The following is a 72,089-nucleotide window of genomic DNA, read 5'->3' on the forward strand; positions in this document are numbered from 1 at the left end:
TTCGGTGGTCAGTCTTATTAACGTATACTGATAGGAAAGCCTTACTATTCTCTTAGATCCTCCAGTAAAGGACTGAGGTTTGATTTATCTAAGCCTTTGAGATACATGAATATATATGAGATTACATATAAAAAACTACATTAAAACAACATTGTTTGCAAAGACAAGCACTTGAAGGTTAGGAAATGCCAGAAACAAGGGTGCCCCCGCAGCTTTAATTCAAGCCCCTCTTGTGCACAGACTGCTCCAAACCACCTTGTGGGTGTGCCTCAAATGAGATCTGGGTAGGCCCCTTCTGTCAGCAAAGGGGTAATTTGGGCTTCTTGCCCATTTAACTTCCCTACTATGATTTCATGGGGTGAGGGATAGTTAATACTGGAGCTGCTTAACTAATGGTAAAAAATCAGCAAAAACAACAAGGAGTCCTTGTGGCACCTTAGAGACTAAAATTTATTTGGGCATAAGCTTTCGTGGGCTTCAGACATGACAGATTTGTTTCACAAGTTCAGACTTCAAGCTGGGCATATTTTTATTTTTTACAAAAAACTTTATTGTCCTAAAGGGGCTTTCTTCAAAAATAAACATTTCCATGAAAAATGTATTAACATTTTCAAAATATAACATTTCTTCACAGAAATATTTGTGACTTTTTAATTGATTTTTAATTGAAAATTTTATCTAAAATATCAGTAAACAAAAGCAATTTCTATAACTATTTCAATAATGTTTTGGATTTTTAAAAATCAGTTAAAATAAATAAATTTCAAAAATGGGTCTGTTTCAAACTTCTTAAAATGAAAATAACTCCAAAATGTAATAGCTATACGTACTACATAAAATTATGCTATTGCTGGAATTGTCAAGCAAACTAAGCATCTCAAATCAAGCCTGTAGTTTTCTGGTGAATGTTCCAGTGGTTGGCAAATAAAAAAAAGTAGTTTGATTTCCTATTTGAGCACCCACTTGGACAAGTGACATTAAAACAGAAAGAGTGAACAAAGATAACAAATATAATGTATTGAAACAGATAATTTGTAAACTTGCAAACAGGAAGACATGCTCATGCACAGTAAAAGCAGATCGGAGTCAAATCTTATGGTATTTCAAGGTCTCTTTTGCTTAGGCCTCTGAAGACCGACATAAAACCTGACAAATTTGACTGCAACAATTTAATAAGTTGAAAACAAATGTGAAAGAGGTTAGCAGCTGTAAGGAAATAGTGAGGAAGAAAAGTTAGACCTCCTCAAAGTTTTGAATGAATGAAAATTGAGTTTGACTTGTTAGAACATTACACTGGGAAAAGGAGAAGAAAAGAGATTTTGAGGAAAGGAAATATTAGAGTCATGTAACTGTTCTAGCTACTGCTGTAGCTCACGAAAGCTCATGCTCAAATAAATTGGTTCGTCTCTAAGGTGCCACAAGTCCTCCTTTTCTTTTTGCGAATACAGACTAACACGGCTGCTACTCTGAAAAGACAACATAGTGTCTCCATTTCTGCCATGTAGGGATCTAAATTTATGTCTCACACTTTCAAGCTGCCAGTTGTGTGAATACAAGGTTACCTGAGGGACTTAAATTAGAACATAAGAATGGCCATACTGGGTCAGACCAATGGCCCATCTAGCCCAGTATCCTGTCTCCCAAGAGTGGCCAATGCCAGGAGCTTTAAGGTTCTGTATTCTGTATTAGCACATTAAAATTCTGTATTGAGAATCAGAAAAGCTTTATTTTGAAAACATATCCAGTGTAACTGGAAATGTACATGGGACTGACTACCCAGTGCTTTGGCTGTGGCTCACTGGAGCTATGTGAGAACTTTCCAAGGACAAATGGTACCACAGCTGATTGTGAACTGAGTGCAGCTTCAGGAGATTGTAAAGGTGACTATTATTGGTTCCTCAAACTGAAAGTGGTTAGACTTGTTCTGTTCCCTCCCACTACTCACCGGAAGGAAAAGGAAAGAGATTGAAAAATAGACAAATACAGCCCCTGGTAACACTCATTTTCCGTCTTCATCCCAACAAAGATTGAAAGTGAACAAGAAACAGTGAATGATGGATGAGGAAATACAAGGTAAACAACAGAAAATAAAAATGTAGTGCAGAAGGGGAAGAAAGAAAAATGTGCAAAAGAAACATATACACAATCTGCTACTTTTTAAAAACAAATACTTGACGAGAAAATTGAATGCCAATAAAACACACATGTGATGTTAGAGTGTGGATGTCTGCATTGAGTTGGAATATGTTTATCCAGTAGGTGATTGAGTTCTCTGACTCCAGAGGAGTTAATTGCCTTTCATCACCCAGTACTAAACTCTCCCTATGAAGGCAAAATGTTATCGCGGGAGCTTGAAGTTACCTGAAAGAGCAATTTTATTTTATTTTTTTTCATTTGGAATGCACCACACGGCAGATAGATGTTAGAGAGCTTATTCCTTCACACTCCCTCTTCCCTGGTCCTTCTCGCATGAACAGAGAGCAACAACACCCGAAGTCGAAAGGTGCAAACAATTCGATGTTTATTGGGGTGAACTTCCAGCAAGCTTACATACAAGTTCCTTTTTCCTTATTTTCGAATCCTAACTTACTTCCTGTTTGCCCCTAATGTATATAGTAATATTCTTAGCTATACCTTAACCAATCATTCTACTGAAATTTAACTAACCAATCCTAACATATTGTAACATGATTAGCTAACCAATTATATCCCACCACCCTAATTAGTTTACACCCAGCAAAATTAATTATATAGCAGACAGAAACAATCACAGAACCAGACCGGGACCATGCCAATAAACAATAGCAAACTGGGAACTATAATGACAAAACAATACAGAAGTGAGGATTTCACAACTACATCTATAAAGACATAAGAGTTTCCCAGCTGTGTCTATTGATAAGTGAGTTCTGACCATACAGAAAACTATCAACCTTAATTTCCTTTTACATCTTCTAGGCACTTCCCTTTCTCTGGAGGTGATAGTCACTATCAGGACAGGATTGTATTCCTAAAAGCCCAATAGCACCTTCTTTCAATGTGACTAGTTTGGAATGTGAGGATGTGACCGGTCGCTTCCCAGCTTATGGCTGCCTCTGTCGCTTAGCAAAAGATCTTAGCATAAGAACAGGGCCTCAGACTGTCACAGTAAGAGAAGGACCTTACATTGGCAGACAGTGATTTTGATTCTTTCTTTTATACCTCTAACTGGCCAAGTGATAAGAATACACCTAAATTCTTAAATTACAGGCCTTTGCAGACAGGCCTGAATATCTATATCCTAACAATATATTCAGAACATTATCTTATGTGTGAAGGGATGCATACCCCTCCCACATCCCTGAACCAAGAGCTAGATATTCCCCTTACAATCTACCATTCTGAAGGCTTGTCAGAAGATATTTTCCAAGCCATGTTGCACCTGCTATTACAGCCCTGTAAACAGTCTAGTGAGATTCTGACCACTCACAGCAGAATCAGCAACACCGAATTCTAGGGCGGGCAATGAGAGAGATCTGTCTTGCTTAATTAATACATGTTTTTCGTGGGGGGTGATGAGGGACTCCAAACACTGGATAAAAATTGCAAGGGTTTTGTGGTTACAAAATATTTGAAAAATACTGGAAAAGTAGAGTCACAAAGTATCTTCTTGCAGTAAACATGGAAAACCTGGGAGGGATGATTCAGAGTTCTATCTAATTTGGTTATCTCAAAGTGCTGCTGCAGAATATAGACAGAATCTTTCCAAAACAATAAAACAGATATTAAGAGTTCTGCACGAGTGAGATGCTCAGTTTTGATGGAAAAACACTTGCTTGGAAGGAAAACACTTTGCTCATAACTCACTGAGACGGACTTCTGATCCATAGAGCCACATTTACTTGTTTTGCACCTTGATGGCAGTTGTATGTCAACTGAGGTAGAAGTGCAATGCAAGTGGGAGCTGGAGTTTTACTTAAATAAATTGGTTAGTCTCTAAGGTGCCACAAGTACTCCTTTTCTTTTTACTTAATAATGAGTCTTCTCAGAGGTCTTGATTGTAGAAATATCTGCACTAAGTAATGACAGACTGCAAATTCTCCTCAGGAGCCTGATTCTCAAATACACTAAGGTCATTTTAAACTGAAGCGGTAGTCTACAGGGGCCCTAATGTCAGTGTAAATGTAATTTACTGCTGTGATTATAATAGTCCAAACTGCATACTTACTGGCAACTCTCTCTTTGTGTTCTTTTGAACATTAATTTAATATACAAAAGAGATTTTGTTGACTTGCTTTTTTTAAGATGTGCTATTTTCTGCATGTTTAACTCTTTATAATTAACACCAGGAAGCACAAAGTACCCCGACGATTATATTATTTTCTCCTCCTTGTTACAGAAATGGCCTATCAACTTCTTAAACTTTTGAAAGCATTATTCTCCTTTGTTTAGTATCAAATCACTTAATGTGCATTTAATGTAAACACTACATTATTGGTTTAATAACTGTCAGCTCATGCAGAAGCACAAGAAATATTAAGCATCTTAAATCCTGGAATATTTTTCTTTTTTTTTCAGAGATTGCAGTATATTTTCCCCTCAGAGTGTGAGTATAATAGCCATAAGCACACCCCAACAGCTTTGGGATTCATGGTCAATTCAATTAAGAGTCCAAAAGGTTGGAAGTTTACTTGAACTAGCCTAAGCATTCATTTGTCTGGCAGACGTAGACACATCAAGCAAGATCTTGACTTTAGACATAGCCCTGAGAAAGGGGTGGTGTGTAAACTGGAATAATCCCAGGAGGCATTGTGCCACAGAGACATCCCTTTGTATCACCATTCCTTTCCTGCTTCCTCCTTGCTCCCAAGAGATAGCAATTTACTGCAGGCCTATGTTAGGGATTTGGAGCTGCTCTGTAATAATGTAATAACTTGATTGCTGGGATGTTTACTGTAAGAATATACTGGTTTAGCTGAATTGTAGGCCCTAGTGAAAAACAAGCAGAAAGGGAAAGAATGGCTCAGGATAAGCAACCCCTCAGAGAACACTGAAGAGTTGTTAAGAACAATACCTGAATTATTAGCTTTGATGATGGCACATGAGCATCAAAGATCCTAAGGATTCAGTTGGGTTTAAAAAGTGACTCTCTCAACAGAGGAGGGTAGTTTTTGCAATTTGGGGGAGCCAGAGTGGATCACAGGTTCCTGCTGAGGGAGTTCCTGAAGAAGTTAAGCCTGCCTAGATTACCTTCAGGGAATGGTAAGACTTTTTAGGTAAGATAGACTTTGTGTAGAATGTTGTTTTGTTTTAAACTTTTTTCTCTCATAGGCACCAACTCCATGGGTACTCCAACCCTGGTGCACCCTGTGGCAGCCAGGTCCCCCTCCCTCCCTGTGCCTCCCGCCTGCAGCGATCAGCTATTCTGCAGCATGCAGGAGAGGCAGGGGGAGGGGTGGAACTGGATGGGAAGAGGCGGGCCTGGGGCACAGCAGGGGTGGTAAAAGACAGGGCAGGGTTAGGGACTTGGGGGAAAGGGTCGGGTGGGGGTGGGGCCTGGGGCAAAGCAGTGTTTGAGCACCCCTGGGGCCTAGACCAAGCTGACACCTGTGTTTTTCTCTAAAGGCCTTGTTCCTACTGAAAAATAAGCAAAAATAAGCCTTTTCAAAAGGCTGTCTGGTTACTATATACCATTATTCTCAGACTCCTTAAGGGAGGAACTGCAAGTCTCTGAACTCAGTCAAACCTGCAGAGTAAGAACAGTTGATACACAAGGTACTATAGCCCAGGTCCTGGTCTAACAGTGGGAGAACTGTGGAGTTCTTGCTTCTGGATAGGTTAAGGCCTAGGACTGGAGGAGGTGCACTTACAGACCAGAAAGGGAGTGAGGTAGAGCTAGCTTTCTAACCATGCCAGGCTGTACCAGCCAGAAATTACTACTCTGCTCCTCACACTGCATAGGCTTGGCTACTCTGGCCAGTCAGTTGTGGCAAGGAGGGAGCAGGGAAGTGTAGCCAAAACTCTGCCCATTCCCCATCCATCTGCTTCGGAAAAGAAGGAAGTAGGCATGTCACCCCACCTATTCCAGTGTGACTGGACTCTAGTGTAGGTAGCCAACATAAGGATGTAAGGAGGGGCTCTTACCTCCTCTTGCTCCCATGAATGTGTGTGTAATCCAAGTCACAATCTAGACCACAGAAACTAGGATACAGAGTGGATAATGGTGCTGTGGTTAGGGCACTAGTCTGGGCAGTTGTGGCCCAGGTTCAATCCTTGCTCTGCTACAAGGTTTTAGGCAAGTCACTTATGGTGAAATCCACAAAGAGACTTAGGTGTTGCAATGCTGAGCAACACAATGCCTAACTTTTAGGCTCCTAGGAAATCACAGGAACACCCCGGTGATCCACAAGGCCTAAGTTAGGTGCATAGGCTCCCTGTACAATGAATGGGGAGAGATAGGTACTTATGAATGCGATCCACAAATGCCAGCACTCTGTACGGGGAGCTACCCAATGGGGAGCTACCCAATGGCAATGGGTGATGCCAATGGCAGACGTGCCTGTTAAGCTCCACCCCCAATCAGATAGGTGCCTAAATCCAAGCTGCAGGGATAGGCAGGAATAGGAACTTGCTTCCCAGACGCAGGCATCTTAGGCACCTAATGTATTTCTTGTGTGAATGAGTTCGGCACTTGCCTCTCACCACACAGAACACCCAAGGAGGAGGAGGTGGTGGTGGTGGTGCCACCCTCATAACTTTTAGCCCAATGATTAGAGTGCTCACCTGGGATAGTGGAGATCTGGAGTCAGTTCCCCCCACCTGCCTGCAGGGTGAGAAAGGGTTGGAACAGAGGTCTCCTATCTCTCAGGAGTGTGCTTTAATCACGGAGTTCTGGGTATTCTGTTGTGGGGCTCCCTCAGTCTTTCCTGCTGAAGCTGCTCCACTGTAGATAAATAATGAAAGAGTGATTGGAGCAGGGGGACTGGACCCAGGGTCTCTCTCTCTCTCTGGCCCAATGACTATGAACGATCATGCGGCCAGAGAGAGAGAGAGGCGCTACAAGTACTATAGATGACTAGATAGATCGATCTAATCCTTCCATAGCAAACGGGTTCGATATTTTCTAGTATCCTGTCCTGTCTAGTGTTCTATTTGGAAGGGCTTCTGGTTATTAGTTAAGCAGCTTCATCACAGGCAGAGCTGCTTAAAGAGCAATTTGGCTTATTTACACAGTATTCTCCAAAAAATAAACATAGTCATAGAGTCATAGATTTTAAGGTCAGAAGGGACCATTATGATCGTCTAGTCTGACCTCCTGCACAATGCTGGCCACAGAATCTCACCCACCCGCTCCTGTAACAAACCCCTAACCTATGTCTGAGCTATTGAAGTCTTCAAATCATGGTTTAAAGACTTCAAGGTGCAGAGAATCCTCCAGCAAGTGACCTGTGCCCCACGCTGCAGAGGAAGGCGAAAAACCTCCAGGGGCTCTGCCAATACCCTGGAGGAAAATTCCTTCCCGACCCCAAATATGACGATCAGCTAAACCCTGAGCATGTGAGCAAGACACACCAGCCAGACACCCAGGAAAGAGTTCTCTGTAGTAACTCAGATCCCACCCCATCTAACATCCCATCACAGGCCATTGGGCCTATTTACCATGAATATTTAAATATCAATTAATTGCCAAAATTAGGCTATCCCATCAAACCATCTCCTCCATAAACTTATCAAGCTTTGTCTTGAAACACAGTATTCTTGTCAGCAAGTTCCCACAGTATTCTTGTCAGCAAGTTAAAGAAGTATGGGCTGGATGAATCCACTATAAGGTGGGTAGAAAGTTGGCTAGATTGTCGGGCTCAATGGGTAGTGATCAATGGCTCCATGTGTATTTGGCAGCCGGTGTCAAGTGGAGTGCCCCAGGGGTTGGTCCTGGGGCCGGTTTTGTTCAATATCTTCATAAATGATCTGGAGGATGGTGTGGATTGCACTCTCAGCAAATTTGCGGATGATACTAAACTGGGAGGAGTGGTAGATACGCTGGAGGGCATGGATAGGATACAGAGGGACCTAGACAAATTGGAGGATTGGGCCAAAAGAAATCTGATGAAGTTCAATAAGGATAAGTGCAGTGTCCTGCACTTAGGACGGAAGAACCCCATGCACAGCTACAGACTAGGGACCAAATGGCTAGGCAGCAGTTCTGCGGAAAAGGACCTAGGGGTAACAGTGGACAAGAAGCTGGATATGAGTCAGCAGTGTGCCCTTGTTGCCAAGAAGGCCAATGGCATTTTGGGACGTATAAGTAGGGGTATAGCGAGTAGATCGAGGGACGTGATCGTCCCCCTCTATTCGACATTTGTGAGGCCTCATCTGGAGTACTGTGTCCAGTTTTGGGCCCCACACTACAAGAAGGATGTGGATAAATTGGAGAGAGTCCAGCGAAGGGCAACAAAAATGATTAGAGGTCTGGAACACATGACTTATGAGGAGAGGCTTAGGGAACTGGGATTGTTTAGTCTGCAGAAGAGAAGAATGAGGGGGGATTTGATAGCTGCTTTCAACTACCTGAGAGGTGGTTCCAGAGAGGATGGTTCTAGACTATTCTCAGTGGTAGAAGAGGACAGGACAAGGAGTAATGGTCTCAAGTTGCAGTGGGGGAGGTTTAGGTTGGATATTAGGAAAAACTTTTTCACGAGGAGGGTGGTGAAACACTGGAATGTGTTACCTAGGGAGGTGGTAGAATCTCCTTCCTTAGAAGTTTTTAAGGTCAGGCTTGACAAAGCCCTGGCTGGGATGATTTAATTGGGGATTGGTCCTGCTTTGAGAAGGGGGTTGGACTAGATGACCTCCTGAGGTCCCTTCCAACCCTGATATTCTATGATTCTATGATTCTATGAAACTAGATATGTCTTTTGCTCCCACTGCTCCCCTTGGAAGGCTATTCCAGAACTTCAGTCTTCTGATGGTTAAAAACCTTTGTCTAATTTCAAGTCTAAACTTCCTGATGGCCAGTTTATATCCATTTGTTCTTGTGTCCACATTGGTACTGATCTTAAATAATTCCTCTCCCTCCTGGATATTTATCCCTCTGATATATTTATAGTTGTTATAATTTTGGCTCAGTCTCTCTCCTGTTTCTGCTCACTCTCTCCTTGGAGGTGTATCTACATGTTTTCCACATCCTCCTTTTCCATACCCATGTTGAGAGCTACACCAAAGACTGCTAGCTGGCAACTATAATCTGAGTTAGAGTTTTTTTGTGGCTCCTATCCATTCAAGGTGTTCCAAATCCTGCATATTCCTGTGGAATGCTAGCTAAGAATAAGCCATTTTAAAGAAAAAAGAAAAGGAGTATTTGTGGCACCTTAGAGACTAACAAATCCACAAGTACTCCTTTTCTTTTTGCGAATATAGACTAACATGGCTGCTACTCTGAAACCTGCCATTTTAAGGACTAATTTTTCTGGGAGACGAGCCTCTGGTGCAAAATGCTGTGAAACATCAGCTCCCAGTGACTTCAGTGGGAGCAAAGGACACTACACTTTACAGGATCTTGCCTACTGGGGCAAGGGACCGATCCAAATTCCACTGAAGTCAATGGATGTTGGATCAGGCTCCATGTTTTCAAATGTGGTTTACTTAACAATATCCAAATATCACAATAAATCAAGATCAGTTTGGACATCCAAACATGTAGCCGATATATGAAAATGCAGCTGTGTACTTTTATATTTTGGAGGTTATTCTTTTTTGTTCTTGGCAAATACCTGTACCATTAGCCCAACTGCGCTTAGACTAGAAAAGGCTGCATTTTTCATTTAACATAAAATGTTAACTACATAACAAAAAGTGCTTGATTTTTTTTTTAAATGACCTCTCCTCCAGTAGAGGTCTATGGAAAATGAAGCGTTACCTGGCTTAATAGGTTTCAATCTCCTGCATTGCCTGCTTGAGTGATATTTTGGAGTCTATTAAAAGGGACTCAAGATTGCACAGCAGGAAGACACAAAAGCAGAGCATTAAAGATTTCTTAACAGCTCTGTTTTCTAGATTACAAAATGCAAAATGAGCTACTTGTTATTTGCCTTGGTTATGCTGCTGTATTAATGTAGCATTTGCCCCGACATAGAAATTATGCAGATTGTGTGTGTTGCCAGTTAAACAGCAAAAATAAATAAACGAGTAAAAGAGATAAGACAGAACTAAGAAGCTAAACATAAAAGTGGCACAGATAACTATTCTACAGTTTTCAGCAAGCTGGATGATTCTGCAAGGCACTGAAATTATCATACACATTGTAAGGAGAGTGATCACTTTAGATAAGCTATTTCAACAGGAGAGTGGGTTTGTTGGGGAGGGTGGGGAGAAAACCTGGATTTGTGCTGGAAATGGCCCACCTTGATTATCATACACATTGTAAGGAGAGTGATCACTTTAGATAAGCTATTACCAGCAGGAGAGTGGGGCCGGGGGGGGGGGGGGGGGGGGGGAAGAAAACCTTTTGTAGTGATAAACACCCATTTTTTCATGGTTTGTATGTACAAAAAACATCTTGTGTATTTTCCACAGTATGCATCCGATGAAGTGAGCTGTAGCTCACAAAAGCTTATGCTCAAATAAATTGGTTAGTCTCTAAGGTGCCACAAGTCCTCCTTTTCTTTTTGCGAATACAGACTAACATGGCTGTTACTCTGAAAACTGAAATCTTTGGTGACAGCAGAATCTCTTTATTTTCAAAGAGTCACTTCTTGTTATCCAGACAGCTAAGCTTGAAAATCCCTTATTATTTTGTCTTGTTATCTGGCATTTATATGCTTTTAAAAAGAATAAAAGTCAATCAATAACTGCTTTAAAAAAAGATTAGTATACTTTTAGGTTGAAAGAGGATGCCAGCAAACATGAAATATAGCATTTGATTGGTCTTTATTTTAACTTAGTTGGAATGCACATATGTCTATTTCATTACAGTAATTATTGACATCTGATGATATAGGGCATGGTTTCTGCAGTCTCTTCTTGATTATAACTGTACAGCTACTTGGAGAGGAAGCCTTTTTCTCTCCCAGTGTCTAGAAATGGAAAAACTGAGAATATCTATTTGAAGATAAAGTAAATATTTTTAAAGTGACGTACACGTTATCTGAATGTCAGTAAGGTCCATGGATCTTTAAATAGCATAGTTCAACTCTTTCAAAAATTGATTAAAATATATCTTTTATTTTGGGTTTTTTTGTTAAATCCTAGTTTTCTAAGGCATGGTTCCCCTTTCACTGCATATTGGATGTTCACCTATGTTCAGTAAGAGGGCCATAGTTGTATGAGAAATATTGAGCAGAGTCAATATCTTACCATTCATAGAATCATAGAATCATAGAATATCAGGGTTGGAAGGGACCCCAGAAGGTCATCTAGTCCAACCCCCTGCTCAAAGCAGGACCAATTCCCAGTTAAATCATCCCAGCCAGGGCTTTGTCAAGCCTGACCTTAAAAACCTCTAAGGAAGGAGATTCTACCACCTCCCTAGGTAACGCATTCCAGTGTTTCACCACCCTCTTAGTGAAAATGTTTTTCCTAATATCCAATCTAAACCTCCCCCACTGCAACTTGAGACCATTACTCCTCATTCTGTCATCTGCTACCATTGAGAACAGTCTAGAGCCATCCTCTTTGGAACCCCCTTTCAGGTAGTTGAAAGCAGCTATCAAATCCCCCCTCATTCTTCTCTTCTGCAGGCTAAACAATCCCAGCTCCCTCAGCCTCTCCTCATAACTCATGTGTTCCAGTCCCCTAATCATTTTTGTTGCCCTTCGCTGGACTCTCTCCAATTTATCCACATCCTTCTTGAAGTGTGGGGCCCAAAACTGGACACAGTACTCCAGATGAGGCCTCACCAATGTCGAATAGAGGGGAACAATCACGTCCCTCGATCTGCTCGCTATGCCCCTACTTATACATCCCAAAATGCCATTGGCCTTTTTGGCAACAAGGGCACACTGCTGACTCATATCCAGCTTCTCGTCCACTGTCACCCCTAGGTCCTTTTCTGCAGAACTGCTGCCTAGCCATTCGGTCCCTAGTCTGTAGCTGTGCATTGGGTTCTTCCGTCCTAAGTGCAGGACCCTGCACTTATCCTTATTGAACCTCATCAGATTCCTTTTGGCCCAATCTTCCAATTGGTCTAGGTCCTTCTGTATCCTATCCCTCCCCTCCAGCGTATCTACCACTCCTCCCAGTTTAGTATCATCCGCAAATTTGCTGAGAGTGCAATCCACACCATCCTCCAGATCATTTATGAAGATATTGAATAAAACCGGCCCCAGGACCGACCCTTGGGGCACTCCACTTGATACCGGCTGCCAACTAGACATGGAGCCATTGATCACTACCCGTTGAGCCCGACAATTTAGCCAGCTTTCTACCCACCTTATAGTGCATTCATCCAGCCCATACTTCCTTAACTTGCTGACAAGAATACTATGGGAGACCGTGTCAAAAGCTTTGCTAAAGTCAAGAAACATTCAGCCCTATATATTTAGGGGAGGATGCAAAGACATTTCTGTTTCCACGATGGAGTAACAAAGTCATCCAACAAAGGGGTTGGAACAAACTTAAGTTATAGATATTCTCTTCTTGGAAGTAAACAAAGAAATTAAGATGGAAAATAAAGGTACTTATTAAAGCAGATTTGGCAGCCTGCTGTTATTTGCTGGGTATTATTTCTGCAAGATAACACTAATGGTAAAAATATTTTTCTCTTATTTAGTCTCCTTCATCTGAAGATCTGTATGAACATTAATTGAGCCTCATCACGATATGAGGACAGTAAGTGTTATACCACTCAATAAACTAAGAGAAAAAAAAGATACATTAATTTTCCTAGCAGCACACAATTATGTCAGTTCTTTTCCAGTGGCCCAGATGGGTTGAAGTACTCAGGAGTTCTCTGTCTCAGTCCCCTCTGCTGCCATAACATACATTCCTTCCCTTTTCAGAAATTCATGCTTGTCTCCTCCAACTTATCAGCTGGTTTATTATTTGCATTGTATTCATCTGAACTTTCATCAACAGAATATTGAGACTGGTCTACACACAGTTTTTAAACTAGTGTAATTAGTAGTGTGATTTTTTTACCAATATAGTTATACCGTACAACTGCTAGTGTGGATACACTTATACCAATATATCAATATCCTATACAAGAATAAGCTATAGTAGCATAAGCACACTTATACTGGTTTAACTGCATATACAGTGGGGATTTGTTCCATCAAAATATGCTCAATTCTAACGTGCTAAGAAACACTTGTAAATAATTTCTGCTACACTACAGTAGGTCCTATTCCTTATTTAGCATTAAATGCTAATAGTGGTAATCTAGTAGTGGCTTTTTTTATTTGTTTTAATGTTTTCCCAAAAGCAAATAACTATGCAGAAGACCCTAGAAAAATGAAAGCACAATCTCAATACCTGCTTCTTAGGTGTGAGACAGAAACTGTATTTCTAGCAGCAGCCAGTTAATATACAGCAAATTCTGTCCAAGTAGAAAAAGAGAAAAATAACTGAAACAAACAGCAAACATATTATAAACAGAAACAAAAGCAATGCAGGCAAATGTTCAATGACATATCTGTTACTAACACTCTAAAAAGCGAAGTGAAAGGAGAATGGAATCGTTTTCTAGTTCCAGGAGCAATATTAGCATTGGAATCAGGCTGATCTAAAATGGACTACAGTGATGACTATAGTCTCAACAATGAAAATAAGATTTACAACATTGGGCTTCATCATATTGTTCTTTATTTATATAAGCATCAGTAATCTTTCAAATCCAAACATTTATTCAATGCAATGGATCAGAATGGATTTCTGCCCATTTGCTTTATGTGCATAGCAGGGGAAGGAGGAGGAATTTTACCAAAACCTGGGTTTCCCAAAATATTTGGACAGGATTTTGTGTCACATAATGGCAGGTTTGAAAGCTGAGAGGAATGACTGGAAAAAGTTGTATCTTTAGCTATCCTGGTCAATGCCACTCCTACTATAATAATTGCAACTCTTGTAGTCTTGCTTTGCATTAGCAAACTGAGCCCCTACTAGGAAGTTTATGTATTTTTTTCTCTATATATCTCTCTCCCTGTCTACCTAATATAATGGCTGCATGAGAAGCTTTCTGTCCTTCATGGATGGAAAGTGAAATTGTGTGGGAAACAGGTACTTGTAGTACTGCTTCTACTAAAAGGAAGCACCTGCCGCCAGTCAGCCACAGGTTGGATCTACACCACTTTTCATGATATTTCATGTAATCATTGTATGTTTCTTATTCATGCTTGAGTGAGGAATCTAGACTTTTGTTAACAGAGTATTTTGATAACCAACATCCTAACAATGTTAAGTGGTACAAAGATTCCTAAATTGAATGAGATTTTTCAAACCTAAAATGGAGCTAATATACTAAAATGGAATCCTACAAACTAGAGGGGACACTTCATTTTCTGACAGTGCAATATGTGTAATCTACCTTTGTGCATTGCAGAGAATACATAGATTTCTTGTGTCTCCCGTGGGTGACAATGTGGAATTGTAAGTATTTTTGCAAATTTTCATGTTTCTGTATAATGAATGGTGTGATGCAATGAAAATGGCAGGTGTTTAGACTCACATCATTTCAAGTTGCAGTAGTGATTATTATTATTGTTGCTATACTAATAATAATTATTATTTTTGGAATATTTTATATTACTCCATTCATGTGCATTAGGCCTTTGTATACCAATGTAAACCGCATCAAAATCACTTTGATTGTGTTAAAGTTAATAAAATGTATCTGTTCATATATTATTCAATATGTAGTGATATGCATTTGTCTGAACTTTGTTTATATAATATAATTTTAAAGAAAATAAATTCCTTCTTGAAACTACTTCTTTCAGAATCTCCCAACACAGGACCCATAATATAGATATTGGGCCAGATTCACTGGTATGTCCTATAAAACTGTGCAACAAAATATTATAAATGTGTTTAATCTGATGACCAAATTAGCCTCTGTTTTCATCTTTTCTAATGTCTTTCTTCAGTGATAATGAGCTTGAGGCCTAACATATGTGACAGCTATAAACACTGTCCCCTGTGAAGGTCATCCTACAATATTCAACTGAAAAGGATGGCAAGACGGTGGGGACTATATACTGTATTTATATCCTTGTTTGGATGGTCATTGGATCAGGCATGGGAGCACAGCTCTTGCTACAGAGCCAAGTGAGGAAAGTCTGCAAAATTAGGAAGATTTAGGGCTATCCAAATATTTTTGCAAAAAGAAAAGGAGTACTTGTGGCACCTTAGAGACTAACCAATTTATTTGAGCATGAGCTTTCGTGAGCTACAGCTCACTTCATCGGATGCATACCGTGGAAACTGCAGCAGACTTTATATATACACAGAGAATATGAAACAATACCTCCTCCCACCCCACTGTCCTGCTGGTAATAGCTTATCTAAAGTGATCATCAGGTGGGCCATTTCCAGCACAAATCCAGGTTTTCTCACCCTCCACCCCCCCACACAAATTCACTCTCCTGCTGGTGATAGCCCATCCAAAGTGACAACTCTTTACACAATGTGCATGATAATCAAGTCTGGCTATTTCCTGCACAAATCCAGGTTTTCTCACATCCCCCCCACCCCCATACACACACAAACTCACTCTCCTGCATAGCATAGCAGGAGAGTTAGTTTGTGTGTGTATGGGGGTGGGGGGATGTGAGAAAACCTGGATTTGTGCAGGAAATAGCCAGACTTGATTATCATGCACATTGTGTAAAGAGTTGTCACTTTGGATGGGCTATCACCAGCAGGAGAGTGAATTTGTGTGGGGGGGTGGAGGGTGAGAAAACCTGGATTTGTGCTGGAAATGGCCCACCTGATGATCACTTTAGATAAGCTATTACCAGCAGGACAGTGGGGTGGGAGGAGGTATTGTTTCATATTCTCTGTGTATATATAAAGTCTGCTGCAGTTTCCACGGTATGCATCCGATGAAGTGAGCTGTAGCTCACGAAAGCTCATGCTCAAATAAATTGGTTAGTCTCTAAGGTGCCACAAGTACTCCTTTTCTTTTTGCGAATACAGACTAACACGGCTGTTACTCTGAAACCAAATATTTTGCTGTTTTCAGCAGAATTTAAATTTTTTTTTGAAAGAAATATGTACCTAATTTTCTAGCTGAAATGATCCTTTAAAATATGAACTGGCATTGATGTCTTTTTTGGAGAGGCTGAATCTACATACCAAGAAAGGAGTGAAATTTCCCACATTCATCTTAATGGGCTGTTAACTTTAAAGCCTAATTAAGATCACTTAAATGTCAACATTGACAGGTTTTTCACTGCTGAGCATTGTACTGGATGCATGCAGATAACTTGCTTATTCAGTGTGGCTGGGTATACACCATCAGTCACAACATGGCATTCCCTTGAAAGGATGTGCTACAGGAATAAGGGCTCATCAAGATTGTAATCTTATGATATGATCCATTAACAACATGGTTGTTAGGTGCCATCAGCACTACATATTTTTACCATGATGTAACTGGCTCTGGGGGAAACAGTGTAACTGGGGCTCCGATTCATTTTGTTTTGTTTAGTATCAATGGCTCTTTGACTGCAAGTTCTGAATACGCCCATGGGCATTCATTCTTTTGATTTAATTAAAATAGTTGCTACTACCTTTGAAACGAAGGGTTTGTCTTTACAGTGTCATCTGCTAATTGGTAAGTAGCCATGGAAGCCCCATGTCAGCAGACATTTAAAACTAGACTGAACAGAACTCTACAGAATATACTACAGAGAACAATTTTGCATTAGAAGGGGAGTGGACAAAATGACCTAAAAGGTCTTTGTCCCCCTGCAAATTTTAGAGTGGTAGCCGTGTTAGTATGTATCAGCAAAAAGAACGAGGAGTACTTTATGTGGCCATCGCTTATTAGCACTGTAACACTTATTAGCACTGTAGTACTACTTACTGCTATATTTATCTACTACTATACTTACCTACATGCCTCCAGCTTTCATCCCAACCACATCACAAGATCCATTGTCTATAGCCAAGATCTAAGATACAACTGCATTTGCTCCAATCCCTCAGACAGAGACAAACACCTACAGGATCTCTATCAAGCATTCTTAAAACTACAATACCCACCTGCTGAAGTGAAGAAACAGATTAACAGAGCCAGAAGAGTACCCAGAAATCACCTACGATGGGACAGGCCCAACAAAGAAAGTAACAGAACACCACTAGCCATCACCTTCAGCCCCCAACTAAAACCTCTCCAGCGCATCATCAAGGATCGTCAACCTATCCTGAAGGACGATCCCTCACTCTCACAGATCTTGGGAGACAGGCCAGTCCTTGCTTACAGACAGCCCCCCAACCTGAAGCAAATACTCACCAGCAACCACACACCACACAACAGAACCACTAACCCAGGAACCTGTCCTTGCAACAAAGCCCGTTGCCAACTGTGTCCACATATCTATTCAAGGGACACCATCATAGGGCCTAATCACATCAGCCACATCACCAGGGGCTCGTTCACCTGCACATCTACCAATGTGATATATGCCATCATGTGCCAGAAATGCCCCTCTGCCATGTACATTGGCCAAACCGGACAGTCTCTACGTAAAAGAATAAATGGACACAAATAAGACATCAAGAATTATAACATTCAAAAAGCAGTTGGAGAACACTTCAATCTCGCTGGTCACTCGATTACAGACCTAAAAGTCGCAATATTACAACAAAAAAACTTCAAAAACAGACTCCAATGAGAGACTGCTGAATTGGAATTAATTTGCAAACTGGACATGATTAAATTAGGCTTGAATAAAGACTGGGAGTGGATGAGTCATTACACAAACTAAAAACTATTTCCCCATGCTATTTTCCCCTTACTGTTACTCATACCTTCTTGTCAACTATTTGAAATGGGCCATCCTGATTATCACTACAAAAGTTTTTTTTTTCTCCTGCTGACAATAGCCCACCTGAATTGATGAGTCTCATTAGAGTTGGTATGGCAACCCCCAGTTTTTTCATGTTCTCTGTATATATATATCTCCCTACTGTATTTTCCACTGCATGCATCTGATGAAGTGGGTTTTAGCCCATGAAAGCTTGTGCCCTAATAAATTTGTTAGTCTCTACGGTGCCACAAGTACTCCTCATTCTTTTTATAAAATTTTAGAAAGACAATATGTGCTAAAAAGTGCAGAAAAGTATCAAAAAGTGCAGTTCCTTGGAAACAGAACTGAAAAATTGAGGTCAAAGTGACTGAAATGATTAGATGATTAAGTTGGACTAAATTTAAATGCTGGAGGCCATTTTAATTATTTTTCATGCTACATTTATGAAGGACTACATGTTGGCACTGGTGCTTGTCTTGTAAATTATAAGTTGGTCTCAATGAACCCGTTCCTTTGTTGAGCGTGTACAATATTTATCAAAAAGGAGTGAGCAGAGCTAACAGGTTGATGACATTTTTGAAAGCATCAGAACACTTTTGCAGAGGGTATGACATCATCACTAAGGAAAGCTGACAGTGTTTGAGTTAAGCCTCTGAATGCCAGAAAGAAACCCAAACTTGAAATTTCCAGGTGACAGCTTTGGAAACACAGGTCCAAATACTTCTCATGCTGTGCCACCTGGAGCCAAGAAAAACTGGGACACAACAAAGGCACTTTTCATGCTATCTCTACTGATCCAGAGTAAGAACCATTCAGACTCACAGGCCATCCAAAATACTGTAGATAGCATGTTAAAGGCATGCCATATATTTGGCTAAATTCACCTATCCACCAGCTGAACTGAATTTCTTTTATGCTTATCTGTACTTGTTTTGTACTTTTTATAGCCTCAATTAATTTGTTAAATTTATTGGGTTCATAAAACTGAAAGCAAATCTATGTTAAAGTATAAGACACATTAAAAATGGGCAAACATCTGAAATGTATTAAAAAGTGCAGTGTAAGCCCAAATGTGACAGCTGTGACGGATCACTGTTGATGCTTTTGCAGTAGAACTTTGAACAGCTCCAGTAACTGGGACTTACCCCAGTGTGGTTGTATTTAAGAAAACAAACAAACAATCCTCCTCCATGCCCTCCATTTACTTTGATGGCAGGGGCAGAGGGCCACTAAGATTTGGCAGAGAGGAGTTATATAGAAGCAGGAATACATCCAAATATTCAGACTCTATTCCAATGGTAATATTTCCCTAAATTAATAGCTTTCCAAATGAAAATGAACTCTTTGTTCAAGTACAACAGCAGACAGCTGATTGAAAACGTGAATGTTTAAAGTACTGGCTGGCTAAGGTTCGACTGCCTTGCTTAGCCAAGCACTGATTATTTTTTCACCCTTCTCCTCTCACTTGGTACTTCTTTCACATGCATTATAGTGAGATGGTATAGGCTCAGATTCAAGGATGCTGACAAAGTAGTTGTGTGTATATATATGTATTACCTTATAAGGTTTTAAATGCTACCATTGAATTAAATATATATTTCAAGTACACTCAACTATTGCAATGTATATTTAAAGCCTACTTGAACATATTATGTTTTCTGTGGTATTATTTTAAACCTTTAGGTGTACTGACTAAACTACATTTTTCATAATAGATCAGCCAAGTGTGGCCCTGGCATCTAAGTCAAAACTCATGGTTACACATTTTCCAAACTTAACCATTTTCTAATTTCCATAGAAACAGTCACTTAAGATGCATTATCAGCATGAAGTACAAATATTATATTGATGCATAAATAAGGGGGAAAGGAATATTGAAACTTCTGGACTTTTTTTTTTCTCTAATGTGAGAAGAAGAAATTATAAGACTAAAGGCTTCCATGTTTGTAATGTAAAATGACATTTTAGTACCCTTTATCAAAATATTGGTTTCTGTAAATCAATATTGTATTTCTCTTTACATATTTTATTACTCTAACTCTAGATATATCTTTTACTTACCTCTTTCCTACTCAATTTAATTAGTTGCTGCAGTATTTATGGTACAGCGTTATCAATCCAATACTGGTAATTGCATAATCTGTAAAATAATATGACATGTTTTCAGAGCAGTAAAATTAACTGCTGTAAAATGAATACATTTGTGTGTGAGTGATCTTGAATTCACTGTCAGACGGCTATTCCCTACTTTGTTTCTTTACTCCTGCTGCATATGTATATATATATATATATATTTCAAATAAACTGATTTGTTTTTCCTTATAGAAAGCAGTCCTTCTGAAAGATAAAAATACATGATACTGAAGAGAAGGCTGGTTCTCTTTTGAGTGATATGATTAATCTAAATGATGCATTGTTTATTGAAACATCACAGGGGATGATCTGAGGCAAAAGTATATGTAAATAAATAGGTGGCTCACTCGATGACATGTTCCAACATACTGTTTCCCTAACGTAAACTTTCACATTTCTTTTTTAAATTGTATAAACATTATTACTGACAGCTTTTCCTTCCCGCTGGAGGACTATTTGCATGTGCATGCATGCACACATACATGTATCTAATCATCCCTAATCTAATCTATCTAGTCTTTTAGGTTATTTTTATCCACTGACATTCAGAAATCATGATGATTTGCTTGATATAAATACCTAGATAAATATTCATCTGTAGAAGTCCCAGCATGGATGGTGCTAGACAAATAGTAATAATTAATAGAGTTATAATTAATTGCAGTTAACAAGCCAGATCCTCCATTGGTGTAAATCTGCACAGCTCCATTGGCTTCAGTAGAACTATACCAGTTTGCAGCAGCTGAGAATCTGGCACATAAATATTAAAAATAATGCATGAAATAATATTGTAAAATGCAATCAAACTTGTATTTAATTTAAATTGATTTGCACATTTTAGTGATGATTATATCTATAATGTCATCTTTTTGAATAATCTTGTTCTTTTCTGTATGAGTTTATTTAGCACTTGGCATGGCTATTAATGACTTCTTATTAGTCAATCAATGTTGCTTTGCAGCTTATTAACACATATGAACAAACAATTATTTAGATCCATACCTGTCCCAAGGTAAATTATTGCTGAATGTTTTTTCCCATTACTACAAAGGTTAAAAAGAAATATGTCAGGGTAGTTTTGTCCTGGAGACTCATTTCTGCTTGAAATTGAATTAACAGTTTTGATAAGAAAGCAAACACCCTTCACACTAGACATTAGTTTGAGTGTGATCTGTCAATTGTTTTGGTACTTTTTTCCATTCTAAGAAGTAAAATACTGAGAATCCAATTGCCTTTGCTGACAGTTTTCGACTGTGTTCAGGATTTGAATATGGGTCTGAATATTACTTCGTATACCGGTCACGAGTCCATTATTTGAAATTCCACTTTTTGGTCTCCTTGGATTTGTGGCTTCAAATGTGTAGGTAGGGAGTGGAGTGTGGTGTAACAGAGAGAACAAAATAATTGGAATCAGGCCTCTTTGTTTTTATTACTTTGCACTGGCTGAGTTACTTTGTAGCCTTGGGTGAATCATCGAAGCTCTCTGCGCCAAAGGGAATAGATCTGCACTGCAGTCAAAACACCCGTGGCTGGCCCATGTCAGCTAACTCAGGCTCAAGGGGCTCAGGCCACAGGGCTGTTTAACTGTGGTGCAGATATTCAGGCTGGGCTGCAGCCTGGGCTCTGGCACCCTCCCCCCCTTGTGGGGTCCCAAAGCCGAGGCTGCAGCCTGAGCCTGAACTCCTACGCTGCAATTACAGTCTCATGACACGAGCCCTGCGAGCCCATGGCAGCTGACCTGTAATAGGTTGGCTTGCCCATGGGCCGGAGAGCCTGGGGCTAAACCAGCCCTGCTTACAAGTTGAGCCCCACGTGACAGGAATCAGGTGATTCCAATGCAAAAGGCAGCAAGAAGCTGCAGGGAGCGGGTGGTTGAGAGTGTAGCCAGGATTGCCAAAGATAGGAGGCCTAGCAGTATGCTAAAGAAGCTCAGGAGACTGTGTGGAGCATGCACTGGGGAAGATGACCCAGCTGAGACAGTACCTCAGGGAGGGGTTGTGCTGCTTAAGGGTGGGTGGAAGATTTGTTTTTTCTGGAACTTTGTGAATAAAGAAACCCAACTCCCAGAAGAGTTATGAATGTGTGAGAGACTGTGGGGGGTTTGTTTAAGGAGCCCCAAAGAAGGGGAAAACAGAGATAGGACACAGCAGAGTGACCACTGTCCAGGAGAGGGCTCTTGGGTGGCAGCCAACCCTATTATATCACTCCTTTGATTGGAGGCGGTTCAGAGTTTAACATGAAAAGAGGCATAGAAAAGCTGCCATATGAAGAGATATTGAAAATATTTGGATTGTTTATTTTAGTGAGGAGTAGAATAAGAGGGGACACAATAAAAGTATGCAAAATAATTAATGGTACTGAGAATTTGGATCAAGAAATTCTGTTCTCCCTGTCATATTAGAAAAATGGGGACAGTCAATTACATTGAAAGGTGGTAAATTCAAAATTGATAAAAAATAAAATGCATTTTTGGCACAACACATAATTAGGTGGAACACATTGCCAAAATATGCCAGTTGAGTCAAGAACTTAGCAAGATTTAAAGAGTTTGGCCATTTTTGTGGATAACAAGAATATCCAAAGTTATCATAGTTATTGCTAAAAATAGTTTTAGAAGAAAGGTCAAATGTAAGAACATAAGAATGTCCATATTGGGTCAGACGAAAGGTCCATCCTGCCGAGTATCCTGTCTTCCGACAGTGGCCAATCCTACGTGCCCCAGTGTGAGTGAACCTAACAGATAATGATCAAGTGATCTCTTTCCTGCCATCCATCTCCACGCTCTGACAAACAGAGGCTAGGAACACCATTCCTTACCCATCCTGGCTAATAGCCATTAATGGACTTAATCTCCATGAATTTACCCTGTTCTCTTTTAAACCCTGTTATAGTCCTAGCCTTCACAACCTCATCACGCAAGGAGTCCAACAGGTTGACTGTGCACTGTGTGAAGAAGAACTTCCTTTTATTTGTTTGAAACCTGCTACCCATTAATTTCATTAGGTGCCCACTAGTTCTTATATTATGGGAACAAGTAAATAACTTTTCCTTATTCACTTTCTCCAAACCACTCATGATTTTATATACCTATATCATATCCCTCTTTAGTCTCCTCTTTTCCAAGCTGAAAAGTCCGAGCCTTTTTAATCTCTCCTCACATGGGACCAGTTCCAAACCCCTAATCATTTTAATTGCCCTTCTCTGAACCTTTTCTAATGCCAGTAGCTTTTTTGAGATGAGAAGACCACATCTGTACACAGTATTCAAGATGTGGGTGTACCAAGGATTTATATAAGGGCAATAAGATATTCTCCATCTTATCCTCTATCTCTTTTTTAATGATTCCTAACATCCTGTTTGCTTTTTTGACTGCCGTGCACACTGCGTGGATGTCTTCAGAGAACTATCCATGATGACTCCAAGATCTCTTTCCTGATTAGTTGTAGCTAAATTAGCCCCCACCATATTGTATGTTAGTTGGGGTTATTTTTTCCAATGTGCATTACTTTACATTTATCCACATTAAATGTCATTTGCCATTTTGTTGCCCAATCACTTAGTTTTGTGAGATCTTTTTTAAGTTCTTTACAGTCTGCTTTGGTCTTAACTATCTTGAACAGTTAGTATCATCTACAAACTCTGCCACCTCACTGTTTACCCCTTTCTCCAGATCATTATGAATAAACTGAATAGGATTGGTCCTAGGACTGACACTTGGGGAACACCACTAGTTACCCCTCTCCATTCTGAAAATTTACCATTTATTCCTACCCTTTGTTCCCTGTCTTTTAACTAGTTCTCAATCCATGAAAAGATCTTCCCTCTTATCCCATGACAACTTAATTTACATAAGAGCCTTTGGTGAGGGCCTTTTGTGAGGAACCTTGTCAAAAGCTTTCTGGAAATCTAAGTACACTATGTCCACTAGATCCCCCACATATGTCCACATGTTTGTTGAGCCCTTCAAAGAACTCTAATAGATTAGTAAGACACAATTTTGCTTTACAGAAACTATGTTGACTTTTGCCCAACAATTTATGTTCTTCTATGTTTCCGAAAATTTTATTCTTTACTATTGTTTCAACTAATTTACCCGGTAATGATGTTAGACTTACCGTTCTGTAATTGCTGGGATCACCTCTAGAGCCCTTTTTAAATATTGGCGTTACATTAGCTATCTTCCAGTCACTGGGTACAGAAGCTGATTTAAAGGACGGGTTACAAACCATAGTTAATAGTTCTGCAATTTCACATTTGAGTTCTTTCAGAACTCTTGGGTGAATGCCATCTGGTCCCAGTGACTTGTTACTGTTAATTTTATCAATTAATTCCAAAACCTCCTATAGTGACACTTCAATCTGTGACAATTTCTCAGATTTGTCACCTACAAAAGACAGCTCAGTTTTGGGAATCTCTCTAACATCCTCAGCCATGAAAACTGGAGCAAAGAATTCATTTAGTTTCTCCGCAATGACTTTATCGTCTTTAAGTGCTCCTTTTGTATCTCGATCGTCCAGGAGCCCCACTGGTTGTTTAGCAGGCTTCCTGCTTCTGATGTACTTAAAAAACATTTTGTTATTACCTTTTGAGTTTTTGGCTAGCTGTTCTTCAAACTCCTTTTTGGCTTTTCTTATTACATTTTTACACTTAATTTGGCAGTGTTTATGCTCCTTTCTATTTACCTCATGTCTTTTTTCAGATCTTAAAGAAGTCTCTAACAGGGGTTAGGTTGAGAGTTTTTTGGATCACAATATTCCTCATTTACCTACTGTGGGTTTTCTTTCCTTTAAATATAGTTGTGGTAAGACACTGGTTATTGGACTAGATGGCCCACTGGTCTGATTCCCTAGGGCAATTCCTATGTTCCCGTGATTCCACCCAGATGCAGTAGAGAAGGGCCTTTCACAGGATGTATCCCCTCAGAATACACAGCCAAAGAGCCCAATTTTGAGGTGGGAAGAGGCAGCCATTTCAGTTCTGCATCAATCCCCCTATAATATGGCTCAAATTTCTGGACTGTGCTACTGCCCCTTTGTACCCCACCACTTGCACAAAATGGGCCCAAAGCTGGTCAAAACTAAAACATTCTGTTATATAAAATATGAGCAAGACAATAATTCAAGGAATATTATAATAATATATAAAGCAATAGTAACCCATCCTGTCATGGAATATTGTGTTCTAGTCTGGTTCTCCTATGTAAAATATACCTGTATCCCTGACAAATAGAAAGGGAAGAAAAGGTGATGTAATGATGTGACGTGGGGCGTGGCTACATGAACATTTGGTTCAAGGCAACCGGTGTGTGAATCTACCCTGCAGTAGCCTGCCATGCACTAACTGTCCATGTGGAATGGACTGATGTACATTAACTGCTCTTGTGTTAACGTGTGTTTTGACATACTTCCCTTTCAAAGTGGGGGAGCTCAAAGTGACATGGGCAGTTAGTGTGAGGCAGGCTAGTGTTGGTGAATTCACATCCATCTGGCCATGGACTAAGTGTTCATGTAGACAAGCCCTTGGAAAGACTTCCATCTGAAACAAGTCTGAAATGTTTGGGGCTATTTTTCTAGAGAGGAGACTAAAAAGATAGAGGGATATAAAATAATGTACAGTATAGAAAAGGTAAGTTAGTCACGCCTATTCAGTTCTTCTCCTGATACAAAAGCAAAGGGACATTCAATGAAAATTAAAGGCAACATATTTAAAAAAGGATAAAAGAAATTAAGTTTTGCATAGATTGGAAGAGGCCCTGGGGGTTTTTCGCCTTCCTCTGTAGCATGGGGCACGGGTCACTTGCTGGAGGATTCTCTGCTCCTCGAAGTCTTTAAACCACAATTTGAGGACTTCAATAGCACAGACATAGGTGAGAGGTTTTTTGCAGGAGTGGTGGGTGAAATTCTGTTGCCTGCGTTGTGCAGGAGGTCAGACTAGATGATCATAATGGTTCCTTCTGACCTAAATATCTATGAATCTATGAATCTGTGGAACTCATTCAACAAGTTATTGTGGAGACTAAGACCTTAAGACAATTCATGGAAGGATAGTAAGAATATCTACAGTTATCTGGACACAGGGGAGGTTGTCAGGGGATGAGGTTTGTTATGTGAAGGAAAAACTGAGACGATATTGTACTGTAGTTGTACAACCCTGTACTTTTGGCAAGTTACTTATTTGTTGTCTCTATCTATGTATCTGTCTTTTGTTTTAAATTATAACCTCCTGTATGCTGGAGAATCAACCCTGATTGGGCCTTTAGGCACTATTGGAACAAAAACAGTAAAAAGAAGAGCTGGATAATATAACATGTATATTATTATATAGCCTTGTTCACTCTCGTGTCCTGATCAAATCCAGAGATAGTTCCATTTCAGAGGAAGATACAAATAACCACCAAATGTATAAGGGGTGCAACCCTCATGCTTCAGCACATAAGGTAATCACTGATTCACAGGAGCAAGAAGAAACTCCCATTGTGGGAAGGTTAGACCATAACTGTGAATTATAGGAGGCTCTCCATCTTTCTGTGAATCACTGTTGGAGAGGGGTTACTACCCTAGATGGATAGCTGGCTATGAAAGATGAAATCTCATCAACCACCCCTGAAATGGGTCTGTCCCTGGGATAGAGCAGAAGACTTTCTAAAAACACACATCAAACACTGTACAACAGGAGTATGTCACTGTGGTGCCACTGAAACCACAGGAGTATGTCACTTGGCTGTTTATTCTGCTTTAACTCAAGTGGCAGAGACTGGCAGAATGTAATTACCCATACTAGATTTAGTGCAGGACACCAGAGGTAATGTCCCTGTATAATAATAACCTGACTCTGCTCTCCCATACTCCTTACTCACAGTGTGTTAATCTTGCACCCTGTCTCTCTTCATCTCATGTTCCCATTCTTCCTCCAGCAGTATATGTTTCTGACTGGCTGCTGTGATCAAGTCCGTAATGAAATGCCACAGCATGCTGTATCATAAACCTCCATTCTGTAAATCTTTTTTAATTGTTGGCATAGAGATACTCTTCTTTTAATCCAAACTCTTGTGTAATGCTTGAGTGACACTTTCTAGGGTGCAATCCAGATCAGTGGGAGGCTGTGTCACCCCTGCCCTGCAACCTTGGGTGCCTCACAGTACTCTGTTGTTGATTCCAACCAAACCATTCACAAACAGCCAAACAACATTCAGGTCACACCCTAAGTATCTATATATAGCCATAGCCTTGGTCCAGCAACTCTGACCCCAGCAGCTTGTCAGCAACACACTAGCCACACTCTAGCTTCAAGCAGCCTTGCTTACTACCTGCAGGATGACTCCAACCCACTCCCAGTCCTGAATTTTCTCCAAAAACATGTATTCCTCACTGTCCAGCCCTCTCCTGGGGAGTTCAGATTAAAGGTCCATTATAAGGGGTCAGTGTACAACAATTTGCTACTTTAGCTGGAGTTACCATACAGTTCAGTTTAAACACAACACTGGATTAGTTTTGACTAAAAAAAATAAAACAAGTTTATTTAACTACAACAAGATAGATTTTAAGTGAGTACAAGGTATTAAAGTCAGAAATGGTTACAAGAGAAATAAAGATAAAAAGCTTCCTATTAGCTAAAAGTTAACAAATTAGATTTGGTTCAAGGCAAAATCCTTACCACGTGCTCCCAGCAGCATTGTTCACCAAATTTTCATGTCAGGATCCCTCTCAAAGTTAAAAACTGGTTCCTTTGTCTTGTTAGGTGAAAGGGAGAGATAGGCAGAGAAAGAAGGAGAGACACTTCAGTCACCCTTTGAAATGCATTTTCCTGAATGTTATCCCTAGATAAAATTCCTTCCTGCTGTGAGAACAGAGACATGGAGTCTTGTAGTGAAAGAGGTTCCATCCTGTTGCTTGCTAAAATGCAGATGAATCTGTTCCTGCCCCTCTTTGTTGCCCAAGAATGATCACTTGACAGGTGTTTGCCGGTCAACTTTGATGACACCTGGCTAGAGGCATTAGCTTGTCCTTTAACTTTGAGGAACAAGTTTACCCCCTCCCAGACTTGTCTGGTAAACATATTTCAGTTATAATGTCACCTTATGTTCATAACTTCACATATAATATTGCTACACATATTTCACCATGATATTATTGACCATCGATAGTTTTTGAATGATACCTCACAAGGCATATTTTGTACAAAAATTACAACAGTGTGTAGGATGTAAATACAGAGGTGTGTTTGGTCACATTGGATACAGTCGTAAGTGTATCCAGTACTAATTTCTCACAAAGTCCATATTGCTCCTGCAACTTCTGAAGATATCTGAGCACCCATATGTATGATCTAACTACAAGTTACTCACACAAGGTGAAATTAATTTCTGTGCAGAGGACAGGCACTATTTAATTCTTACCTGAGTCCTATTTTGAGGACTTAATGGGCACATAGGCCTTGTACTGGTCATCTGTATGAGAGTGAATTTCACCTACTCTTCTCTTATCTAACAATGTTTTCAAATTAATTTTGAGAGCTGAGTAGAATCCATATTGGTACCATTTACAAGGCAAGTGATGACAGTTTTAAATCTCGATCCACATATCCAAATGTGTGCTTATTAAATGCATGTGAGGTTTTGTGGGCCAGATCCTCAGCTGGTCTAAACAGTCACTGGTGTAAACAAGTTAAATCAGTGGTCCTCAAACTGTGGGGGCATGCTCCCCTATGGGAGTGCAGAGAAACATTTGGGGGTGGGGGTGGGGCCAGCCCAGCCCCCGGGGGGGGTGGGGAAGGAACACCATGCTTCCAGCCCCACTCCACCCCCAGACCAGCTCTGACTCCAACCCAGTTCAGCCCCCAATACTGCTCTGCCTCCAGGCCAGAACCTACCCCAGTCCCATTCTACCCCAACCCCAGCTCCATTCCATCCCTGCTTTGCCCCCAGCCCAGCCCTGCCCTCATTCCCTCTCTGCCCCCAGATGAGCTCTGCCCCTAGCCCCAGCTCCTCCCCCACCCCCAGCTCTGCATTCAGCCCAAGCTCTACTGCTGAGGAAGTCTTCCTTGGCTGTGCAGTAATGGAGAGGTGACATGAGTGGGGGGCGTGACTGGAAAAGTTTGTGCACCACAGAGTTAAAGGAAACTGCATGTGTTTACATAAGTGGGATCTGGATCAATGAAGTCAATGGAGCTATGCATCCAGTGTTAGGGGGTTATTCCTTCACCCACTTCCTTCCCTGGTCCTTCTCACATGAACAGAGAGCAACAATACCTGAAGTCCAAAGGTGCAAACAATTCGATGTTTATTGGGGTGAACTTCCAGCAAGCATGATGCCAGTTTCCTTCCTTAGTGTCCCCCTTCCCAGCTCTGACACCACAGAGCCTTACCTGTGTCCCTGTTCCCATTCCCCACCTTAGCAAAACATGATTCCAATTTCCCCACCCCCATTCCCTGTTCCCATTCCCTCCCCGCTTACTTCCTGATTGACTTCAGACTATATGGTAAAACTTGCGTTCTGCTTAGCTAGCTATACATTAACCAATCATTTTACTGAAATTTAACTAACCAATCCTAACATATTGTAACATGGTTAGCTAACCAATTATATCTCACCACCTTAATTAGTTTACACCCAGCAAAATTAATTACACAGCAGACAGAAACAATCACAGAACCAGACAGAGACCATGCAAATAAACAATAGCAAAGTGGGAATTATAATGCCAAAACAATACAGAAGTGAGGACTTCACAACTACATCTATTGATAAGTGAGTTCTTGCCAGACAGGGTGCTATCAAACTAAGCTTCCTTTTACATCTTCTAGGCACTTCCCTTTCTCTGAAGGCGATAGGCATTATCAGGACAGGATTGTATTCCTAACAGCCCAATAGCACCTTATTTCAATGTGACTAGTTTGGAATGTGAGGATGTGACCGGTCACTTCCCAGCTTATGGCTGCCTCTGCTGCTTAGCCAAAGGCCTTAGCCTAAGAACAGGGCCTCAGACTGTCACAGTAAGAGAAGGCCCTTACACCAGCAGACAGTGATTTTGATTCTTTCTTTTATACCTCTATCACTAGCTAAGTGATAAGAATACACCTAAATTAGAGTATATAGGCCTTTACAGACAGGTCTGAATATCTATATCCTAACAACCAGCCCTATGTTGTTAAACTATATGTATTGTTTTGAAAAACCTATGGATATCATTTCCAGAATGATTAAATCAACTGTATTTAGAAGATGCTAACTCTCTGTTTTATCCTTATGGCTTAGTAGGTAAGCCATCAATAACATAGCCACCTTGACATCTGCGTGAACATTTCTGTCTGCTGTCAGACTTTCCAGGAATGGATTAAGGCCAGTATATGGTCTGAATATAGACTTCATAGCATTAATGACTGAAGAAAATTCATTCATTGCTATTCTATATAAAGGACATATGCTGTTAATCAGGGAACTAACTTTTTTATATTTCCATCATGTACTGGAATCCCGAATGTTGACTCCTTTAGTTAATGAACTGTTTAAAACAATACTTCACAAGCTGGAAGTTGATAGTCTATTTCTAGATGGCTCTGGTTAGATTGTATATAGAGTGCTTCATTCAGTTTTGGCCATTACAAACAAACGAGAGGGAATTTAGAGAATAGCAGCAAATAGTAGTAAGATGAATGGAATTGCTCAGCATAGTTAAGGCTGGTTATTTGTCATGAACAAAAAATACAATTTTAACTGAAAGAAATAACAGAAGCTCAAAGCATCAATATTTTCAAATATAGTAAGTATTCTTTGTTAATTAAAAAAATCATTCAAATAAAATCCTTAAAGCACATAGATTATTGACAGAATTCTTATAAAAAGGATATTGTAGTTTGTTTTGATAAAACAGATTCTACCCTCCTAACTGGCATGGTTTTTATAGATCTCTAAATACACCTTTATATATAATCTGCAGAAGCATTATTTGACAGTCACACTTAAAAACAATGCTATATTGGTTACCAGTGGTTCCTATTTGGAAGCTTATCTTTGCAGCCATAAGCATTAGAGGCTTTTTTAAATAAAAATTTAGGCTCTGGAGCCCAATTCAGCCTGCCTAATTGACTCCATAACACCAATTAAGCATCTACCTAACTTAAAGCATGTGAGTAATCCCACTGGACTGAATAGCAGGAGAATCTTCCTTCATGGTGACGTCTATTAAGTTGGACGTAATCATCCAGGAAAAGTGGCAGAAACTTCATCACTTGAAGCATTTAAAAAAGGAATGGGCAAAGCACTACATATTATCCTTGAAAAGATCACTCCTGCCTGCAGCCCCAATACTGCAGAGAACTATGCAGGCTGGCCTCTGTGGTCCTACAAACGGGCTGTCATAAATATAAAGGGAAGGGTAAACCCCTTTGAAATCCCTCCTGGCCAGGGGAAAGCTCCTCTCACCTGTAAAGGGCTAAGAAGCTAAAGGTAACCTCGCTGGCACCTGACCAAAATGACCAATGAGGAGACAAGATACTTTCAAAAGCTGGGAGGAGGGAGAGAAACAAAGGGTCTGTGTGTCTGTCTATATGCTGGTCTTTACCGGGGATAGACCAGGAATGGAGTCTTAGAACTTTTAGTACGTAATCTAGCTAAGTATGTGTTAGATTATGATTTCTTTAAATGGCTGAGAAAAGAATTGTGCTGAATAGAATAACTATTTCTGTCTGTGTATCTTTTTTGTAACTTAAGGTTTTGCCTAGAGGGGTTCTCTATGTTTTTGAATCTAATTACCCTGCAAGATATCTACCATCCTGATTTTACAGGGGGGATTTCTTTATTTCTATTTACTTCTATTTTTATTAAAAGTCTTCTTGTAAGAAAACTGAATGCTTTTTCATTGTTCTCAGATCCAAGGGTCTGGGTCTGTAGTCACCTAGGCAAATTGGTGAGGCTTTTTACCAAACCTTGTCCAGGAAGTGGGGTGCAAGGTTTTGGGAAGTATTTTGGGGGGAAGGACGCGTCCAAACAGCTCTTCCCCAGTAACCAGTATTAGTTTGGTGGTGGTAGCGGCAGCGGCCAGTCCAAGGACAACGGGTGGAATATTTTGTACCTTGGGGAAGTTTTGACCTAAGCTGGTAAAGATAAGCTTAGGAGGTTTTTCATGCAGGTCCCCACATCTGTACCCTAGAGTTCAGAGTGGGGGAGGAACCTTGACACGGGCTCTGCATGGGTGCAAGAGTCTGCTTATGCAGTTCTGTGGGCCATATTGGGACATTAAAGGCCACAGTGGTAGATGCTATAGGAACACCCGAGACATTAGATGGATGGGTACATTAGAAAGAAAATGGACTCAATTACACTATACTGAATGTATGTACAGACATCATGGCCACCAGCAAGATAGAAAATCAGGATCTTTGGCCCAGAAACACATGACTCTGTCAATGCAGCTGAAGAAGAATCTCTTTGACTCATCGGTAGTATTGTGAATTACAAATGCTGACACTTAGGTACCTATTTACCTGATTTGCAGAAATGATCATGTATTTAGATCAGGTTTCAGAGTAGCAGCCCTGTTAGTCTGTATCCGCAAAAAGAAAAGGAGGACTTGTGGCACCTTAGAGACTAACAAATTTATTTGAGCATAAACTTTTGTGGGCTACAGCCGACTTCATCGGATGCATGCAGTGGAAAATACAGTAGGATGATTTTATATACACAGAGAACATGAAATAATGGGTGTTACCATACACACTGTAACAAGAGTGATCAGGTAAGGTGAGCTATTACCAGCAGGAGAGAAAAAAACCCTTTTGTAGTGATAATCAAGAAGGGCCATTTCTAGCAGTTGACAAGAATGTGTGAGGAACAGTGGGGTGGGGGGCGGGGGAATAAAAATGGGGAAATAGTTTTACTTTGTGTAATGACACATCCACTTCCAGTCTTTATTCAAGCCTAATTTAATCATGTTCCGTTTGCAAATTAATTCCAATTCAGCAGTCTCTCTTTGGAGTCTGTTTCTGAAGTTTTTTTGTTGTAATATTGCAACTTTTAGGTCTGTAATCGAGTGACGAGAGACATTGAAGTGTTCTACGACTGGTTTTTGAATGTTATAATTCTTGACGTCTGATTTGTGTCCATTTATTCTTTTACGTAGAGACTGTCTGGTTTGACCAATGTACATGGCAGAGGGGCATTGCTGGCACATGATGGCATATATCACATTGGTAGATGTGCAGGTGAACGAGCCTCTGATAGTGTGGTTGATGTGAGTAGGCCCGATGATGGTGTCCCTGAATAGATATGTGGACACAGTTGGCAACGGGCTTTGTTGCAAGGCTAGGTTCCTGGGTTAGTGTTTTTATTGTGTGGTGTGTAGATCAGTGGTTCTCAACCTTTCTGGACTACTGTACGCCGTTCAGGAGTCCGATTTGACTTGTGTACTCCAAGTTTCACCTCACTTAAAAACTTTAGCTTTCTGCCCTGGGCCCAGGCAAGTCTGATGCTGGCGCTGGTGGCCCCATTAAAACAAAATCACAGTTTGAGAAGCACTGATATAGTATATAGAAGAGTCTAAACAAGTCTTTATGTATATGAAATTTTAGTTTGTACTGACTTCGCTAGTGCTTTTTATGTAGCCTGTTATAAAACTAGGCAAATATCTAAATGAGTTGATGTACCCTCTGGAAGACCTCTGTGTATCCCCAGGGGTACATGTACCCTTGGTTGAGAACCACTGATTGAGATTAAAAATACCTAGAGTGTCTAGCTAGTATCAGGGCCCCATTGTGCTAGGTACTGTGCAAACGCATGGTAAGAGACAGTCTTTGCCCAGAAGACTTTACAATCTATGGACCCAGGTCTGCATTGTTTTGCACCTGGTCAGACCCCAAACCCACCTGGAGCCCCAATGACTTCCATGGGGTTTCATGTTACGTGCAGGGTTCAGTTACTATGTTCTACACTGTGGGGTGAGGGCCTAAGTAGACAAAACAGCAACATGGTTGAAGGAAAAGAAATACCATTTGCACTCACAAAATTATGCTCACAGTTGACAGTGAGCACAAAATTCTAGGTAATAATTAAAAAAAAAAAAGGTCATTACAGGCCTTGCCTCTTCCTCCCACTCCCAACCCCACCCCCACTCCATGTGAAAACAGGACTGGACTCCTATCACATACATGCTAGTAAGTCTTTTCTGTCTCCAACTTCTAGGATTCTATGATACAAAGAAAACAGCTTTTCCGTTCTGCATCTGTTTGTGACCTTGTACTATCATCTTTATCCAGATTTCACTGTCAGGGAAAAATAGAATCCACATTTCCACTTTTCACTAGCCTTGCAGCAATAATCTCCCCAAACAAGTTTAATAGAAATTAAAGTATGCTATAAGTGCTCCCCTTATTGCAAATACCTATTTGAATGAAAGTGCTCCTACCTTGCTAAAGGTGTCACTTGAAAGGAGGTCAGAGCTACAGGGGTTGTTTCATGGTCGATGACAAGAAAATCAATACAGTAAAAAATAAATAGAACTACAAAGCCATTAGATAGTTTCCTCTCCCCCAGTCTCATGCAATTTTTAAATGCATTCTGCTAATGCTCTTCCATGAGTAAAATGTTTGTACTTGGGTTGCTACAGTGCACCTTAACCTTCATCCTTTGCATGTCATAAATTTCCAGCTCAGTCATTCCTCATTAACGAAGATCTGTGTGCATTCAATAGGTAATTGACAACATGTGAGATCCAGGAAGGTCACATAGTATATCAGCCCCTAAAAGAGAAGCTGCCCTCCCCATGTGGAGAAAAGAAACGAGTTTTAAGCATGAATGTATTTGCTATTGTTTCCTTTCAGTGAGTTGAGTCACACACACACACACACACATACATATATATTTACATACACACACTTCTATCCAGGTTGCACAGAAAAAAAACAAGGTAAAAGATGAATCACTGAGACTCACTCTAAAGTAGAAAGTCAGTTCTCTCAAAGATAGATATGAATAATAGGAATCCACAATTGTCCTCTCCCCATGACATGGCTCCTGGATGCTTTATCATTTGTTCTAAAAAATGAGATTACTTGAAATATTTCAGAAACTTGCTGACGGATTGAAAAATGTTAATCCTAACAATAAACTATAAGGGTCAATCACTTCATTTCAATGAGAAATAAACACGTTAGCCAGTGCTGACAGTGATGGAGAAGAAGAAAGGTGGATCCATCCTGCTCACCTGAAGCTATCCAGAGCAGCAGTTAAGATACAATCAAACAAATGGAAAATCCTGACAATTCTTCTGTTGACTTTTGCCCTTCTCTAAGCACCCAAAACTCCCATTGAAGTCGACAACGCTGATTGGCATCAGAAATTCTTAGAATCCGTCCCCTAACACAGAAAGAATAACAAGATACTGGATCAATTTGTTAAGTTACATGATGAAGCCTTCACCCAAAACTAAAAATGAGCCTTTTTTTGTGGTGGGAAAATGTTCTAGTGACTTTTTTCTGTTACTTCTATCATTGCATAACTTGGTATGTTGGGAATCTATCTGGCACTGGAAGAGCCAAGTTTTCTTATGAGACTGCCACCTGTATTTTGCAGACTCAACCAATTTATGGGGCTCGATCCTGCCAGGTTCTGTGCACTCTCAACTGCCATTTATGCCAACAGGGTTTAAGGATGCTTAGTACCTGGAAGGATGAGGGCCAAGGTTCTGAAAACCATCTGAATTTTTTAACATATAGAGTAACCAAGGGCCCCATCCAGTGAGATTATGAGCACCTCCTGCAGGTTCTGAGTGCCACTTCTTATGGAATTTAGTGCCAGCTGAGGACAGGCAGTAACTATGTCATAATAAGGGGGGTGGGAAGAGGCAAATCTTTTGCCATTTTTCTATCCCTACTATATAGGTATTGTTGGAAGGAGACAACGATATCTGCATAAGGCATGACATCTCCATTGAATCTTGTAACAGCTGTGAAAAGGGTGCCATATGCCTTGGCCCACATGGCTTCATTGGGCCAAATCCTCAGCTGGTGTAAATTTGACTGGGGCTTTTCTGATTTATGCCAGCTGAAGATGTAGCCCACTCCCTTGGAATCTGCACTGCTGATCTATTCCCTTGCATTATAACTGCATCCTTCACTGGTGGGATAGGGGATCAAGTGCACAGCTACATTGGAGCAGCCATAGACTGGTCCACCACAATCTGTTACAGCTAACCCTTCAGTGTTCTGTCTTGCTGCTCATAAATAAATTACTGAGAACTCATGGAACTCTGGGTGGTAGATTTTTCTAAACCTTACATTGCCCCATAGCTCCATTAAAACATGTCCTCATCCCACCTTTAAGTAGAACCAGTTTTGGGCCTTTGATTTTTTCGTATCCTTGTTGCAACTGTAGCATTGGCTATTTCACAGAGAACATGTATCACAAGGTCTTGATAACCACTGTGTCATGGAGACTCACAGTTAGCAAACCTCATTATAATTTTTGAAATGTTTATATTTTAATGAAAAAAAAGTTTTGCACAATGACATAGTGATACTTGAAAATATTTCAGAAATTATGAAGCTTTGTATATTTTCCACCGTGAAAGGCACCATTTAATCTGTTCTGCAGAGAGACAGGAGAGTTCAAAATTACCTTCATGACATTAAAGCCTCAGTGGGGTCTTTATTTGGTGTGTAATAGGAAGCAGTGTATCAGTGTTATTCCAGAGCCTTCTGAAATTAGTCTACTGTACTCTTACTAACAGGGAGAAAAATAATTTTGTAAAGAACTAATCTCATTGATGCGTTTCCTTTCATATCTTAAATACAGATAGTTAAGTCAGAATTTCAAGTAAATAAATAAGTAAAATAATTATATATACTTTATTGCATTCTAGCCAGGGCTTAGCATGATAACAAGAGATGCTATTTTATGTAGTAAGAATTATTAACAAACTTGTTATTTAAGTGAATTTAGCATTGTTGGAAGGTGATAGACTGAAAGCTCTGGAGATTACAGTCCTCCCTTTATCCACCAGACAAGAGATGACTAAGGAGATATGATACAGACTATTAAGGGAGGCTATGATAGAGGTGTATAAAATCATGTGGAGAAAGTAAATAAGGAAGTGTTATTTATTCCTTCTCATAACACAAGAACTAGGGGTCACCAAATGAAAGCAGTAGGTAGCAGATTTAAAACAAACAAAAAGAAGTATTTTTTTTCACACAACGCACAGTCAACCTATGTAACTCCTTGCCAGAGGATGTTGTGAAGGCCAACACTATAATAGGATGCAAAACAGAACTAGATAAACTCATGGAGGATAGGTCCATCAATGGCTATTAGCCAGGATGGACAGGGATGGTGTCCCTAGTCTCTGTTTGCCAGAAGCTGGGAATGGGCAACAGGGGATGGATCACTTGATGATTACCTATTAATTCTCTCTGGGGAACCTGACATTGGATATTGTTCTAGATGGACCTCGGGTCTGACCCAGTATGACAATGCTTATGTTCTTATGTTCACCAAAAGGTGCAAAGGATGTCAGTGAAGACTTCTCAATCCATCTCACGTGTGTGCTGCAACTGGGAGCAGGGGAAATGGCTTCTAAAAATGAGAAGGGTATGACTCACATGGTCCACTAAATCTTCACCCTGTAAGGTGGGGCACTACAGTGATAAGTGAAGGCACAGGCGCTGACTTTTATTTTCCCCTGAGGGTGCTCCACCCTCCCACTCAGCCCCAGGCTCTGCCCCGCCCCTTCCCCTGAGGCCCCACTCTCACTGCCTCTTCCTGCCTCTGCTCCACCTCCTCCTCTGAAGCCTCCATCCCTCCTGCCACTTGCTGCTCTCTGCTCTTCCCTGAGCACCTTCCACCAGCTGCTGAACAGATAATCACTGGCCCTGCCAAACAGCTGTGCCTGGTGGGTGCTGAGCACCCACTTTTTTCCTTGGGTGCTTGAGCCCTGAAGCACCCATGGAGTCAGCGTCTATTAATTATTAAAACCTAGATGGATGATGATGAGACTGCTAAAAAGGGTCCTAGTTTTGATGTTTACTTGTTTGGGGAACTGTGGTGAGGATTTTTTTGTTGTTGTTGTAGAGCTAAGAACTGGTCTGCAACCACCAGCTCATTTCCCTTGGGCCATTTAATAGCCACCATTTTGCTAGCCACTACCAGATTCACCTTGATTTGAACAGGTGACCTAGACATAAAAAACATCCTTCTTTTGCTTTTATTACTGTACAGGAGGCCATTCCACTCCACCATTGGGCTTTACAGTTAAAATTGATTCATCAGAATTGCCTTAGACTGATAAAGCCAAACTAATCCCCATGACAAAGAGGTAAAATTTCAATTTTGATTTAAAATTAGAGAGAGTAACAATCAAAACAACATAACAATAACAATGGAAAGATTTTTGCACATTTCATATGTTGAATAGGGGAGTAGAAAGAGTGACCAATGATAAGAAATTCTAGGTGATCATTGTGTGGAAAGAATGCATTCTCCTCAGAAAATGTTAGCAATTTCTCTTTTTTTAGAGGAGGGTTTTTTTGTTGTTGTTTTTTCCAATGTAAAAAATAGATGAAAGCACAAACAGTTTTTATTTTCAACAGTACCATTGGAGTCTAATGTTAAACCCAGTAGGTGGGAAGATCTCACAGGGATTTCAAAAGAAACTATTTATTTCTGAGCTCTAAATGTGTTTTTTTTTAAGTCAATTTTTCTAACCGTATCCTCATCAGGGTACCATCTTTGGAGCCATGTTACATGCTTTAGAGAGGATATTTATAATTAACTTTGATGTCTTTAGGCACCCACCTGAGAAGTTTCCAAGTGTGAAAACAAGAAAGTGTAGCATACTTCTCTGTAGAAACAGACTAAGCCTTCTTTCTTTTTGAGAATAGCTAAAAATCTGACACAGAGTAAAATCAAAAAACCTTCTTAAGAAAATTACCCATAATGAGTTATATACCTGTTGATTGGAGCTGAGGTTGGGACTATCTCCCTCTACATCCACTACCCAACCACTCTCCTTTTATTCACCTCTTTCCTTTAAACACATTTTTCTGTGTCAATCTGCTCCATTAGGAAAGGCATATATATATAAAAAAGACCCACATTCAGACACCCTCTGTACTTTACTCCATAAGGAGTCCCATTACAATCTATGGAGAAAGGTATTACTCAAAGTGTGTGAGGGTAATAGAGTTTGGCCCACAAATAAAAGGACTGCCCTACTTTGGGATTACTATTACAGATACATGATTTTGCTTGTATCTGTAACTGGGCATTTACTGTGCACACGTAACTAAAAATCTGCCCTTACCTTTTACTTCAAAGGCCAAATTCTGCAGTTCTTTCATACCTCTTTCTCAGTCAAAACTCCTATTGATTTCAGGAGGAGTTTTGATCAAGTAAAGTCTGCAGGATTTGGCCTTTGGAATACAAATTCCAGAGGAGAAGGATTGTATCTTCCTCTGTATTTTGTGCATCACTGGAGCATCTCAACAAATAAATAGTAATTAATAAAATGCAACAGCAAAAACTGAGAATCAGCTTTATTGTGATTTATTGTTTATCTTTGTGCATGAGTTTGTGAATATAGCATTAATGGAAGGTGGCTTATTGCACTTCCATAGAGTAGAGCTGCAGAATGGTACACATGGACAGCAATGATGCAATTTCCCCCCAGAAGACTTCCATGACAAGCATGACTGAATGCTGTCCTGGAGGGACAGCATCTCTGGGAAGGAGAAGGAAGTATCAGTTCTCATTTCCCTCCAGTTCCCTTCTCTTCTCACTTTGCCCACAAGGGTGCTTTTTTAATTTTCTTTAAACATATTCAGCAAAAGGCATAAATGAACAATAAAACAATCCGATTTTGTTAAAGAGTGAGAATCTGTGCTGTGACTCAGAGGGGAGGTCTACACTTTGAAACTGATGATGGAGAACACAAATAAGTAGTGGTCCAGCTCCAACACTGCTGAAGTTAGTAGGTCATAGAACATCAGGCTGCAACTTTTTTTAATATAAAACGGTATTCTCAGTCTCTGGAGGATTTGGAGGATGGGCAAAAGAAGTAAAACATGGCAGAGGCAATATTCTCCTGGCCTGAAATGGGATGCAGAGACCCTGCACAGACCCTCTGCTGCCCTATCGAAGCCCTATGCAGGGCCATAGAGAGGAGCTGAAGGTAAACCAGTCATGAATAAAGGGATCTCTGCACCTTCTGCACACCATGAAAGAGAGTCCCACACTGGCACTGAATAGACTCGTGCCAAGCAGCTAGAGATAGAGTAGGAGAACAGCCACTGAATTAATGACTAAGCAGATCTAATTACCTTGAATTACCTTCATGGGTGGTACAAAGGTGCAACAAGGACTTACTATTCCATCATTTAGACTGGAATGGAACCCACAATGCCTTGAGGTACAGCCACACCACAGCCTGCCCCTGAGTTGGGGGCAGATATCATCCCTCCTAAGCCCCTCGTAAGCACAGTTGCATAACGTGTGAATACCAGTGTTTATGTATAGTGCATTAATTTAATCTAAAAGGAACATATATTATAAAGGCCACCATGGAACCAGAAACATTTGCAATTAGAAATTTGCTTTTACTGTCATGTGAGCCAGTTCTACAGTTCTACAATCACTGAGAGCAAAGAAATCAGTTTGTCTCAGCGCTGACAATGACTCACTGTGGGTTTGACTAAATTGCAGGTTGGAGATTGCTTCCCAGCATAGATAGACAAACACATGCTAACTCTGTTTGAGCTAGTGTGCTAAAAATAACAGCATGGCTTCAGCAGCATTGGCAATGGCTAGGGCTAGTCACCTGAGTACATATCCGGAGGTAGGACAGGTTTGTATTCATGCAGCTAGCCTGAGCCACCACCCTTGCCAGGATAGCCACACTGATAGTTTTAGTTCACTGGCCCCAGCAGAACTAGAATGTGTCTGTCTACCTATGCTTGGAAGCAATCTATCTCCTGCAATGTAGACATACTCTGTAAGACATACTCTACTCGAGCAAGTCATTTGTGGCCAGATTTTCAAAAGTAGCCTACAATTTTAGGTGCTTTAACTTTTAGCTGTGCATCTTCTGAGACCTGGGGTGAAATCCTGGCCCCATTGAAGTCAGTACGGGTTTCTCCCCTAAGAATTTATTTCTAGAGGTGTTGACGAGAGAGAGAGAGAGAGTCCTCCCGCCCCCCATCACCATTGACTTCACCTGAAAATGTGGGTACCAAGTATCTCTGGAAATCAGATCCTTCTCCCTAAGAAAAATGTTAACATCTTTTTCCATGAAAATTTTTGTAGTCTGGTAAAGAGCTGAAAACACAATCAGGTTTGGTTTACAGTGATACCACTAGAGTCTCAAGTTAAACTCAGTTGTTGGGAAGACCCCACGCAGATTTCAAAAGACACTGCATACTTGTGAGTTGAAAACATGCTTTTTAAAAAGACGTGCTTTTAACTGAGTGCTCATCAGGATACCAGCCTTTGGAGTCAACTATTATGGATAATTTATAACTACCTTTATTTTATAACTAACATTGATATTTGAGCAGTTTCTGAAGGTATGGTGGGGCAGAAACCCTCCTCCCCCATTCCTTCCTTCCTTCCCTCTCTCTCTCACACTCACACACACACCCATATTCATACATTTCTTTCTTCCTACAAACACACACGTGTGTCAAGAAAGGGTTAAAGAACTTTCATAGTCGCGATCAGCCTCAACCTGTGTCTTACCAGCTTGGGGCCGGCCCTAAAAAGGGAGGAACTCAGGTCAGTTGTGGTGTTCTGAAACAGAGTTAGAATTCAGCATTAGTAGAATGTGGTAGTGGGCCATGGGCTAAAGACTGGCTTGAGGGCACTGTTAGCCTGAGTCCCCAAAGAAAAGAAGATGGGCTGGTTTGTTTCTTTTGTTGAAAGTCTTGGCCTTTAGATGTGAAGAAGAGTGGGAGCTGAGACTTCCTGTGGTGTCTGAAAGGCCTGGTCCCATGTAGAATTATTTTTCTTTGTGTTCGCCTGTGTCATACCTTTTATACCCTTCCACCTGGAAGAGAGTGGACTTGTTAAGAGGTATAGTTGGAGGGCTATACCCCATACCCAGAGCTGCTGTTGCCTACAGAATATCTGAAGTGAGTGAAATACTGCCTTAACCTCAAGGGGGTGGCGTTGTGACATAACTTTTGAAAGAGGGCTATAGCAAAGATGACATACTTTGCTGTAACTATCCAGAATTAAGGACCACTCTTTGAAAATCTGGATGATGATAATTATTTTATTTTGGTGTCTAATTTTATGCACCTAAGTTTGAAAATGTTAACTACTTAGTTTTAGGGCTGGATTACAATAAACCTTCGTGTATGTGTGTTCAGGGAGTAGAGTGTAATAAAATACTTCTTTTTAGCCCATGCATCAGCCTATCATAATAGCAATCCCTAAATTCCAGGGACTGTGTCGTTGGGGGTACTTCTGGCTCCACACTAGCCCACAGATGCCCCATTGGGAGAGAGCAGACTGATGCAGCCTGTGCCGTACTTGTATTTTCCAGGTCACTTGAGAAGAGATTGTGAATATACTGTGGCAATTCTGTATGGTCCCCCCCTCTCAACCACTCAGGCTAGTTGCTAAATGTTACCATTTGCTCCTAAATTCCTGGCTGCTCTGGTATCTGTATGTCAATTTTTCCTGCTTTGCAACTTAAGAAAGGGGCTCAGTGGTACAATGAGTTGATATAATACCTAGATCTCAGGAGGTGAAAGGCTATGGGTCACAAGTGGAAATGAGTTTAGTGATCTCAGCATATAATAGCCATGTCTCTCTACCTGATGAAACTGCCAATCATTGTGACATAATTCAGAACTGCTGTTTGCAGTCTGCTTAAAGACGCATGGTATTGGAATAAAAAAAGCACATTGCAGGATGGGTTCCAGAGGCATTGGCAAAGATGTGTGATCTTGGATTACAGCTGCCTGCACTATGTCTCACTTAATCACTGACACCAGTACTATGGTTGAAAGGCATTTTAGTCCACAGGCTGCACTGTCATAGAATCTGTGGAGAGGCAGCATGGCCTAATGCATAGAGTTTGGGACTAGGAATCCTAAATCCTATTCTGGGTTTGTAACTGGCCTGTGTCTGTCTGACCTTGGAAAACTCACCTCACTTCTCTGTCTCTCTGTTTTTTTTTTTCCCCCTTTGTCTTTTGTCTGTACAGACTACAAGACTGTTTCTTACTATGTGCCTGTGTGCACAGTGCAACAGGGCCCTGGTCTCAGTTAGCACCTTGAGATGCTACTAGAACCCAAGTAATAAGAGGAAAAATCTGAATCTCCTGAAGCCACATACATCAGCTCTTTATTAAGTCTCAGCAAAATGTTAATAAGCAAAAATCCACCAAAATATTATTTACTGTGGCATCTGGCAGTGTGACATAAACATTACTTTAGTTTAAACTTCCCACAAGATAGACAGTAGAAACAGGCCTCTTCTCCCACCTGCCATGTTACCTTTATGAAACATAAAGATAACTTAGTGATGGCTCATGCTCACACATATGCTGTGCCAGAACAAATGCATTCAGTGTGCACTCTGAAAGTCAGTCAGTGCTGGCTGTGACTTGCCACGGTAGGGGAGTAAGTTCCATGATTTTGACTATCAGTTAAAAACATCCTACACACACCTATTGTCCTGCTTTTCACAGGTCACAGAAACCCTCAGCTCTATTGAAGTCCAGTAGGGTTTGCAATTGCTCACCACTTGTAAAAATCAGGCTGGTAAGGATTGCTATTAAATGAGTTTTGTCTGTCTTCCGCCATTGTAGTGGTGCACAGGGAGAGATACAGTCTCTAAGTGTAAGTCTGCACTGCAGTCTGAGGGGTGATTTCATACACAAGCCAGCACAGCTAAAAGTAGCAGTGTAGATGTGGCAGCATGGGCTAACAATCCCAGTACATACTCAGGGCATGCCTACACTACTGCTGAGAGCAAGCCTTCCAGCCCAGATAGGCAGACTCATTGTAATGGGGCTCGAACTAGTGTGCTAAAAATAACAGTGTGGATGTTATGGCAGAGGGTGGAAGCTTGGGTTAGCTTCCCAAGCTTGGACCAACCTAACCCCCTGGATGCAACCTCAGGTGGCTAGTCTGAGCATCCGCCAGTGTCACAACATCCCCACTGCTATCTTTAGCATGCTAGCTAAAGCCCCGCTAATGTGAGCCCAGGCAGACAGACTCATGTTAGCGGGCCTTGAGCCCTGATATGCTTGTGCATCTTTAGATAAGATGCACATGCATAAAATGCAGATATCCACAGGTAAATTTTGTGGATTGCGGATTGGATGCAGATACACATTTGTACACATTATCACCACACATAACAGACCATAGCTGCATAGGATATTTTTAAACAAAAATATAACCTGACAGCACAAAGTCAGTGGCAGATGGTGAGTTGCGGGGGAAGAGGACATCTTCACCTTAGAATCATAGAATATCAGGATTGGAAGTCATCTAGTCCAACCCCCTGCTCAAAGCAGGACCAATCCCCAATTAAATCATCCCAGCCAGGGCTTTGTCAAGCCTGACCTTAAAAATATCTAAGAAAGGAGATTCCACCACCTCCCTAGGTAATGCATTCCAGTGTTTCACCACCCTCCTAGTGAAAAAGTTTTTCCTAATATCCAACCTAAACCACCCCCACTGCAATCTGAGACCATTACTTCTCGTTCTGTCATCTGCGACTACTGAGAACAGTCTAGATCCATCCTCTTTGGAACCCCCTGCAGGTAGTTGAAAGCAGCTATTAAATCTCCCCTCATTCTTCTCTTCCGCAGACTAACAATCCCAGTTCCCTCAGCCTCTCCTCATAAATCATGTATTCCAGGCCCCTAATAATTTTTGTTGCCCTCTGCTGGACGTTTTCCAATTTTTCCATATCCTTCTTGTAGTGTGGGGCCCAAAACTGGACACAGTACTCCAGATGAGGCCTCACCAATGTCGAATAGAGGGGAATGATCATGTCCCTCGATCTACTGGCAGTGCCCCTACTTATACATCCCAGAATGCCATTGGCCTTCTCGGCAACAAGGGCACACTGTTGACTCATATCCAGCTTCTCGTCCACTGTAACCCCTAGGTCCTTTTCTGCAGAACTGCTGCCTAGCCATTCGGTCCCTAGTCTGTAGCGGTGCATTGGATTCTTCCGTCCTAAGTGCAGGACTCTGAGCTTGTCTTTGTTGAACCTCATCAGATTTATTTTGGCCCAATCCTCTAATTTGTCTAATTTAATTTAATTTAATTTAATTTAATCCTCTAATTTGTCTAATTTAATTGTCTTCTAGGTTCCTCTGTATCTTATCCCTACCCTCCAGCATATCTACCTCTCCTCCCAATTTAGTGTCATCTGCATACTTACTGAGGGTGCAATCCACACCATCCTCCAGATCATTAATGAAGATATTGAACAAAACCGGCCCCAGGACCGACCCTTGGGGCACTCCACTTGATACCAGCTACCAACTAGACATGGGGCCATTGATTACTATCCGTTGAGCCCGACAATCTAGCCAGCTTTCTATACACCTTATAGTCCATTCATCCAGCTGGCAACTTGCTGGCAAGAATACTGTGAGAAACAGTGTCAAAAGCTTTGCTAAAGTCAAGAAACAACATGTCCACTGCTTTCCCCTCATCCACAGAGCCAGTTATCTCGTCATAGAAGGCAATTAGATTAGTCAGGCATGACTTGCCCTTGGTGAATCCATGCTGACTGTTCCTGATCACTTTCCTCTCCTCTGAGTGCTTCAGAATTGATTCCTTGAGGACCTGCTCCATGATTTTTCCAGGGACTGAGGTGAGGCTGACTGGCCTGTAGTTCCCAGGGTCCTCCATCTTCCTTTTTTTTAAAGATGGGCACTACATTAGCCTTTTTCCAGTCATCCGTGACTTCCCCCGATCGATATGAGTTTTCAAAGATAATGGCCAATGGCTCTGCAATCACATCCGCCAACTCCTTTAGCACTCTCGGATGCAGCACATCCGGCCCCATGGGCCTGTGCTCGTCCAGCTTTTCTAAATAGTCCCGAACCACTACTTTCTCCACAGAGGGCTGGTCCCCTCCTCCCCATGCTGTGCTGCCCAGTGCAGTAGTCTGGGAGCTGACCTTATTTGTGAAGACTGAGGCAAAAAAAAAGCATTGAGTACATTAGCTTTTTCCACATCCTCTGTCACTAGGTTGCCTCTCTCATTCAGTAAGGATCCTTGACTTTCCTTGACTTTCTTCTTGTTGTTAACATACCTGAAGAAACCCTTCTTGTTCCTCTTAACATCTCTTGCTAGCTGTAACTCCAGATGTGATTTGGCCTTCCTGATTTCACTCCTGCATGCCCGAGCAATATTTTTATACTCTTCCCTGGTCATTTGTCCAATTTTCCACTTCTTGTAAGCTTCTTTTTTGTCTTTAAGATCAGCAAGGATTTCACTGTTAAGCCAAGCTGGTTGCCTGCCATATTTACTATTCTTTCTACACATCAGGATGGTTTGTTCCTGTAACCTCAATAAGGATTCTTTAAAATACAGCCAGCTCTCCTGGACTCCATTCCCCCTCATGTTATTCTCTCAGGGGATCCTGCCCATCAGTTCCCTGAGGGAGTCAAAGTCTGCTTTTCTGAAGTCCAGGGTCCAGATTCTGCTGCTCTCCTTTCTTCCCTGTGTCAGGATCCTGAACTCGACTATCTCATGGTCACTGCCTCCCAGGTTCCCATCCACTTTTGCTTCCCCTACTAATTCTTCCCGGTTTGTGAGCAGCAGGTCAAGAAGAGCTCTGCCCCTAGTTGGTTCCTCCAGCCCTTGCATCAGGAAATTGTCCCCTACACTTTCCAAAAACTTCCTGGATTGTCTGTGCACCGCTGTATTGCTCTCCCAGCAGATATCAGGGTGATTGAAGTCTCCCATGAGAACCAGGTCCTGCGATCTTGTAACTTCCGTTAGTTGCTGGAAGAAAGCCTTGTCCACCTCATCTCCCTGGTCCGGTGGTCTATAGCAGACTCCCACCACGACATCACCCTTGTTGCTCACACTTGTAAACTTAATCCAGAGACTCTCAGGTTTTTCTGCAGTTTCATACTTGAGCTCTGAGCAGTCATACTGATCTCTTACATACAGTGCAACTCCCCCACCTTTTCTGCCCTGCCTGTCCTTCCTGAATAGTTTATATCCATCCATGACAGTCATGTGAATTATCCCACCAAGTCTCTGTTATGCCAATCACATATATAATTCCTTGACTGTGCCAGGACTTCCAGTTCTCCCTGTTTGTTTCCCAGGCTTCTTGCATTTGTGTATAGGCACCTGAGATAACTTGCTGTTTGTCCTGCTTTCTCAGTATGAGGCAGGAGCCCTCCCCTCTCGCGCTCTCCTGCTCGTGCTTCCTCCCAGTATCCCATGTCCCCACTTACCTCAGAGCTTTGGTTGCCTTCCCCCGGTGAACCTAGTTTAAAGCCCTCCTCACTAGGTTAGCCAGCCTGCTTGTGAAGATGCTCTTCCCTCTCTTCGTTAGGTGGAGCCTGTCTCTGGCTAGAACTCCTCCTTCTTGGAACACCATCTCATGGTCAAAGAATCCAAAGCCTTCTCTCCGACACCACCTGTGTAGCCATTCGTTGACTTCCACAATTTGACGGTCTGTACCCAGGCCTTTTCCTTCCACGGGGAGGATGGACGAGAACACCACTTGCACCTCAAACTCCTTTATCCTTCTTCCCAGAGCCACGTAGTCCACAGTGATCCGCTCAAGGTCATTCTTGGCAGTATCATTGGTGCTCACATGGAGAAGCAGGAAGGGGTAGGGATCCGAGGGCTTGATGAGTCTTGGCAGTCTATCCATCACATCATGAATCCTAGCTTCTGGCAAGCAGCAGACTTCTTGGTTTTCCCGGTTGGGGTGGCAGATAGATGACTCACTCCCCCTGAGGAGAGAGTCCCTGACCACCACCACCCGCCTCCTTCTCTTGGGATCGGTGGTTGTGGAACCCCCATCCCTAGGACTGTGCATCTCATGCCTTCCAATTGGCGGAGTCTCCTTCTGTTATCTTCCCTCAGGTGTATCATCTAGTCTACTCTCCGCATTAGTACCTGTGGAGAGAACATGAAAATGGTTGCTTTCCTGTATCTTGCTGGTACATGGACGCTCCCCTTTCTTCTTCTGGAGGTCACATGCTGACAAATTTCTTCACCATCCTCCTGTCCCTGCTGCACAGCCTGCTCTGAATCTTCAGAACACTGTGTCCATAGAAGCATATCCTGAGTGTCCTTCAGTAGCCTATGGACATCTTGCAAAGAAACAAATTGTTAATGTTGTGGATATCTGTATCTGCTGATGTGGCTATCTCTAGATATCCATGGATTTGCAGGGCTCTACACCAGGGGCCAGACTGAGGCTCTGAGGTAGCCACCACCCTCTGGAGCCCAGATGGGGAGAGCTGCGCTGGCAGCTGTGCAGAGCTGTGGCAGAACTTCCACCTGCCTTGGGGGCCTGAGCAGCCCCTGGCCCATGTCCCAAACCCCCACCCAGGGCAGGTGGAGGAACCCAGGCTCCCCACAGCTGCCAGCGTGGCTCTCCCTGACTGGGCTCTGTCTGGGGAGGGAAGCGGCTTGGAGTCGCAGCCTGGCCACAGTAAGAGCCGGGCGGGCAGCTGTGGAGAGCCGTGGTGAACCCTCCACCTGCCCTAGGCATGGGGCCCCTGGCTCCTGTGTCTGCCCCCCCAGACCCTCCGCCCAGGGCAGGTGGAGGATCTGCTCTGCGGTTCCTCACAGCTGCCCACCCGCTCTTACTGTCAGAGCCCTGCGCAGATATAAAATTTGTATCCTCATCTGTGCTGGTATCCACATAAATGGTCCACAGATATAAAGCGGATACCCTCTGATTTGCAGGGCTCTAGTAATAAACAGACTTTTGGAGGGAAAAGGCTTTAAAAAACAACTGTTTTCCTTCCCCTCAAATTACCGTTTTAATCACTGTCTTTCCATTCATTCCATCACAGAAAATAGAGGTGGAAAAGAACTAATGAGTCCTCTTGTCTGGTCCCTGCCAGTGGAAGCTTGTTCCCTTCAGATATATAGCTGCTGATTTGTTTGGGTGAGTTGGTGTGGAAGGTGAGGGCGTGGTTAGGAGCCCCATACAATGAGGTTTCCACCACTTCCCAGAGGAAGGTGTGCGTGTGTCTGTCTGTCTGTGTCTAAATGGTTCCTGTAGAACTCTGTATGGGGCAAAATCAAGGTTAAGCTTAGGATAAGAGGTATGATTCCCTCTGCCAATCCAGTATTATAGAAGCTGATGAACTTTCTGTGGTTTCCTGAAACACCTAGGACTTGACTTTTGAAGATGCTGAGCACCTACAATTTCAATTCTATTCTATATAGGATTTTTACACCACACTCATTGCCATAGTATCTGAGTGCCTTCCAACGGTGCATTAAGCAACATGACTCCACATCTGGCATGTATCTGTTCTCTCATCCTCTCCCTAGTGGGAGAAGTGTGTATAGTGGAGTGTCTTGTCTTGGTACTGTTGTTTTTATTTATATTGCTATGTGCTTGTTAGAGAAAGCAAGGTCAAAGAAGTGTGCCTTGCACTTGGAGCAGAAAGTGGTGAAGTTTTTGATGGTTCTTAAGTCTGCTGGGAGCTTATTCCACAGTCTCAGACCACCCCTAAAGAAAGATCTGTCTCCTGCAGAGATGACCGTTACTCTTATTGTTAAAACTTCCATTGTGCCAGAGGAGCACAGTTGTCGACCCTGGTCATCTTTCTGGAGTTTTAGACTATCTTTTAGAATTCTGAGCCCAGGCCATGGAGCTCTTAGGAGATAGGGACTGAGACTTTGAACTTGACTAGAAATTCTATGGGAAGCCAGTGTAGATATTGGAGGATAGGTCTGAAATATTTGTGGTAGCCTGTGTTGTTGAGCAGATATGTTACAGCATTCTGAACATAGTAAGTGGGAGCTTACTAAGTCCACCTGGCCATGAAGCCTTCAGCACTTCTGTAATTCAGTTGGAGGTGAAAAAGGCATGAATTATTGAGGCCAGGTCTTCCCTGCCAGAATAAGACAGTTTCCTAGGCAAGCAGAGATAGCAGCATCTAAAAGTAATGCTTGCAACTATGTGAGAGTTCAGTATCAGTGGGGAATCCAAGAGTACTCCTAGACAGAGGACTGAATTGACCAATAGTGGGTGTGAATCTTCAGCCAATGGAGACTACACCAGGGTTGCAAGTTTTTTCAAAACATTTTCCTCTGCTCACCAGCATCACCATTGTCTTGATTGAGTGCAACTGCTCTTCATCTAAGAACTGATCTCAGCCAAGCATTGGGCCATCCTGGTGGTAGTGGTGTGGTAGAGCTGTGTATCATCTGCTATTGCTGGGACTTGAATCCATGTCATCTGACCAGTTCACCTAGTGGTCTCATGTAGATGCTGGAAAAAGTCCAGAGAGAGACTTGATCCTTGTGGAACTCCACAAGTCAGGGGTCTAGTGGTGGAGGTGTGATTTGGGTCCCTGGTGTCAGTAAGAGCTATGGATGATCTGAACCTCTGAAAGTCTAGCCCAAGTTTTCTCAAGCTGGATACTCAACAGAGGCAGCTAAAATCAGTGACCACTTTTGCTCTCACTGTGTTCTGGGCTGGCCTGTCATTCAGGATTGCCACCAGAATTTCATACCTATCTAGGAACTCATACTTAGGGATATGGAGCTACAGAAGGGGCCACAGGAGACAGTCAGCTTCCACAAAATTGGATAAGCAGAGGGAATCATTACTCTTATCCTAAATCTAACCTTGAATTTCCCCTCAATCTCACTGAAGTTCCACTCCTAAGAACCTGGTGTCTCCTCCTTCCCATCCTTTGCTGCGCCAGTGGATTCAAATACACTCTCCAGTAACATTCTCAAAGGATCATATTCAACCTTCAAAGCCTGCTGGGCTGACTTCGCAAATTATCCAGTGCTTTTGAGTGTCCCCAGATACCTTTGAATAATTGGGGTGCCATTATTCATAATATGTAAAGTGCTTTGGAATAAAACCATTATATAAATGGAAGATTTAACAATTACTCTGCTCAATAAAAAGCTGGATAATGATCTCAGGATTTATCCCCAAAAGATCAAACAACAAAAAGCAAAACATAGCAACACAGTTACTTATATTTTGTCTTTGTAGCAGTGAGCATGAATATCTGAGCAATTATTTGATTATTCTGATCCTATTGATTGCTCTTCAGACGTCCTGCTTCAGTAATTAGAGCATGCTGGCAATCAGCAGGATTTGAAAATGGCTTTACTCAAATTCCACTGGCTTTGTTCTTGTATGCTGTCTTTAACTTTGCATTCTGTTCTGATTTCAGTTTGTCCAGATCGGAGCGAGATCCAAAGTGTTGCTCTTTTGCTTTAGTGCCTTATTTATTACTATTCTTTGGATTAAAACAAACGAATTACTAACATAACCTGACAATGAATGTTTTATACTGGCCTGATTTATGTTAGTTTGGGTCATATTTATATTGACCAAATTATACACACCTTTTAGGAATGAAAAACATCTAAAACTAGCTTGTGAGTGAAAACAATCAGGGAGGGAGTGTTGCCTATTGGTTTGAAAAGGGGTAAGGACTCTGGTTCCATTTCTAGGTTTGCCCGTTGTTCATTATCTTATTGCCAAATATGAGGGGTGAGTCTCTGTGCAATGCCTCTAAGAGGCACAACCCAGAACTCTGCCCAGGAAGAGGGGAGGCAATGGTAGCTCAAAGTCACTTTGGTGCCCTCGCAATCTTGGGCTGCTATAGGGGCTGAAAAGGCATAGTAGCCCGTCTTCACATGCCCCATGGGCAGCAAGGCTGACGAGAATCCCCATAGTGCTGAAGCCCTACCACCAAAATACCCTGCCTGCCCTCAGCCCCATTTCCATCAAGGCTCCTTAACTGGCTTTCTGAAGTCAGCCTTACAGCGGATTTTCACAATACCTGTGTCAAGGGAATTCTCCCCAAAACAAGAGAGGGTATTTTTATGACCCCTTATGCTGCTCCAACCCTTTTAGCCAGCATAAAGGGGTTCCTTATAGCTAAAAGCTAATATATTATTTACAGGTACAGTTAACTGTATTTTGATGTTTTTCTAAATCCCTCACCCTTTTATATCCTATGTTTAGCATATACCAGATGAAGAAACTTATTATTCATCTGCCTCAAAAAAAACAAAAACAAAAAACCCTCTTTGAGCTTTTTAAGCATTACAAGTCTTAACTCCCAGTCTCCATTCTGACGTGATAATTAGGCACTAAAAAATAACTGGATTATCACAGAGATCTTTGTTTTTTCCTTCAAATCAGGTGTTTATCAACAGAATTCAAAGTCCAATATATTTTTAACCGTTGGAATTTTTAGCTTATTTCATTATAACTTCATCCCATTGAGCCACAGTTCCAAATTCAAGTTTGCTAAAGGAATCATCTACTTAAGAGCTTAAAAATCCATGGCAAATAAATGACCCTTTAATAAGGGCCTGACTGGATAAGGCTATCTGCCAAAACATGTAGGCTTAGTAGACAGCTTTGTGCAATAACTAATGCTTGAACGTCTATTGCCTTTGGCGCTAGTGGAATTAGCAATAATAACTACAGTGTGAAAGATATGGTGGGGGAGCGGGGTGAAAGCACCGCAGTACAAGAAGCTATAACAAAAATCATGGCATATTTACTCACTTTATATAATCACAATATGAAATCTGAGAATATATTTTAAATTTTAGCTGCTCTGCTTCAATTCTCTGAGAGTTGCAATTATTGTCAGAAAAGAGGCAGTGAAAATATTGTTGAGAGTTTCTATATTTATTTCTTTTTCAGTAATTTCCAGATCAGTTAAACTCTTTGTGAGTATCACAATCTCAGCCTGCGACCTGAAAAATCTGTTTTCTTTCTGCCTCTTATGTCATCACCAATCATAAATATTCTTCAGTTGACATCTAGCTGGTAATTGTGGTGGCAAAAATACTTAGCACTTACAGCACTTTAAATCAAAGTATTGTACAAACATTATCTAATTAATGATGCATGAGGCAGGCTAGTCTCCTGCTCATTCTTCCATAGCTGTATTGGGCCTGCAGGGATAACAGCAATAACAACTTATTTGTGCTGGTGGAGTTAGCACAAAGAGAGGAAATATGTTTGAGTACAAAGGGAACACTTTTCTACAGGGCCAGTTCACGGCTGCAAGCCTCATGAATGTGGGATCCTAGGATACTAAAGTCATTGTGTAAGTATAGAATACTGGAGCAAGGAACGTGCATGGAATATGTCCTCCCCTGGGCACAATCTTTCTATGGTCCTCCATTAAATACATGATCCTTGCATTCTTGGCAATATCCACACTGGTGCATATTTGCTGTTACAGGGTGGCCCTCTACAGGTGGGAAACGCAGAGGACAGGTGAAAGGAGGCATTTCTCTTCATCTTGAAAAGTTTCAGAGTGGTAGGCGTGTTAGTCTGTATCAGCAAAAACAAACAAACAAAAAGAAACAAGGAGTACTTGTAGCACCTTAGAGACTAACAAATTTATTTGGGCATAAGCTTTCATGGGCTAAAACCTACTTCATGGGAAGCATGCAGTGGAAAATACAGTAGGAAGATATATATACAAAGAGAAGATGAAAAAATGGGTGTTGCCATACCAACTGTAACGAGACCAATTAATTAAGGTGGGCTGTTATCAGCAAAAGGAAGAAAAAAATACATTTTTGTTGTGATAATCAGGATGGGCCATTTCAAACAGTTGACAAGAAGGTGAGAACACCCATTTCTACATCTTCTCTGTGTATATATATCTTCCTACTGTATTTTCCACTGCTTGCATCTTGAATATGACTCTCACAAGAGATATCTGTAATCTGAATGGAGAATAATGGGGAACACATGGGTGGGAAGGTTGTCCAGCAATGTTGTAGGGCAGTGGTTCCCAAACTCGTTCTGCCACTTGTGCAGGGAAAGCCCCTGCAGGGCCGGGCCGGTTTGCCTACCTGCCACGTCTGCAGGTTCGGCCGATCGCTGCTTCCACTGGCCGTGGTTCACTGCTCCAGGCCAATGGGAGCTTCTGGAAGCGGCACGGGCCGAGGGACATACTGGCCGCCACTTAAGACTTAACTATAAGGCAGGTTTAAGCTTGGGAATAGGCTTCCAAGGGAGATTGTGGAATCACCATCATTGGAGGTTTTTAAGAACAGGTTGGACAGAGACCTACCAGGGATGGTCTACGTATATGTTGTCCTGCCTCAGTGCAGGGGGCTTGGCTAGATGACTTCTTGAGGTACCTTCCAGCCATACATTTCTGTGATTCAGATCCTCTTCTAAGCAGACTCTATTGTCAGCTCTCCAGTGGATTTTAATGCTTTCTTCTAGTGATAGAATCCCTGGGGGGTGGGAGGAGGGAAGTGATAATTGTATACCACATTCTGGGAGAATTCTTTTTTTTGTCCAGTGCACTTAAACAAAAGGGGCTGCTCCCATTGTAAGGTAGTATTCCACATGAGTAAAGTGTGTGTGTGGGGGCGGGGGGGGGAGGAGGGAGGGGGAAGGTGGAGGGCAACAGAATCTGTCCCTGTATTTCTGTAGTATGTTCCAGACTGTTCACAGAGCACAGAGGATTTGTTACCCTTGCCTCCAGAGAGAGGAAGTCTTTCTTGTGGTAGCTAGATGTCATCTCCCTGTCACCACTAGCCGTTCAGCCACTCCAGCACTCTCCTCAGAGTTATGCCAGCCCTAACTTCACCTTGCAGGTGAACAGTAGGTGCACTCCAGTCACCAAGTCCCTTTCAAACATTGCCCAGTAATATCCATTCCGAGACACTGGCTACTCAGAGCATTGGGAATTTCTACGCCTCCAGGTCCCCTAATTTTACCTTAAATTACTGTTCCTGTAAACCACACAGCACCTGTGAGCATTTACAGTAAAAGTGGGTATATTTAAGAAATAATGAAGACCTAACTAGAAGTGAAAGTGGTAGAAACAAATATTTACAAGACAAAAGAAAATTATAAAACACTAACCGAGGTCTAAACTTATTAATAGTTACCTTTTCCTATATAATAAAATAGGTTTCCCCTCCACGCATACAACATTAAGTCTGTTGCAAAGCTGGCTGGTTTCCCAAGAACCAGGATCCAAAGTTTCATGAAAATTCCCCTGCTCCTTCATGGGTTTCCTCAGTGAATGGATGCAGAGTGCTTTCCCCTATCTGTTATACTGAAATGGTCTTTTTTGTCTTTATTCACAGCCAGGGCAATCTCCTGCCTGCTATAATGTTCTTTTTCACCTCCAAGTAACTTTAATTGTTTGCAACTGTCTTTGATGGTTTCCATTGACTGTTCTGGTGTGTGGCAGGGATAGAAGAAAGGCAAGCTGCATGGAAACTTTTTAAAAACACCATAATAGAGGCACAAATTAAATGTATACCCCAAATTAAAAAACATGGTAAGAGGACCAAAAAAGTGCCACCATGACTAAACAACAAAGTAAAAGTAGGGCACCCTTTTAAAAATTGGCAGCTAAACCCTACTAAGGAAAATAAAAAAGAGCATAAATTCTCGCAAGTCAAGTATAGAAGTATAATTAGGCAGGCCAAAAAAGAATTTGAAGAACTAGCCAAAGATTCAAAAACTAACTGCAAAAAAATTAAGTACATCAGAACCAAGAAGTGTGCTAAAAATCAGTGGGGCCACTGGATGATTGAGGTGTTAAAGAGCACTCAAGGAAGATAAGGCCAGTAAGGAGAAACTAAATGAATTATTTGCATCAGTCTTCACTGCAGAGGATGTGAGGTAGAATCCCACACATGAGAGATTTTTAGGTGACAAATCTGAGGAACTGTCCCAGATTGAGGTGTCATCAGAGGAGGTTTCGGAACAAATTGATAAATTAAACAGTAATAAGTCATCAGGACCAGATGGCATTCACCCAAGAGTTCTGAAGGAACTCAAATATGAAATTGCAGAACTATTAAGTGTGGTATGTATCATTTAAACCACCTTCTGTACCAGATGACTGGAGGATAGCTAACATGATGCCAGTTTTTAAAATAAGCTTCAGAGGTGATCCCAGCAATTACAGGCTGGTAAGCCTAACTTCAGTACCAGGCAAATTGTTGGAAACTATAGTAAAGAACAGAATTGTCAGACATGTAGATGAACAATATTTGTTGGAGAAGAGTCAACATGGCTTTTGTAAAAGTAAATCATGCTTTACCAATCTGTTGATCCCCTCAAATAATTCTAATTAACAAGTGGGCAATGGTGATCCAGTGGATACAGTGTAATTGGAATTCAGAAAGCCTTTGACCAGGTCCCTCACCAAAGGCTCTTAAGCAAAGAAAGCAGTGATGGGATAAGAGGGAAGGTCCTCTCATGGATCAGTAAATGATTAAAAGAGTGGAAACAAAGGATAGGAATAAATGGTCAGTTTTCAGAATAGAAAAAGGTAAAATAGAGGAGTCCCCCAGGGTCTGTACTGGGATCAGTGCTATTAAACATATTCACAAATGATCTGGAAAAAGGCGTAAACAGTGAGGTGGCAAAATTTGCAGACAATACAAAACTACTCAAGATCTTTAAGTCCAAAGTAGACTATGAAGAGTTACAAAGGGATCTCACAGAACTGTGTGACAAAATGGCAGATGAAATTCAATGTTGATAAATTGAAAGTAATGAACACATGAAAACATAATCCCAACTATACATACAAAATGATAGAATCTAAATTAGCTATTACCACTCAAGAAAGAGATCTTGGAGTCATTTTAGATAGTTCTTTAAAAACATCCACTCGTGCAGCTGCAGTCAAAAAAACTAACAATATTGGGAACCATTGGGAAAGTGATTAGATAATAAGTCAGAAAATATTATAATGTCTCTATATAAATCCATGGTATGACTGCTTCTTGAATACTGCATGAGGATCTCATCACCCCATCTCCAAAAAAACAGATTAAAATTTGAAATGGCACAGAGAAGGGCAACAAAAATGATTAGGGGTATGGAACAGCTTCAGTTTGAGGAGAGAATAATAACACTGGGACTTTTCAGCTTGGAAAATAGACGACTAAGAGGGGATATGATAGAGATCTATAAAATCTTGACTGGTGCAGAGAAAGTGAATAAGGAAGTGTTATTTACTCCTTCACGTAACACAAGAATTAGGGGACACCCAATGAAATTCATAGGCAGCAGGTTTAAACTAACAAAAGGAAGTACTTAATGCACAGACAACCCGTAGAACTCGTTAATAGGGGGTCTTCTGAAGGCCAAAACTATAACAGGATTCAAAAAGAACTAGGTAAGTTCATGGAGGATAGGTCTATCAATGGCTATTAGCTAGTATGGTCAGGGATGCAACACCATGCTCTGAGTGTCCCTAATCCTTGTTTGCCAGGAGCTCAGAGTGGAGAACAGGGGATGGATCACTTGATGATTGAATATTCTCTTCATTCTCTCTAAAGCACCTGGCATTGGCCACTGTCGGGAGACAGGATACTGGGATAGATGGACCATTGTTCTGAACCAGTATGGCCATTCTTACATTCTTAGCCAGCAAGGTAATGCAAGGTTCTATTGTCGATGACTAGGAAGAGCTGACAACTCCCTCTTGCGTGATTAGGTCATCACTGAGACAGATAACATCCAGGTGACCAACTTCTATCCAAGTCCATAAAGCATAATTTCAGTATAATTACATTATTCCTTACATGTTACCCATACATACATCTCACAATGATTATGAATCTTGACCAGTTACGAGCTTCCTATAGAAACCTAGTGTTACAGAATATTTTATGAATAAGTGTAATATGTGTTTGGTGTAATGAGTTTTTCAGGTATGAGATGAGAATTCTTTGCAAAGAACAGGGAACCCTTTGCCCAGGAGCCTTAGTTATTGAAGACTGTGACACAATCTTTCATTATGAGAACATGTCTCATTAGCTATTGGTTGCCAAAGCCTAGAATATGGCAACCATGTTCAGCATTTTTCTACATCTATATCCAAGTCTTAGTTAAGTTTTGCTTCTCTTAGATAGCAGCATATTTAGATTCAGTGATCATTAACTGCTGTGCCACAAAAGTCTGGATGCTTATATGAAGGATTCCAACCTTTACAACCTACCAAAATGGGCTGCCAGTTTCATGAGGTAAAAAGGCTTCCTTGCAAATTATTCACTACTTCATGGTTTCAGTTTAGCTGGAAACATCACAGCCTTGGACTTCCCTGATACACTGGCATTTATGGTTCCAGTACATGGAACCTGGAAGTGCAGATATTGCTAAATTAAAACAACAATATTGGGGAATATATCAGAATCTTCACAAAGATTTAGTTTGTGTTCAATTCTAAAAAATAAGTTATGAAGTCAGAAATAGAAAAGACCTACATCATTTAATCCATTTACCTGCCAGTAGGACAGCTCCTTACAGTATATTCCTTAGTGTGTTGTTCACTGTAGTTTTAAATCTCTCAAGTGGTGGAGCTTTCATCACTTCCACTGTGGAGTAATCTCATAACATAATAGCTGTCACAAGCTGGAAGTTCTTTCTGACATTCAGCCTGAATTCTCCATATATCAAATAAGGAAGGGTTTTGTGCAGGAAATTTTTTTTTCTTAAATTAAATGGCTCACCATGCCTGATATTAATGTTATACTCACATACCATTTCTGGCTGGGGAACTGCTTAGAATAAAATTCCTTTCCTACATAACAGTGACAGAGAGTGTTCATACAGGATAGGAGGTATCTCATCCAAAGCTTTTTGGGCTAGAGCCACAAAGGGATTTAGATACTGAAGTGCAATAATTTAGCTCTGTCGAAATCCCTGCTCAGCTGCCACCTAACAATTTAAGGACCTAAATTCCCCAGACACCTATATTTCTGAGTCTGGACATGCTCACAGTTGCCTAAATCCTGACGCCCCGCTCACGCCTAATTTCCAGCAGTATCTCCAAGCTAGGCATTGTTCCACCTATCTCACCTGAGGGGCCCATTTGAGTAGGCATCTACTAGTAGATGAGTAGGCATCTACTAGTAGGCATCTACTATTATGCTGATAGGTTCGGCCTTGCACAAAACACAGCTAGAGGAGAATGTGTTTATGTAACACTGACAGATTCCAGTCATCAGTGGGCGGGATCAAATCTGGGATCTCTGGAGCTTAGTGTGTGAGCCTCTACCGCATGAGCTAAAAGCCAGCTGACTGTTAGCTAAGGCTGTAGAGCAGACTCATTTTATCTCTCTCTCGCTCTGTCTCTCTAAGTGGTCTCAGTGCCACTAGACGGGACAGAACACCACACCCAGGGGGTGTTTGGGTTACAATTATGCTTCCCACCATGTCCCCACTCTCTACTTTATCCTAGCAGTTACAGCTCTCAGCCAGGATGTGGGAAACCCACATTCAACACTCCTGCCCCCGTGCCTGATGTGGAGCAGAGACCTGACCACGGGTGTTCTATGTAACTGCCCTAGCCAGTGGGCCAGGAGATGTGTGTCTCAGTGTCTGTTGAAGCTGTTTCACTCTAGTCATAAGACCAGAGACTCAAACTTGGGTTTACCACCTTAGATGTATGCTCTATAGCCACTGGACTATAGTCATTCTCACTCTCTCTGATCCAATGACTAAAATACTTCATACAAAGTGGAATAGCTTCAACAAGAAATTGAAAAAGACACAATGCAGAATATCTCATAGCCCAGTGGTTAAGGCACTCATTCTGGAGACCTAGGTTCAAATCCTTGCTCCCTATCAGGAGAGGGAGGGGATTTGAACTTGCATGTCCCACATACTGAGTGCCGTAACCACTAGGTGAAAGGGGCATAACCACCTCCTTAGTTTTTTGTGAGAAAGCACGTAGGTATCTAACTGTAGGAGAGGGTTCTCAGATCCCAATCAGAGGGAGCTGTATAACTCTGCCTTGGATTTAAGGGCTGAAGTCCCTCTGAGGGGTAGGGCTTAGGTGACATGCCTCTTCACAGGGCATGATTGTTCCACACTCAGTGCACTGATTCTTGTAGATCCCATTCTTAGACACCTAACTCTCACCATGCATTGCATAGGGACCTAACTTGGGTCATTGGATTCCACTGAGCAGCAGGGCTCCTAGATTCAACATTGCAATGACTAATGTTTACGTTCCATTTGTGGATCTAGCCTATTTGGGAGGCAGAAGTGCAATTCAGGGTCTCAAGAAACCAGGCAACCTTACACATTTGTAAAATGAAAACTGGAATGCATGTCTCGACACTCTAGTGTTCTGCACACTGAATATTAACAAACCTCTAAAGCGCCTGATAATGCTATTCAGAAATGTAAGTACTTCATTTTGTTTTATGTGTAATGGCTGCCCTGAAATTTTTTTAGGACAGTAATGTTTTGCATTCACTTTGCACAACTCACTAAATCAAGACTGATATGCTTCAAAACAGCACTGACTGACCCATTTTTGGGGAACCATTTAACTGTCAAAATGCTGAGAATCCTAGACTGAAAGAGCCAAATCACTGTAAATGTAAAGAAATAGACATAGCAATATGACTGACATAATCCAAACAGAATGTGCACTTACAATTTGCAACTCACATTGATTGTTCTTAATTACACAAAAAGTGGGAGCTCTCAGACAATCAAACTATAGAGCTGCTATCAGATTATTTCTTGATTAAAATGACTGATGTCAAAACAGCTTCCTCCATCAGTATCTCTCTCCCCCTTCCAGCTCACTTTTCACTTATGCCACCATTTTAAACTCAGATCTCTGTTAACAGTAATAAATACTCTGCAATTGCACAGCACCTTTCATGCAAGATTCTCAGTGTCTGTAAAAACATTAATGATTTAAACCTCACAACTCCATGTCAGGCAGGTAAATATTAATCCCACCCCAGACGATGGAGAAACTAAGGTGTAGAGAAGTGAGTTGAACCAGGTCATTTCAGGCCCCTGCTCAGGACAGCACTTCAGTGTATGTTGTAAATTTAAGTCCCTTGACTTCAATGGGGTTACGTGCTATCTGAAAAATAGATGCTGCCTTGAATGGGGTGACAATGAGTTGCTGAGATGAGAAACCCAGGTCTAATAGCACTTCATTCTTTCTATGATTGTCCACCACACTCTCCTCATAGTTTTCCATTTCCAGTCCCAACTACAGTATGTTCAATAACAACACTTTTCCACTTGCACATGAAAAGGCATGGGAAGAGTGGACTCACCTGTGGAGAGACATATCTTAGACTGTGCCCTGCTGTAGACAGGGCTGGTGTCAGAGTGCACCAGTTCATGCAGATAAAGACGATCCAAGAAAACCACAGGACTGGCTGATCTCTATTTGTATTAGCCCTGTGAGAAGAGGATTTTATTTGTCTCCGTAAACACTGGGGAAATGCTAGATGTTCTCACACAGCGTAGTAAAGAGACATGACAAGAAGCAAACCTTGAATACGTCCTCAAAACTATATTGCTAAATAAATTCTAGACGCAGTCTGACAACTAACCATCAGAAAGCAAACGCAATTAAAGTTTTGAAGGGAGATTTGTCTCCTCTCACTCCTGCACAATCACCTAGCAAAGTTGGCTACTTCTCTTCAGTTATCCCATGTTCCCAGTTTTACATATGCTTTATTTCATTGCATGTGTGGTTGTTTGTTTGTTTGTTTGTTTGTTCTTTCAGTACTGCAGCACTTTGCTTACTGGGTATGTTTCCATTTAACACTTTCACCATTGAATAAAGTTATCAAGAAATCATTGGGACTTGGCAGCCTCATTCCAATGAAAGCAAATTTCATTCTAAAATAGACAGGCACATACTTTGAACTAGCAGCGAAAGGCAGGATTTTCTTCTTACTATACAATCTCCCTCATTCTGACATGGTAGACTCAACCTTGTTCAACCTTGCAAGGACAGCAGGGACCACTGTGAGCATCTAGTCTGACCTCCTGTATAACATAGGCCATAGAACATCTCCAAAATAATTCCTAGAGCAGGTCACTTAGAAAAACATCCAATATTGATTTTTAAAAATTGCTGATGGATGGTCCACCATGACACTTGGAAAATTGTTCCAATAGTTAAAGAATTTCACAGTTAAAAATGTACACCTTATTTCCAGTCTGAATTTGTCTAGATTCAACTTCTAGCCATTGAATCATGTTATATTTTTATCTGCTAGATTAAAGAGCCCATTATTAAATATTTGTTCCCCATGTAGATATTATAATTTGTAATCAAGTCACCTCTTACCCTTGTCTTTGTTACACTAGGTAGATAGACTCAAGGAGCTCAATCACTATACATGTTTTGTAATCCTTCAGTTATTCTCCTGGTTGTTCTCTGAACCCTCGCAAATTTATCAACATCTTTTTTGAATTGTGAGCACCAGAACTGGACACAGTATTCCAGCAGTGTTTGCACCAGTGCCAAATACAGAAGTAAAATTGCCAATCTAGTCCTACTCAAAGTTCCCCTATTTATTCATCCAGGATTGCATTAATTCTTTTGACCACAGTACCATAGTGGGAGCTCATGTTTAGCTGATTATCTACCATGACCCCCAAATCGTTTTAAATTACTGCTTCCCAGGATAGAGTCCACCTTCCTGTAAGGTATGGCTTATGTTCTGTTGTTAGAAATATACATTTGCATTTGGCCATATTAAAATATGGATTGTGTGCTTGTACCATTTACCAAGTGATCTAGATTGCTCAAAATCAATGGCCTGCCCTTCTCATTGTTTACCACTCCCCCAATTTTTGTGTCATCTGCAAAGTCTATCAATGATTATTTGTTTTCTTTCAGACCACTGATAAAAACTTTAGAGAGTAGGGCCAAGAAACACTCACTAAATGATGATTCCCTGCTTACTATTACATTTTGAGCCCTAACAGTTAGCCAGGTTTTTTAATCCATTTAATGTGTGCCACATTAATTCCGTATCATTCTATCATTTTAATCAAAATGGCGTGTAGTACCATGTCAAAGGGTATTATATTAACACTTATCTCTTATCAACTAAATTTGTAATTTCATTTAAAAAAATCGGTTTAGTTTGACAGGATCTATTTTCCATAAACCAGTGTTGGTTGGCATTAATTCCTAATTGATTCCTATATCAGTTGCTTCATTATCTTGTCAGGCTGACCAGACCTACAATTACATGGACCATCCCATTTACCCTTTTAAAAAAAATGGCACAAAATGTGTTTTCTTCCAGTCTACTGGAACTTCCCCAGTGCTCCAAGATTTATTGGAAAATCAACATTAATGGTCCAGCAAGAACCTTGGCCAGCTCTATTAAAACTCTTTTGGTGCATGTTATCTGGACCTGCTCATTTAAAAAGGTCGAACTTTAGTTCATATAGCTGTGTATACGTGTGAGCATGCATAGACTATCTTCCAAGCAATCTGGCTTTTAAGCTCTTAATACCTGGTAAGAATTGTTCTATGGAAAGAAAGTTACTACTTAAATTCAGATGTCCATTCAGTGTGGATTAGAAAAGTTGCTTTTCCCCTGACCACTTGATATAAAATGAGTCCTGAACATTTTAAAATTAAGTAGCACTTAGAGATATGAAAAACCTGCACACAGAAAGCAATGCAGTTGATTTTTCTAAAGAATTGCCTTTGTTAAAATGTTTCTGTCAAGGTCAATGTAACATACATAATATGGGCCATATCATAGTCTCAGTCCAACCCCTTTTGAATCCCTGAAAAGACTGCCTTTTCAACAGCAACACCTTGTGGAGTTTTTCCACCCCCATAATCACAAGGACACCCATTTGAGTGATGTAGTGAAGGTTTCTCTGTGTACTCTCTCCCTTGTACACCACACGGAAGCAGAGCACAATATGGACCTTAAGATTACTGTTCCTGAATTTGTGGCACCTTAGAGACTAACCAATTTATTTGAGCATAACCTTTCGTGAGCTACAGCTCACTTCATCGGCTGCATACTGAGCTGTAGCTCACGAAAGCTTATGCTCAAATAAATTGGTTAGTCTCTAAGGTGCCACAAGTACTCCTTTTCTTTTTGCGAATACAGACTAACACGGCTGTTACTCTGAAACCTGTTCCTCAATTTCTTCATCTGTGAAATGAGGATAATCATACTGACCAACCCCACTGGAGTGATGTGAGGATTAAGGGGAAGTGGAGGTTAAAGTATTGGCTTTGATCTATATGACTTGGAACCTACCTATATGAGGAACTTCCTCTTTTCCTGGTTCATTCTGTCACAGATGAGATTAGCACTGCCGCTTCAGCTGGAACCCCCTTGATACAGGAGAGAGAGAGCGTGCTCTGCGAAGGCCCTGGAGATTTGGAACTTACCCCCATGCTCACAGCTTGATCTGAAATAAGTTGAATCTGTTAACTTTCAGGGCATGCTCCAAAGCTCATCTTTTTCTCCTCTGGGTCCAATGAGGATGTACAAGAACTGGCCTATTCTATGTAGGTTCTCACATTGCCCTTACATTGCAGAAGCAGCGCTCAAGTTTCAAACCAGCATAAACCGGAACTGAACAAACCAAACAAATGTCAGTGGGAGTTGCACCTACTTGTACCAGAGATTAAACTGGTTTATTGTACATATCCACAAAGGGATGAATTGAGAGCAGTGGGAGGTAAACCTGTCATTTCAGACCTTTTAAAGGCATGTGGATCTTGGTGTACTCAAACCTAATAGTTAGATGACAAAACCATTCTCCCCTGGCTTAGTTTATAAGAAAGATTTAAAGACAAAAGAAGGGCTATCTTATAAAATCTCTGGTGTCCACTCCCAGTAAATTACAAACAGCCTGTGAATCTCGAGCTTAAACGAGATGCAAAGACAAGAGAAAATAGTGGTGGGGTGATCCACTGCAGTTGAAGACGCCATACAGCTTATTTCAGATTCCAGAAGCCAGCCAGACAGGAAAAAACAAGAATAAATGACTGATAGATATGAATGATAGGGCTTTTATTACATCTGGGGATGGAGTGAGGCAGTGGGTGTGAACTGATGACATAACTACAAAAGCAAAGCCTGAACCACAAGAACACCAAAATGGAATAAAGTCAAATCCATCAACTTTCTTGGGTTATACTGTATACAATACCTGAGTTTTTGTCAGATCCATGCCCTCTCACTCTTTTCATTAATAGTATGTTCAGCATTACCTTTCTCCTGCCCTGTCCCTTACTATATAAGATCATAAGAATGGCCATGCTGGGTCAGACCAAAGGTCCATCTAGCCCACTATCCTGTCTTCTGACAGTGGCCAATGCCAGGTGCCCCAGAGGGAATGAACAGAACAGGTAATCATCAAGTGGTGCATTCCCTGTCACTCATTCCCAGATTCTGGAAAGCTAGGAACACCATCCCTGCCCATCCTGGCTAATAGCCATTGATGGACCTATCCTCCATGAATGTATCTAATTCTGTTTAGAACCCTGTTATGGGCTTGGCCTTCACAACATCCTCTGGCAAAGAGTTCTACAGGTTTACTGTGTGCTGTGTGAAGAAATATTTCCTTTTATTTGTTTTAAATCTGCTCCCTATTAATTTCATTTGGTGACCTGTACTTCTTGTATTATGAGAAGGAGTAAATAACACTTCGTTATTTATTTTCTCCACTCCAGTCATAATTTTATAGACCTCTATCATGTCCCCCCTTATTTGTGTCTTTTCCAAGCTAAAAAGTTCCAGTCTTATTCATCTCTCCTCATACAGAAGCTGTTCCATACCTTTGCCCTTTTCTGAATCTTTTCCAGTTCCAATATACCTTTTTTGAGATGGGGCAACCACATGTGCACGCAGTATTCAAGACGTGGATGTACCATGGATTTACATAGAGGCAATATGATATTTTCTGTCTTATTATCTATCTCTTTCTTAATGATGCCCACCAATCTGTTCGCTTTTTTGACTGCCGCTGCCCATTGAGTGGATGTTTTCAGAGAACTATCCACAATGACCTCAAGATCTTTCTTGAGTGGTAACAGCTAATTTAGACCCCAAAGCATTATATGTATATGTTGCCGGCACCCAGTGCCGAGAGGCTGAACAACAGCTTGAGTGGTTTGTTACCCGGTGTGCTACACCCAATAATTACAACGGGGTGGAGAAGCAGAAAAGTTTATTTGCAGCTGCAAAAAGGTACAGGGAGAATAAAATTTTAAATCCTGCACAACAGAGCAGGAAGTTACACAGGCTTTTATACATTCTTTTTTTCAGCATACTTATTCAATAGCAAGCTGCTTCAAGTATCCATATAGCCAGCCAATTTAGTTTTCAGCTAGTTCCCTGATTTTTTGTATCATTTGTTAAACTATACATAAAGCTGCTTTATTTAGCATTGTTCTTTTATATTTTCCCTGTTTGGCCTTGCTTAGTTTTAGGCAGTCTGACTTTGCAACATACTGTTGCAGATTTTTAGCATAACTGCTGTGTGTGCCTCCAGGCGGGGGGGCCAAGGACACTTGGGCCTAGCACACAGAGCTGCTGCGAGTGCCTCCAGGCAGGAAGGGGGGGGGCCAAGGACACCGGGGCCTAGTGCGAGGGGGCTTTATTGACACTTGTGGTCTTTCATCCCCTTAAGTTACCTAGTGGCCATGCCCCAGTGTTCCCAACATATAGTTGGGATTATGTTTTCCAATGTGCATTACTTTGCGTTTATCAGCACTGAATTTCATCTGCTATTTTGTTGCCCAATCACCTAGTTTTGAGAGATCCTTTTGTAACTCTTCACAGATCCTTTTGTGGATCCATCTGCTGGGCTTCCAACATTACCCTCTTTTCTTTTGCTGCTGGAATAGCTCTCACCGCCCTGTTTCATAGCCTTCTCATCACATCATAATGGCTTTTGTTTTTTTGTTTCCAGCAACATCATCTTCTCTGCTACCTCTAATTCCAGTAATCTTTCTCCTATTTATCTACCTTCACTCTTGCACTCTTCACTCCCACTCCTAACCACTATCTCCAGCTCCAGGGAATTTTTCACACCTGGAACAGTTCTCATCTTCTCATGCTACAGCAACTTCCTTTTGTGTCATTATAATTGATCTCCATTTGACACTACAGTGGATTTTGACACCCTGGCAATGTCAGTTGGCTTCACCGTGTTACACCTGTCTATTGCCATGAATTGATCACAGCTATTTATGTGACAATGGCCACTGTTTGGTAGTGTGCCTGAGCCATGAAGCCAGCTTGGACTAGGATAGGAATAGTCTCAAAGTCTAAAATTAAGATTTGGAGTTTGGGTTAAGCCCAATTCAGAAATAAGGCCCAGGCCTGCACCTTCCTAAATTTAAGGGATATTTTGGTTTTGTTAAGAGCTGAAGCAAGGAGCTTCACAGATGAAAAGTTCACGACATCAAGTTCTATTGCTCCTCCACAATTCAGGGCCTGTGGTATATATTCTTGAGCATCACCTACTATATTTACATATAAAAAGGTAAGAGCATTCTGTAACAGGTTTATCTGTATTTATTGGGTATTTTGGAGAGAACCAGTGAGTAATGGCTATGTTTAGCACTGGCAAACGTAATTAAAATGGAGCAGACTGCTCATCCCTACCCCCAAGGATAAGGAGCATCATCATCAGAAATGATACCTCTCTTACAGCTGGTGTGTGGTGCTTTTCCATAGCTGGTGTCACTCTACACTGAAGTGTGGATGAAAACCTACACCTTAGTCTTCTCTGGATTAACACATGCTTCTGGAGCATAAATATTTGCATATCTTAGCATATCTTATGATTTGAGCTACAATGAATAACTTGCTGGAAATCAAGACTTCAAGGGGAAAAAACCCCTCACTCTGCTCATTTTGAGAATCATTCTGAAATCTGCATGGATTTCATGCAAATCAAAGTGGAAAATGTGTGCATGTACACTTGATCAGGAGTTAAGATGCATTCAGCTGTTTGTACTTTTGAATGAGATTGGTAGGGGTGGGATGGAAGAAAGGGAAGAATTTTGTAAAACTGGAACAAAAAAAGCATTGTACGTGATCAGTTATTTTAAATGTTTCCACTGATTTAAATATTAAATAAATATGTTACTACCTGCTGAAGCAGCAGGGTGGTTTTTCTTTTTTTTTTCTTTTTCTTTTGGGGCGGGGGGGTTAAGTTTTACCTCTAGAAGGAGAGAGAAAAATGAGAAATGAGAAACTTCTAAGACTATTGAACAGTAAATGTTCAGTACATTAGCACTGTTATTTGGAATGGGTTTTCCTGTAATTGTTACACATTAAGAAAATGTGCAATATTCAATGGCTTACTAAATACCTAATTTGTTTTCTTCGCTGTGGTAGGTGCTGTGTCCCATGTTATTGGGAATTTAAATTGACTAACCCATAGTAGTGGGTAAAAAAATTAGGCAGCCGTACTGAATATATCTGGCTTTGTTGGAGTTCTGCCTGAGACTAACTGAATTCCCAAAGTGTTCTGCCCCAGCATGCACTGGTTTTGCATAGAACAGGGTGGATTCCCTAGGTCATGTCTCCACTTTAGTTGTACCAAATTCCTCATCAAGAACAGAGGGCATCTTTAGAAGACGTGACATGGGCTCCAATGATACAAATATGATGAGGACAGTAGCTTTGTCTTTTAGCCATTAGCACTGTTGCATAGATGTCACAGGGCCTGTGAGAAATGGATGAAAAACAGACGGCTCAAATTCAGCCTCGGAATGACAGAGGTGATGCTGGCAGAAACAGAAAAACAGTCTGAGCATGCTGACCTTATTCTTTATTGAAGACTCTACCCTCCATTTACCAAGATAGCGCATAATGTGAATATCCTATTAGGTTTATTCCTTGACACATAAATAGCAACAGTGGTGAGCATCACCTTCTTCCCCCTTTGGTTTGACAAAAAATACTATATCCGTTCTCCTTAGTTACTGTAGGTTCATTTTGAGCAAGGACTTGAAACAATGAACAAAGCATGAATTTATAGTACCCTTGTAGCTTTGTAAACATGTAAATGACATAATGAATAGAGAACAGAGAGCTTGCAGCTGTAGTTTAGCATGTAGTGCAGCTTGTGAATAGCTTAGGATCTAGATGGCTACAAAAATTAGACCAGTCATAAAGTGCATGATATGATGTATTAACCAATAGTATTGAGTGTGTGTATATAAGCTGATTCATGATTACATACATTGGATGTATGATTATGTATATTCATGAGGTACCCACACCCTATATTTGAGCTTGAGCAATTCAAGTGTAGTTTGATTGTATGCCAATAAAGAAACCTCAGTGATGAGTTTTGGATTTGAGCTGAGTTCTTGGGAACCAAGTGGACAATGTCTCAGAAGCCAATTTACTCCTGGGTGGATAAGGTCTTAGAGGTTATCCCAAGAGTTACCATCAGGTTAGATAAATGTGATATGTTTTACGTGGACTGTGGAGGCCATTCAAACATTCAAACTACTATAACATGCAACACCTTGCTTTATTTGGCAAGACAGACTGATAAGCACAAATAACAAAGATGCACTATTCATTCCTCTGTCTCCCTTTTCTTGAGAGCACTAAGGTGTTGACTAAGGAGACATCAGCTTTATGGGACTGCACTTTGTAGGGACCTTAGATTCCTGAGTCAGTCTCTTTGTTGACTTTTATCCTGGTAATGCAGGGTGGATGCTGACTAATATGACTTTCTAATCAGGTTAAAGTGACTTTGAAAATGTAAATTCCACATCATGTCGTCAATGCAATAAACATCAGGGATAGGCAGTAGGAGGAGGAAGTGAAAACATTCAGAAAAAGAAAAAAGAATTTGCCCAGTATGCTTAAATATTTGATTAATTAGTATGACCCTGGTTGTATTTCATATGTCAAAAGAGAAAAATGAGTGTGTACACTAGTTCCATTTACTGTGCTCTTGTTCACCAAATGAAGGATCTTAAATAAAAACTCATAAATTAGGGTATGTAGCCAAGGAGTCTGAAATATAACAGATGAGAAGGCATTGGGTTATTACTGTTTCAAGATTGTAGGAGAACCTTGGAAAAAAGAATTTTATCCTAATGCACTTTTTAATACTTTTATTGGAACAAGAAATCATTCAATGTAATGTTGTTAATAATATAACTAATGATCTATAAGCCACAAAGCATCTGTGCAAAGGAATAATGGGCTTATGTTCCAAGTAAAGGGGAAAAAAATCTAAACACAACCTTATTCAAAGGTTAATTTTCAAGGCAAATAATTTAGAATGGTCGCTGTGGGGTTTATAATGCATTCCTCTCTCTCTCTCATACAACACTGCCACAGACATCAGTGGAAATTTTGGTGTATAAGGAGTCAAGCCTCTAGACTCTACACTTTGACAATGAAAACAGCACATGTCCTTGGATCAGTAACTGGTTAAAATGTAGGAAACAAAAGGTAGGAATAAATGGTCGGTTTTCCAAATGGAGAGAGATAAATAGTGGTATCCTCCAGGGGTCTGTACCGAGACCAACATATTCATAAATGATCTAGAAAAAGAGATAAACAGTGAGGTGGCAACATTTGCGGATGACACAAAACTACTCAAGATAGTTGAGTCCAAAGCAGATTGTGAAGAGTTACAAAGAAATCTCACAAAACTGGATAATTGGGCAACAAAATGGCAGATGAAATACAATATTGATAAATGCAAAGTAATGCACATTGGAAAACATAATCCCAACTACACATATAAAATTATGGGGTCTAAATTATCTGTTACCACTCAAGAAAGAGATCTTGGACGATTGTGGATAATTCTCTGAAAACATCCACTCATTGTGCAGCAGCAGTCAAAAAATCAAACAGAATATTGGGAATCATTAGAAAAGGAATAGACAATAAGACAAAGTATCCTATTGGCTCTATATAAATCCATGCTACACCCATATCTTGAATACTGTGTGCAGATGTTGTTGCCCACCTCAAAAATATATATATTGGAATTGGAAAATGTACAGAAAAGGGCAAAAAATGATTAAAGATATGGAACAGCTTCCATATGAGGAGAGATTAATAAAACTGGGACTTTTCAGCTTGGAAAAGACACAAATAAGGGGGAATAGGATAGAGGTCTATAAAGTCATGACTGGAGTGGAGAAAATAAATAAGGAAGTGTTATTTACTCCTTCTCATAACACAAGAAGTACAGGTCACTAAATGAAATTAATAGGCAGCAGATTTAAAACAAACAAAAGGAAGTATTTCTTCACACAATGCCCAATCAACCTGTGGAACCCTTTGCCAGAGGAGATTGTGAAAGTCAAGACTATAACAGGGTTCAAAAAACAACTAGATAAGTTCAGAGATGATAGGTTCATCAATGGCTATTAGCTAGGATGGGCAGGGATGCAAAACCATGCTTTGTAGTGTCTCTATCCTCTGTTTGCCAGAAGCTGGGAATGGGCAGTAGGGGATTGATCACTTGATGATTACTTGTTTGTTTCAGTACCTCTGGGGCACCTGGCATTGGCCACTGTTGGAAGACAGGATAGTGGGCTAGTTGGACCATTGGTCTGATACAATATGGCGGTTCTTATGTTGTTGGCTTTCATAGGGAAAACTTTTGTCAGTGGTTCTTAGAAGCAAAAATAAAGAAAGTGGAAAATGCTACAAGTGAGACAAGAATCGATTGGATTCTAAATTTAAAAGTGACAATCTTTTTTTTTTTAATTTTTGGCTTGTTTTGAATGTTTGGAAATATAGCTATAATATAGTGGCTGACACTAAAATATTAGCATCTATTCAGTCACCATACCATGATATCTGAGATAACAAATGAAAGTGTAGCTCAGGTATCCTTTTGTACCTAAGTGTTTAAACTATGAAATAAAATCTCCATCTTGGATTAAAGAAAAATATCTTTGTTCAGTTTTAGACTCCTTTCAATTTCCACTATAATATAAATGTTCATGACATACAAAAGTAGAATCTTTTTAATGTAAAAGCTGAGATTTCTCCAGCAATCTTTAAAAGCCAAGCCC

The sequence above is a fragment of the Lepidochelys olivacea genome (genome assembly GCF_965140295.1).
Source record: "Lepidochelys olivacea isolate rLepOli2 genome assembly, chromosome: 6".
Lineage (NCBI taxonomy): Eukaryota > Metazoa > Chordata > Testudines > Cheloniidae > Lepidochelys > Lepidochelys olivacea.